The following is a 59,845-nucleotide window of genomic DNA, read 5'->3' on the forward strand; positions in this document are numbered from 1 at the left end:
TATATATATATATATATATATATATACATTGTACGTTAATTTAAAAAAAAATTAATGTTTATTTATTTTTGAGAGAGAGAGAGAGAGCAAGTGAGGGAGGGGCAGAGAGAGAAGGAGACAGAATCTGAAGCTGGATCCAGGCTCTGAACTGTCAGCACAGAGCCTGATGCAGGGCTCAAACCCACGAACTGTGAGATCATGACCTGAGCCGAAGTCGGACACTCAACCCAGGTGCCCCTAAGTTAATTTTTAAAAGTAATCTCTACGCCCAATGTGAGGTTTGAACTTACGACCCCGAGATCAAGAGTCGCATGCTCTTCCGACAGAGTCAGCCAGGCGCCCTGAAATTATTTATATATTTACTGGACACAATCTACAAGTCAATATGTAATTTCACAGAGTTTGAGCCCTTAGTGGTAAACAGCCAAGTCAAACAGAAATACATTCCCCTCGGTAATTGAGTAATCCTTGGGTGGGCGTGTGAAACAATGAGTGAATGATGTTGGGAGGACATAGTGTCCTCTTGTGGCCTTATTTGTAGGTTTTATTATTTTTCTAACATCACAGTCCTTTATATCCTTGTTTTTCCCACCAGTCCCTTGAGGGCAGGGGCTCTGTCTTATTCATTGTTGCCTCTTTCACTTCTCTCTGGTTTATTGAACAGAACTGAAGAAAGCAATGTGGTAGAGCCAGAGGGGGAGCAGAGGACCTGGCCTGTCATTGTGTCTGTGACCATGACTAGTCCTGTGATTTCCCCAGGGCCCTGATGTTCCCACCCACCAAATGATTGCCCTGAAGTCCCGGGTGCTGTGCTGGGCATGGGGTCGGGGGGGTGCTGTCCGCTCTCTGACTTTCCTTCCAGCCCTAAGATGTTTGGATTCTAGTTTGGTCTGTCATCCACACTAAAAAAGGAGTTACCCCTGCAAACACGCAAATGAAAAATACAACGAATGCATGAAAGAGCCTCTTTTCAGGTGCATGCCACACCCAGGGGCAGTTTTTTCTTGTTTTTCTTAGAAGAGCCACCCATGATGAAGGTGATGTCTGTGGCCCAGGCCCCTAGGCTGGGAGGTAGACAAGGATCATTTTGCTAGGGGGGGAACAGCTGCTGTTCGGTGGTGGCAGGAAGGCCTTATCCCAGAAGCCAGGGCCCCTGGGTGAGCAGGCCCCAGGGGGAAAGTACGCAGCCTCCATTGAGAAAGGAGTAATTACTGTCTTATTACGTATTCATGAGTTGCTTAATGCTGTTTTCAATTAATTTCTTGAGAAATTCTGGCTGTTCCTTTTCTTATTTTTCTTAGTCCAGGAGGAGGATGCGGGGTGATCCATTAAGAAGGTGAAATTCTGGGGGCGCCTGGGTGGCTCAGTCGGTTGAACGTCTGACTTTGGCTCGGGTCATGATCTCGCGGTTTGTGAGTTCGAGCCCCGCCTGGGGCTCGCTGCTGTCAGCACAGAGCTCCTTTCGGAAATTCTGTCTCCCTCTCTCTCTACCCCTCTCCTCACTGCCCTACTCACAGCACAAAAAGGGGGAAATTATGTGCTCAGTTGGGAGCTCTGGGGATTTCTTGCCGAAATTAACCCAAGTGCTTTGGAGCTAGATTTACATGGCAGAATGGAGCCCGGATTGCTTCTTCTTTCTGGCAAGCCCTCCTGGGCCACTGAGTGTTGCCACTGGTTTTCCGATGGTGTGCAGCGTTCTCAAAGGCCTTTGGAGCCATGCTCAGCCCTATCCTGGCATCCCCCTGTGTCCTGTGTGCCACTGTCATGGTGGCTCAGCCACTCTTCTTGGCTGTAGGCCTCACCAACTTGCTGACAGATGCATCCATCTGCCCCGCCCAGCCCGGCTTGGCCCCCCACTTGCAAACCACACACGCGCTGGTTCGGAAGGAATGTGTCTGTTTGGAGACGGTGTCCCGGACTCTTGAGTGTCACCTGACATTAGTCATGGCCATGGATGGGGCTGGAGTCTCGCTGACGGGAGTCCCAGTGGTCCTCGGTGTTCTGCACTCCCTATGCCTGGGTTGGAGGTGCTGAGGGGCACTGGATGGCGAGTGTGGGCACCTCCCATCTGGACCACTTCCTGGGTTCCCCCAGGCTGCCTTTCCTCTGCCCTCTCTAGACCTCCGTCTCTGTAGAGGAAACCAAAAATCCCTCCCTAGCCCCATAACCAACCTTCACTGACCGCTGAGCACCCTTATTCTGCAAATAAAGACCAAGCACCATGAAAACAACAGCCCTGCCCTCTCTGTCTAAGCACGTACCGGGGAGGTGAGTTAGGGAGAGGAAACAGGGACCCAAAGAAGAGAAACAAGGACATCAGCTACATAGGGGCAGAATGAGGATCTGAGCATAGTTCTCCATAGTCCCAATACTTCTGTTCTTTTATATTTTCCCTTTTCCACCCTTTATAATTATTGTAAAGAAACATTTGCTTCATTTTCTATTGCAAAAGGAAGACGTGCTCCAGCAGAGAACTTAGAAATGGAAATGAATGAAGACAAAAGAACCACCAAGACCAACAACAAACAAATAAAACCAAGCTCAACGTCATTAGCAATTCTTCCTTGCCAGGATGAAATTCTCACATTTTAGTTCCTTTCCGACCTTCTTTTTCTTGGTGTGTATGTGCGTGCCCACACGGTCCCCACTGCCCACACGTGCAAAATGGACTTACGCAGAACATTATTTTTTGTTTCCAGCTTTTTTCATTTAGCAATACAATATTAACATTTCGGCCCCATGCTCGTTAACTTCTGTCCAAGGCACATCCTGCCCAACTTTGTTTTCTGTGTCTGGTCACATTCCTCCTTTCCGGGCTGTACCCTAGGGGGACACTGAAGCTCCTTCCAGACACTGAGCTGGTTTGTACCCACTTGCTTTGCACGTAACACACACACTGTCTGTGAATCTACCAAAGTCTATTCAGAGTTTGTTAGATGGGGCTGTTATCTTGTTCAAAGCCCATCTTTGAGAGAGAGAAAAAGAGTGAGAGAGGGAGAGAGAGAAACCACTCATTCATGATAGAGTCCCCTTCCAGAAGGACACTCCCAAAGGCAGTGTGGCCCCTTCCTCCTCTGCAGTCAATTTATTTATTTATTTTTTAATTTATTTATTTTTGAGACAGAGAGAGACAGAGCATGAACGGGAGAGGGTCAGAGAGAGAGGGAGACACAGAACCTGAAACAGGCTCCAGGCTCTGAGCAGTCAGCACAGAGCCCGACGCGGGGCTCGAACTCACGGACCGCGAGATCGTGACCTGGCTGAAGTCGGATGTTTAACTGACTGAGCCACCCAGGCGCCCCCTCTGCAGTCAATTTAGAACCAGAGGGCTTTATGGGGAGGGTGAGGCACCTTCCGGTTAGGATGGCGGAGCCTTTGCAGCCACTCCAGTCCCTGCTTCCTGAAGGGAATCAGTTACTGACCTTTGGAAAAGAATTCTCAAAGTGAACTTGCATGGGTATGGCAGGCACTACTGACCTTGAGACCTGAGCAACTGACCTTGAGACCTTGAGGCCTGAAGGTGCTAAGTCTTATTTTCCTCTGAGTTGAAGAGAACCATTTTGAGAGGATAAACATGAACCAAGGAAAAGTGACGAGTGTCTCATCGTTTGGGGGCAATCCCTGAGCCTGTAGGAGTGATCGTGGCCTATGTGTATGCATCACAGCCTCTGCCCAACATGGCCAGGGTGGGTGGCCTCCCTAGAAAGGACTGGTATCCCAGGAGGCAGTTTCCAGGGCTCAGCCCTGGTCTTTACCAAAAGGGTAAGAAAAGAAATAGAACAGTTTATTCCACGAGCATAAATGAGTCAGGGGCCCTTTCCCAACACCAACAATCCATAGCTCTCGAAGGAAGAATTCTGGTTCCAACCTGGTGACTCGTTCCAGAGGCTGAAGGCATCGCTGGAATTCATTTCTGTAATCAGAGGCAAAAGCATAACTGGGTTCTCTCACCGGGAGTGGACACCCCTTTGACTCCGAGCCTGTGGCTGTCATCTCCCGAGTATTTTCTAGTATAAAAGGATTATTTCTGAGTAGGATCCCCTGGTTAGAAAATACTTGGCACGAGTGCGAGTATTTTCCCAACCTATACCCATGGCAGACATCACCAATCGATGTTGGCACCCTTTCCCACGAGCCCAGAGCTAGTTAGGCTCAGTCTCAGGACATTTCTCTTTGAAGCCATTACGACCAACCAGCACTGGCCTCCGCCTTTCCTGAATGAGTTTATCATCAGAGACAGGAATTGTATGCCGAGGTCTCATTGAATAGAATACTTAGGAGGGCCTCAAGCTGGTTTGCTTTTGCTGCAAGAGTGAGGGCAGGTGGTGGCTGGGAGGGATGGAGGTAGATGGAGGAAACTGAGCTAAAGACAGCCAGGGAGTCTTTTCCATTTTTGGATATAAGACTAGGCGCGTGTCTGCTCACACTGCCACACAGCAGTGCTCCCGCCTGTTTCCAGTCCATTCTCGGGGCGCTTCCCACCTCCAGGCAGGGCAGCTTGTAGTGGGGGCTGGGGAACCCTCCTTCCCCAAGGCAGGAGGGGCAGAGCCCTGTCCCTGGTGCCATGCAGCTGTCCCATGGTATGCGGTTGACCCTGGCTGGCCTCAGGGTGCTTCCTGAGACCCTTCTACCTTGAAGAATCCAGCCATGCCTCTCTGTCTACCTGGTTCCTCTTGCTCCTCAGGCAAAGACATTCCAGTCGCTAAATCTTACATGGGGGGAAAAGTAGAAAGGAGAAGTAGAAAATGTCCCTTTGCTGAAGAAGGTCCCCAATCTGCCACCAAGAGAATGGTTTTTAATTTAATTGTTTGTATTTATTTTAATGAAATATTATGCATAAAAGAATGTGTGTTAACGACTGATATTAATTTTTTTTTACATTTGTTTATTTTTGAGAGACAGAGAGAGACAGAGCACAAGTGGGGGAGGGGCAGAGAGAGATGGAGACACAGAATCCGAAGCAGGCTCCAGGCTCCGGGCCATCAGTACAGAGCCCGACGTGGGGCTCGAACCCACAAACCGCGAGATCATGACCTGAGCTGAAGTCGGACGCTCAACCGACTGAGCCACCCAGGCGCCCCTAAAGACTGATATTAAACCAATCACCCACCTACTCTCTCTGAAGCTTCAGAAATGGAAGGATTATTTTTTAATGAGGGGAGAGTGAGGCAGGCCCTCAGCTGGGCCAGGGGCTCCTGGGGGCTCTCCAGGAGGATGTGGCTGACTTAGTGGGGAACTGTCTGGCTCAGATTTATCACCCAATAGGAAGCTTTGGCTGCCCGATCCCATAGAGCTTCTGTTTATTGCCTTGTTCCATCAACACTGGGTAGGAACAACGCCCCCTTCTTGTCAGCAAGCCCCTGGCGTGATGTCCTGCCCTGCTGCGTGGGCAGGCAGCTCGGGGAGCCGTCTGCTTTGATGCCCCAGCCACGCGGTGCTCACACCAACCTGAGTTTCTTCCCAAGTGTTTACAAGGCTCATCCTGCTCAGGGATTTTGGGGCTCAGAGGCTTTGCTGCTCTTTTCCAGACACCGGCAAACATTTCACTTCCCTGCAGCAACCCACAGACCACGGTCCCCTGGTTAAACCTTTGGGTTTGTAGTAGCAGAGCACAGAGATGGCAAGGGGGCACTTGTATTTGCTTTCCAGGTGGACAGTTCCTAGTGAGAGAAGAGGAACTGTCTGTGTGTCCCAGAGCTGAAGGGGCCTGGGCTAGTTTTCAGAGGTTAGCACGCAGAGTGACCCCGTCCTCACCGGGGACCTGGGCTATGCCCCGGCAGCTTGGTGGGCTGGGATTTTGCTCCCATTTGCAAGTACAAAGGCTGTACTCAAGGGCACCTGGCTGGTTCAGTCGGTTAAGCGTCCGACTTCAGTTCAGGTCATGATCTCATGCTTTGTGAGTTCGAGCCCCGCACGCGGCTCTGACGGTGCAGAGCCTGCCTGGGATTCTCTCTCTGCTCCTCTCCCACTTTCATGCATGTTCCCTCTCTCTCTCTCTCTCTCTCTCTCTCTCAAAATAAATATATAAAAACTTTTTTAAAAAGCTGTGCTAAAAGAAGCATTTCACAGAATACTTAACATAATTATTATTCTAATGATTTTTATCTTTTTAAACATTTTTTTAAATGTTTATTTATTTATGAGAGAGAGAGAGAGAGAGAGAGAACACGAATGGGGCAGGGGCAGAGAGAGAGGGAGACAGAGAATCCCAAGCAGGCTCTGCACTGCCAGCACAGAGCCCGATGCGGGGCTCGAACTCACAGACCGCGAGATCCTGACCTGAGCCGTAGTCGGACGCTCAACCGACTAAGCCACCCAGGCGCCCCAAAAAAGCTGATTTCTAAGCTTACGACCATTCTGCTACTCTGTACCGTTCTCTCCAAAAGAATATCTACTTTATGAAGTTACTGGGGATGGTGCCTGACACACAGTAGGTGCTCAAGAAATACTGTTATGGGTGAGTAACCAGGCTGGGAGTCCCTCCACCGCCCATCTTTCATTTTCTGTGTATCTCCTAGTCCTTCTGGTCCTCGGCCTCCCTTATCTGGAGTATGTTTTTGGAAGTTACAAATCATTGAGGTTCTAGTTAGAGACGTAGCTCCATCAGCAAAGACTGGATCCTGTCAGGAGGCCTGGCTTGTCAGATTGGAAAATTAAAATGTTAGTGATGGGATGCACTTCTGGTGAGAGGGAGAGAGAGGGAGAGGGAGGGAGACAGGGAGACAGGGAGAGAGGGATGGCATCAGCATACTGAGGAGGTGCTGTCCATTAGGGGCGGGAAGACGATCCGCCCCCAGCTGCACCCTGGCCCCCAGCAGTTGTGTGTGGTTATGGGCCTCACTTGGCTGTATTGGCCCTATTCCTACTTTCTTTGGAGACCTTACCTACATGACCTGTTATGCGGGAAAAGATAACTGACACACTTTCCGGAAGCAGAGCCCTCTGCTTTCTATAGCTCTCCGCTCCCCTGCCTGGAGCCTGGCATTAGGCATTGACTCCTGGAGCTGGAAGGGGCCTCCAACGCCACTGAATGCCGTCCTCACCCCCTCATTTTATGGAAGGGGCAGCTGAGGCCCAGGGAAGGGCAGTAATTTTCTCCAGATCACACCGACAGATGGGGACAGAGCTGGGAGGGAAACTTGAACCCTACGGGGGCCAGGAGAGTAACCCCCAGTCACCCCCAGCACTCACATGGTCTGTCTGAAGAGACAGCCACCATTCGGTTCCTGCTAACTGTGCCCATGTGGGACATGGGTCCAAGTGAAGCCAGACTGTCTGACTTTTCACAGACACCAGGAACAGGATTTCTCTGTAAAGTCTCTTGATTTTTAAATATTGGCTGAGAATTCAAATTGGATTGATGATCTCCAGGCCATTGAGACTGGCCTTGGGATTTAAGCTTGGTCTGATCACTGACGTTGGGCAAATAATATTACCCCCTTGAGCCTCCATTTCCCCATCTCTAACATGGGCCTCATGGGGGTGCCTGGCTGGCTCAGATGGTGGAACATGTGACTCTTTTTTTTTAATGTTTGTTTTAGAGAGAGAGAGAGAGAGAGAGAGAGAGAGAGAGAGAGAGAGCACAAGTGGGGCAAGGGCAGAGAGAGAGAGGGAGACACAGAGCCTGAAACAGGCTCCAGGCACTGAGCTGTCAGCACAGAGCTGACGTGGGGCTCGAACTTGGGAACGGTGAGATCATGACCTGAGCCGAAGTCAGATGCTTAACCAACTGAGCCACCCAGGCACCCCAGAACGCGCGACTCTTGATCTCAGGGTCATGAGTTCGAGGCCCACGTTGGGTGTAGAAATTACTTTAAAAAAATAGACTTTAAAAATAAATAAATACAGGGGCTCCTGGGTAGCTCAGTCGGTTAAGCGTCAGACTCTTGATTTGGGCTCAGGTCATGATCTTGAAGTTGTAAGATCGAGCCCCGCATTGGGTGCTGTGCTGGGTGTGGAACCTGCTTGAAATTCTCTCTCTCATTCTCCTTCTACCCCTCTCCCACTTGCGTGTTCTCTCTCTCTCTCTCTCTCAAAAAAAAGTACGTACATACATACATACACAAAATGGTCCTCACGGCTCCTATCCACTTACTGGGTTGCTGTGAAAACCCAATGAGCTAATGGATTTGGAAGGTACAAGCTGCAAATGACCCTCAGCTCTCTATGGAGACTCCCCTTACAACGTAATGAGTTAACTCCCCATTAGTCTAAGTTAGAACTATATTATTCTGGCCTTTATGGCAGAGATTGCATTTTTATGGCAGGTTTATGAGTTCCAGAACCCTCCCGCTTGCGTTATCTCAGCACGTTGATGGAATCCCGAGACCCTAGTCAGAGCCAAGCCCTTTCTCTGAGCTGAGAGGCACGTTCCAGCCGTGGCTTCAGTGGCCGTGAAGAAAGAGCTTTGGAGTCACAGACCTGGATTTGAATCCCTAATTTTGTGTCCTTGGACAAAAACTCTGAGCTGTGGTTTTCTCATCTGTAAAATGGGCATAATGGCAAAGCCACCTGGTGGGGCTGTTGGGGCAATTGCGTGAGAGGACAGTATGCGATGTCTTTTGGCTCAAGGTCCAACTCTACCTGCACAGAAGCTTGTGTAGACCGGACCAGATGGGAACTGGCTGGGAATACCGACCCCTGGCTTTTCCTCTCCTGAGAATCCTGCTCTGACAAGCCCCAAAGTGAGCTGCTCAGGGAAGGGGGTCCTGCCCACCATAAGCTTCCCGGTTTCTGGGTCTCTGCCTTTTAGCAATTGCCCTCTTTGCTCTCCAACTCCGAGGCATCTTGTGAGATTACTTCTACGCTGAGAGTAATTAGTGTGTGAGGAGGCTGATGTCCAACTGTCCCCAAGCCCTCCCAGTCCTGCCATCGACGAGGCAGCACCAGGCCTGGTTATGGCCGTGGCCACTTCAAAGACATCACTGTGCTCCCAGAGACGAGGCGGCTCTGACATTTATAGGGGGAACCAATGAGCTAATGAGCCACAGAAGTTTCTGGTGCCTGAGGGATCTTCTTACAGAAAGAAGAAATCCATCCCAGATAGGAAAGTCCAGAAACTTATTGGAAATATCCAGCCAAGGGCATATACTAACCCTGTGCTTCGTTTTTTGTTTTTTTTTTTTTTTAATTTTAACGTTTATTTATTTTTGAGACAGAGAGAGACAGAGCATGAACAGGGGAGGGGCAGAGAGAGGGAGACACAGAATCAGAAGCAGGCTCCAGGCTCTGAGCTGTCAGCACAGAGCCCGACGCGGGGCTCGAACTCACGGACTGTGAGATCATGACCTGAGCTGAAGTCAGACGCCTAACCGACCAAGCCACCCAGGCGCCCCTGTGCTTCGTTTTGATGTGACTTTGTGAAGACACAGGCAGAGGCTCTGTGTGTGTCCTTGGAGAGGATGTCTGAGTAATGTCACGTCAGACTAGAGGTGCTACCTTAGCAGGCATGGCTGAAGGATAGGACTCTCTTTCCTGGGACTACCTCCAGGGCTGGGAGGGAATGTTCAAGGCTAGTGGTCTTCTAACATGTCAAAGGACGAGTCCTCTGAAAGAGTGAGTTCACAGGGAACCCCAGTAGACAAGCCAGCAGAAAATGAAGGTGTTCTGTTAGACAGGGTTGGGGGAGGGGAGCTCTTTGCTGGGCCTTACTGGCTGGGGGAGGTCCCTTTCCTCCCAGGACAGTCCCCGAGACGCAGCTTCTGAGAACCTCTGATTTTGTACAGGAGGGAAGTGGAGTCCTAAGATGGCAAGTGACACTGTGGGCTTGGGCTCCCCTGAGGCAAAGGCTTGGTGGCTGCTGTTTTATTTGGAAGGCGATTCAGAAAACAGGAAGGAGGAAGGGGGAAAGGAAGGTGAGAGAGAGAGAGAGAGAGAGAGAGAGAGAGAGAGGGAATGCTAATACAGAATGTGTTTTTGAGGTAAGCGGCTAGATTCTTCCAGGGTCTTCTAGGTTGGAGCATTTTCCCACTGGCTCCTAGTCCCCCTGGTTGACAGGTCCCCCAAGGTGGGGTGGGGATTAACTCCCTGTGCTTGTAGGTTGATCTCCTGCTGTGCTGAGAAGACCTTGGGGCCTCAGGTGCAAGGAAGTGGCCTTCTGTAGGTAGACCTGGTCAGCACAGGTAAATCTGAGCTCCTGTGGAACTTTCCACCTCATCTGCCCCTGAAATGAGTATGGGTCCCGGGGATGTGTCGTCACAGGGCCCCAGTGGTGCCTTCTATGAGGGACTTATCCAAGATCCAGGGAGATAATGAGCTGGGGCCTGAGCCCAGGGTCCACAAGCGAAAGTAACACAGGGGGTTTATACACATGGATGCACGTGATCTGACACAGACATGAAATCACCGTCTGTCTGTCTGTCTGTCTCTCTCACACACACACACACACACACACACACACACACACACACATTCATTTTACTTGGCGCTTGAAAAGACCGTGGGAATAAACAAAGACCAAATGAGAGAAACAAAGCCCGTTTTCAGAGTTTGCTGTAGCAGGGGGGTCAGCCACCGGCAGTTTGGGAGGACACGGAAAGGCAGGCAGAGGAGGGGGCAGGCTCTCCGGTGGGGGACGGGGTGGGGGGAGAGGGCGGTTTCAGATGTGTCCTGCCTGGACGCTCTTGTGTGGGGAGGCTGTGCGCGGGCCAACTAGAAGCAGGCATCCTATGTGATGGGGGCTTCCTTAATTCTTTCTGGTTGGTCCTAGCTGTTAGTAGGGACAAAAATAGCTGGGGGGGGGGGGTCCGTTGTTAAGCAAGTCTTGGCTCTTTGGGGCTGGCTGTTTATAGGGGTTATTGTTTGGCTTCCCGGATTGTTGCTAGAGGTAGCAATCTGACTTCTGGCAGGCTGGCTTCCCGGGCCAGTTACCTTAGATAAGGGGTGGGTTTCGTGGTGTGGTTGCTGCAGATTGTGGGTCAGACTTCTGTTTTTATATATGGCCTGGTCATTGTCCGTTTGCATACTCAGTGTCTTAGGATCTTGAAAGGCACCAAAGGCAAGGATCACCTCGATGGCCTTACCGCCAGACGGCAAGCCACGAGGCATCTAGCAACGAGAGACTCTCTGGCAACCCTTTCCCTTCTCTGCTGGGATAGACTTCCTTGGGCTGGGCTGAAATCTCATTTCCTGTAACTTCCACACTTTAATCTTGCCTTTGTCTCTGAAGCAACCCAGAGCAAGCTTGCCCCATCTTCCTTCCCACAGCCTTTCTCAAAGTGTGTTAGAGGCCGTGTGGCGTGTTAGGAGCAGGTGCTGAAAGTCAGCTCTGGGGTTGGATTCTAGCCCTGTGCCTACCATCTGTCTGACCTTGGGTGTTTATGGGGCCCCACTTCCTTATCTGTAAGATGGGGTGATGATATCTCCCCGTGACTGTTGTAAGCATGAAGTTGGATGACGCATAAGGGCCGCTCAGTAATGGATCCTCACGAGTGAAGATTGCATTCACGCCTACTTCTTCAGGCTGAGCCCCTTCAGCAATCCCTCACATGCTTGTTTGCCATTTCAACACCTGCCCTAAGGCAGCCCTCCCACTCTCTGGCTGAAATGGGCCTGTGGTGAGGTAGGGGGACGGTGAGGGCTCTGGGATTCTGCCACTGGGGGCTGGAGGGTCTGGAATTTGGTGGGTGATGGTGTGATGGGAGAGAGGACAATTGGGGACTGTCTAGGGAAGAAGGTAATCAGGAGACTAGCAGGCTGGCCTTTGGGGTGGGACCTGAGGGCTGGTGAGTCAAGTGGGCAGGAAATTGTCCTGTCATTCTTCCCAACTAACCCCCCAACTCAACCTCGACTCCACGGGTTGGGAACACAGTCCAAGAGAGAGGCGATTCCGGGCTTTCTCCTCAGTTGGGCCATATTCAAAAAGCTCCATGTCTCTGGGCTCGAGGCCCCCGACTGTCCTTTCCCTCCTGTGCCCCAGATTCTCTCTGTGGGGATCCTCACCCCGGGGTAGGGACGGGGGCTGGGCTGGGGAGCAATAACCAGCCTGGCTCTGGGGTGGGGAGGGTGTGGGAGATACCCCAGAGTGGAAGCGGGGAGGGGGTTGGTAGGGGGAAGGATGAGGGGAGGAGACCGTGGATTTTATTAACATCCTCTTGGGCTCCTTCTTCAATCCTTCTTGCCTGCTCGGCCAGCCTGGCCATTCCTGAGTGAGCCCCATCCTGTGCCCGGCCAGACACTGAGGTAGTGCTTGCTTACGACGAGGTCTTGCCTGACTGTGCCTCCCTTCAGCGCTCTGCTCAGACTGCCACGGATTATCTTTAACAAGAGTCCCACCCCCCGGACCTCAGAAGATGATTCTGTTACTTCCCTTTTCATCGTTAGAACAAATGATGAGGGCTCCCACAGGGCTGAGGACCGTGTTCTGCTTCTGTGAAAGACATCCCAGCTCACAAGGTGTGGCAGCACCCCCCCTCTCCTTGGGTCCTCCCAAAAACACGGGAGGGGAGGAGTAAGAGACTCCGGCTGAGTTAGGATTTAAAAATCAGCCTTCTTCATTCTGTGCCCTTCCTCCTCCTCTATTACAGCTGGGTGGAGTTTGGGCCCCGCCACCGTCTAGCTGTGTGACCTCAGACAATTCCATAACGTTTCTGGGCTTAACAACTTCTCTGAGAAGTGAGACGGTAGGGCGGGACCAAGCTGTCTGGGGACTAAAACTTGAGGGTGAAGATACCAAGAGGTTTCCGCGCAGTGGGTACCAGAGAGCCGGGGAAAGAAAGCCCCGTCCTGCCTAAGGCTGGCTTCCTGCAGAATCCCCTCGGCCAGCCCTGGCCTATCATAACCCTGGACAGTGACACCAATGTCCTTACAATGTCTGGGACTTTAAGTTCCTTATGTAGACCCTTAGGAAACATGATAGAAAAGCTCAGTCAAAATAACCAGTTGCTATAGGGCCCACAGGCGTCCACAGGGGGAAAGAGTGTTCAAGCATCTCTTTGAAGAAGTTAAGAAACCAACAAAGAGGGCGCCTGGCTGGCTCAGTCGGAAGAGCATGCGACTCTTGATCTCGGGGTCATGAGTTCAAGTCCCACGTTGGGTGTAGAGATTACTAAAAATCATAGTAATAATAACCACAAACGTAACAAGCAAGCAAGCAGGCAAACAAGCAAATGCTGTACTTTTCTGGGGAGTTTTCAAGAAGCTAAGATTAATGGGAACTAATCACCTTGCCCTGCCCTTGAGTGGTGAAGCCGGTCCCCTACGTTACTAGCTCTGCAACTTTGGGCTGTTCCCTTCCTGGCGTGAGGGGTGGTGCAAATGTCTGTGTTCAGATTTTGCTTTTCAGAGAGGCCTTCTCTGCAGTGATTGTAAAGGAGACGGGGTTTCGATGTGCCGCTGGCTGGTTGGGGCCTGGCCTCCCTGGTCCCCAGCCCCGTAGCCTCCCTGGTGGGGCCCCTGCTGGCAGGGGTGAGGACGGAAGGGGAGGAGGAGAGATGGTTTCTGCATGTCTGTGCTAGTTGCCGTAGCTGTCCGGCAAGCTGTCACAAACTCGGTGGCTTCAAACCACAGAAACGGATTCTTTTGCCATTCTGGAGGCTGGAAGTTGGAAATCAAGGTGATGTCAGGGCCCTGCTCCCTCAAAGGCTCTGGGGAGAATCTACTCTTGCTTCTTTCAGCGTCGGGCAGCTTCTGGCATTCCTGGGCTGGTGGTGGCATCGCCCCCACATCTGTCTCCATCTTCCCCTGGGCTCTTCCTTATCAGGACATTTGCCATTCCCACTGGTAACCTGGGATGATGTCGTGTCAGGATCCTTCCCTTAGTTACATCTGCAAACGTAACATCCACAGGTATGGAATGAAGGGGATAAGGGTGCATCTTTGGCGGGGGGGCACCTTTGAACTCACTGCAATGTCTCAACACTGTGCAGGGTTTCCTTGTGTACTTTTTACATGCACCTGCGAGGAGGATATCATTTTCATTTTTCAGAAGAGAAAACCAAGGCCGCAGAGGTGTGGTAACTTGTCCAAGTTCGCACCATCAGGAAGTGGCTGGACTTGGATGGAAAGGTAGGGCTTCATCACCCAGGCCAGAGGGAAGGGGATGGCACGTGGAAGGTGTCGGGGGACGACGCAGACTGGCCCGGGGAGGGGCCGTGAGCAGTTCTGCATCGCTGGAGAGGTGAGTGTGTGCGGTCGGATGCTGGGAGGGGAAGGAGGACAGGGCGGGTCATTCCGCCGTTGGACCTTGGACAACAGCCTGAGGGTTTGAGTTTGATCGGGAGGTCAGAGGCCGGTGAGGAGTTCTCGAGACTCTTTTGATCTCCAAGCGGATGATCACAAGCACAGCAGATGTCTGGGTTGTGTGGAAGCTGGTTGGAGAGGGGTAAGCCCGGAGGGGGCAGGTCGGGAAGATGGTAATGGACAGTGGTGGGGAAGACGGAAGGTGCGGGGTAGGGGAAAGGTGCGCGTGAGTTGGGGGCGGGCACAGGTGACAGGATACCAGGACTCATGAAAACAGAGAATTTCAGGGAACCAGGAAACTCCTGGACGGGCTGCTGAGTGTCTTGTGGTGCCATTAACTGAGTGGGGGACACAGGAGGAAGAACAGGGCAGCAGGACACTGTGGAGAGCTCTGAGCACTGTGTCTTCAGTTACGAGTCAGGCCCTTCCCCATACGTGTCCTTGCGGGGGGTGCAGGGTGCGGGGAAGACCGGGCTCTGCAGTCAGAAGGCCCATGTGCGCCTTCCTCGGGAACCAGGCGGTGTGAAGAAGGATGTTCCAGGTGCGGCCTGGAGGGCCCTGCACATCTGGCTTTGGCAGGCACCCTCCCCCGTTAGGCAGTTCTGCGGTGTGGCTCTGGGACTTGTTCTTGGGAGCTCAGCCCCAACCTGTTTCTCGGCACACCCAGCAATTAATAAATTCCCTTTCTGCTGAAGCTGGCCACGCGGGATTCTGTTCCTTGTAACTGAGAACCCTGGGCAGTACCAGTGGGCTTAGGGGCAAGGGTGAACAAGAGGAGCGGGGGGCCTGTGGACAGGGGCCTGTGACATGGGGTTCCAGTGGGTCTCACGGTATCAAAGGCTTTGGGGCCATTGGCCGTAGGGATGAGACTGGGGCCCCGGGGGTGGGGACACAGGTCGGGATCATAAGCACTTTGGTGGTCGGCGGGTGCATTCCGGGTGGGTGTGGAGGCCTAGGAGGTTATTAAATGTGACCCCAGGGAACAGTTTAAGGGATGGAAGGAGCAGAGGAACCTCTGAAGGAAGAGGGTAGGGAAGATAGAGAAAACAATGTCAGGAAAAAAAGAAAGAAGAATCTAAAGAGGGAGTAGTTACTGCATCAAAGGCTGCAAAAATTCACTTGAGACAGGGTTGAAAATGACACCTTGGGGGCTCAGTCGGTTAAGCCTCCGACTCTTGGTTTCGGCTCAGCGCATAATCTCACGGTTCATGAGTTGGAGCCCCAAGTTGGGCTCTGTGCTGACAGTGTGGAGCCTGCTTGGGATTCTCTCTCTTTGCCCCTCCCCCACTCATGCTTGCTCTCTCCCCCCCCCGGCTCCTCCCTCTCCCCCACCTCAAAATAAAGAACTAAAAACCTTTAAAAAACGGAAATGGTGTCTTGTGCTTGGCATTTAGAAGGACAGGGTCACTGGTCGGTGAGACCAGAAGCAAGGCTGGGGAGGGTTGCGGAGGTGGTAGGGGAAAAAGATGGTAGCCTATCCTTCTAGAGACTGACAGTGGAGGGAAGAGAAGGAATAGGTACAGCTGAAGGAGAGAGGGGGGCCGCGTTCCAGGCTGGGTGCAAGCAGCTGCCGTGAGTGGAGCCTGCATGTGGACGGTGTCAGGATGACCTTGGGTTAACGCACCCAGGTCGTTAGGGCGCATATTCTTAGGTACTTGAGGGTCTCTGGCACTACGGCAATGGTGTCTTCCCTTTAAATCACATCTTCTTCAACTTGTAGAACAAAGAGGCCTTGCCAGCATTGGAAACCCAGTTGGACAGTTGGGATTAAAGTAACTTGAGTGTGGACTGAGGTTTTAAAGCCTGATGGGAACCTGGGTCCTTGTTTTCGTTTTTTCTCTGTTTTTGTTTTTTAAAAAAATTTTTTTTTGTTTTTTGAGAGAGAGAGAGAGAGAGAGAGCAAGCGTGAGCAGGGGAGGGGCAAAGAGAGAGGGAGGCACAGAATCTGAAGCAGGCTCCAGGCTCTGAGCTGTCAGCACAGAGCCCGATGCGGGGCTGGAACCCACAAATCGTGAGATCATGACCTGAGCCGAGGTCAGATGCTCAACCAACTGAGCCACCCAGGTGCCCCTGTTTCTGTTTTTCAATCCAAAGTGTTCTGAGGATGAGGTAGACAGGGGCATAAGTTGTATATGGGTTGGGGAGGCACAGGGAGCAGGGATTGAGTTCACCTGGATCCAGATTAGAAGCCATTCTCCCTGTGATCCCTCAGTGTGGACATAACCCTACTGTCTTAGACCTGTTGCTCTGTCTGACCCCAGTGACTGCACCGTGGGGCCTATTCTAGCTGCTGCTTCTGGTCCTTCCCCTCCCCGCACCCCTCCTCCTCCTTCTTGACATTCTTTTCCTCAAATGTGTCCAGTTTACGGTTCTCTCTTTGGACTATGACCTTACACCTCACTCACTTGGGTCTTCTCTTTTTTCTCTGTGTCTTCACTCTGCCTCAGGGATTCTTAGCTATTTTTCTACCATGGGTTCCACTGGGGTCCATGATCCCTGCTCAGGAGAATGTTTTCATTATTTAAGTTTATTCATTTTGAGAGAGACAGAGACAGTGAGAGCGGGGGAGGGGTAGAGAGAGAGAGAATCCCAAGTAGGCTCCGCACTGTCAGCACAGAGCCCGACTCGGGGCTCGAACTCACGAAACCGTGAGATCGCGACCAAAGCTGAAATCCAGAGTTGGACACTTAAGCGACTGAGCCGCCCGGGTGCCCTGTGTTTTTAAATATATAAAATAAAGTATGTAAGATTATAAAGGAAATCAATTGCATTAAAATATAGCTATCGAGCCTTATGTTAAAAACAAAGCTGTGACACGTGACGTGTGTTTCTTTCTTAAGGCCTCAAGCGACACAGCCCCGCAGTGGGCCCAATAACTCCCATGACTTCAACACGGTGATGCGTAGAAATCTTTCGAGCTGTTTGCCACGAGGCTGATAGGATATGAAAACATCTGCAACTTCTTTTGGTGACGAGGACCCAGGTTTTACTGATACCTGTGTGCTTGTGGCTTGCAGTGAGCACCGAAGAAAACGAAGAAAATGAAGAAAACGCTAACCTTCAGTTAGAGGTCCTCTGAATTCTGTTCAGGAACTCCTTGGGAGGCTGTGACCCAAGGTTCAGAAGCCCTGGCCCCAGGGCTCGGGTTTCCATTGTTTGTTGATTTCTTCCTTCCTATTGTTCTTAAATGACCCAGAGCCAATTCTCATTTAGTCCGTAGGCAATGAAACTGATAATAGTGATCGCTTTCCAGGCGGGGGCAGTGAGGCCCTGGGACACGCACAGCTTTGTAGTTTGTGGGACAGGGACCTCACTGTGGAGCTGGAAGGGAACACTGGCGCCCTTGGAGTCAGATCAATCTAAAGATGGAGGTAGAGCACCTCAGGGGAGGGTGCCAGCTCAGCACTGACCTCGGTCCAGAGAGCGGCCCGTATTCACCAAGCACACACACCCACACACGCACAGCTGTACACACGGTACGGAAAATGGTGGCACTGGCATCCGCTGGAGCGAGAAGCAGGGCCAGGCCCCAGTCACGAGGCACCTGGCGTGGGACCCTCTCCTACCTACAGTCACTCAGCAGCGGGCTGCCCCCGCCCACCTGCCTCACCCTCTCTGGCCCCGCCGCACAGCTTGCCAGCTTTCTTCTCCCTGGGGGAGGCAAGTTCATTGTTAGCGCTTGTCACCCCGTTTTTCTCGCGTCGCCTTTGTCTCCTGGGGTGCTTGCCTGCCTAGTTCAGGGCCTCCCCGCTTCCTGCTCTTTCTTCTGTGCTCCCTCTGTCAGCCAAAGTAACCCTTATCTGGCTAAAATGTGTCAAGAACACCGCTGAAATCCACCTGTACACAGGAATAGGAAGAGCTCTAAGGCCCAGAGAAATCAGAGCCAGCAACCAGGAATTCCTGGGCCTGACATGTGGGAGGCGCTCAGCGAGTGTTTGCTTAATCGAGTTACCGGGTAAAGAGCCCTGAAAGCTCCCCAAAGCCTCTTCTGGCATTTCCAGCAAGGTCACCATGTATCCCTCACCTTCTCTAATTAAGCTGGCTTTTCCTCAAGTGCCCGCTGTCCAAGGTGAACAAAATGTTTTCAACCAGTGTTGCTGGTTTTGTTTGCAACAGTATTTCTCAGTATCATGCTTCACCCCCAGTGTGGGGTAATTAGTTTTGTGCCGAAGGAAGGGAGTGAGCATGGGAGGTGGGGGGCGGGACGGGGGTGGTCAGCCACCATCCACCGTCGTCTCCTGGAAGGTGGCCCGTGTGAGGGGGCATCTGTACGGGGCACCCGGAGCCCACAGGACTCTTTCAGGAACCCCTCCAGCACCCGGCACGATCTTGCTTTCTTCTTCCGGGTGAGTGTCTTGACGGGCTGGGTGGTCTTTCTGTTCTCTGGTTGTGCACCTGACTCAGTGCCACAGTGTACTGGCGGGCTGTACGGGTTCATCAATTTTTTAAAGTTTATTTATTTATTTTGAGAGAGAGAGAGAGAGAGAGAGAGAGAGAGCTTGCACGCTCGTGGGAGGAGGGCATAGAGAGAGGGAGAGAGAGAAACCCAAGCAGGCTCTGTGCTGTCAGCACACAGTCCAACACGAGGTTCGATCTCACGAACCAAGAGATCATGACCTGAGCCAAAATCAGGAGTCGGATGCTTAACTGACTGAGCCACCCAGGTCCCCCCAGGTTTTTTTTTTTTTTTTCTTCTTCAGAGAGACAGAGAGACAGAGACAGTGCACATGTGAGCATGGTGGGGGTAGGGGCAGAGGGAGAGAGAATCCCAAGCAGGCTCCACGCTCGGTGTGGGGCCTGACTCGGGGTTCGATCCTACGACCCTGATCGTGAACTAGGACGGATCATGAACTGAGCCAAAATAAAGAGTCCCCTCAACTGACTGAGCCACCCGGATGCCCTCCAGGTTCATTGTGTTGATTCTTTTCTCACAGGAGAAGTCTGTATTAAGGCAGATAGGCCCATTTTTTTTAATGATAGAAATTGCTAATAGTTAGCAAACGCTACTCTGTACCAGGCGTAGTGATAAGCCTGTCACACCCGCCATCTCATTTAATCTCCCATATGCAGCCAGAGAGATCCTTTCACAGTGGAAATCACATCCTGTCCCTCCCCAAGGACCCAGGCACACTTGCCGTCAGGCCCACACCACATCCTGCAAGGCTCCTGTTCCAGCTGCACCTCTCTGCCCGCTTCCCCTGATCACCACCCTCCTTGCTGCTCCAGAACTGGACAAGAAGGCCCTGCCACAGGGCCTTTGCACTGGTTCTTCCTCCCGGGCCCTGCCCAGAGCACCCCTTCACTTTATTAGGCCTTCTCTAGCGTCTCTTCAGAGAGACACTCGCCCCATCCCAAATATCACTCGTTAAGCTCGGCTGACTTCTGTTCCTTTCTAATAGAACTCAGCACCCCTAGCCATTTTATTATAAATCTATTTGTGTGGTTGTTTATTACCGATCTCCGCACTAAAAGCAAAGCTCCATGAGAGCAGGGACCCTGCTTTGTTCACTGCTTTATTTCCAGCACCAAGAGCCGTACCTTCAATGTGAATAAATATAGAGCCAATGAATAAATAAATGGATGAATATTCACAAAACCCCATAATGTGAGTGGTACTATCACCCCCATGCTAGAGATGAGAAAACTGAGGTTTAGAGAGACTGACCATATTCCCGGGGTCATAAAACTAATGAGCCGTCTGGGACCAGAGGTCAAAATGTCTTGCCTCTGGGGTCTAACTCTTAGCTTCTGTGCTAGCTCACCTCTCTCTGCACTTTTAAGTGCCTGCCAGTGTTTTTATGTGAGAACCCTATTTTCCTGAGACACTCTGAGAAAAAAGCCATTCGATGGGTGACTCCGTTTGGAAAATCCTGCAAATTACATTTCCTGCTTGGTGGCCTAAGAAAGGCTCTGAAAAGTCCCGCAGTATAAATCCTGGTTGAACTTTTGTAATCAGTGTTTCCCAAAGCATTGACTATAGACATCTTGTATTTATTTATTGGTGTGTGTAACATCTATTAACATATTGCAAAGCATACCTCGGAAGCAATAGCTTTTGTCCTTGCGGAGAGAAGCAGATTGTCTGGTACAGGATTCCGGGAGGTCTCTCTGGGTTGGCTGGGGTGGGAAGTCTGGGACCAGGGGCTTCCTCTCCTAGCAGGAGGGCCCGTGCCTGAAGTCAACGTCCCACAAAGCTGGCACCTGAATCCAACATGTTTGCTCACCCACTGTCATGTTCACCTCCAAACCAGGAAGGCAGCAGTGAGGCTCCTGGCCCCTGTTAGTTGCACCCCAACCCAAGCATGCTTCTCTACAGAGATCTGGGCACCGGCTCATCTTCTGCCCTTTGATTCCTGTACAGGTGACACTTGGTGTTTCTCCTGAGCTTCTTAGAGAACAATTCCTTAGGTGTGCCTCTCAGAGACATCAACCCCACAAACCTGGCCTTGCTCTCTTACTGTCTCATTTCTCCCTATTGGAATTTTCACCTAGAGGAACAGGGACACTCCCTTACCCACTTGTGTCCTCTCGGCCACCAACTCGGTGTTGAACACATGGTCGATGGTAAATGCCTAGACCATTCTTGTTGGTTTGACTGTGATGATCCTGCACGTTGCACAGTTTGGAGCAGAAAAGGATAGATGGTGATGTTGTAAACCCCTTAATTCATTGCCAGAGCCGCCTCCACCCCCGTCCTGAGCAAAGGAGAAAGGTGCCCCAGAGGCAGACAAGACTATGGAGGGAAATGTATGTAACTGACTGCATCTCTGTGTTCCTGGCAGGGCTGGAGCCAGTCAGCGTCCCGATGTGTTCATTTTTATTGGTTTTGATGGTGATTTGATGTCATCAGGGATTCAGGTCTCACGTTCGTCCCTGCGATCATCTGAATAGCACTGGTGACGGGGAAGGGAAAGAGCAGAGACAGGCACCCATAGGCAGCCTGGATCGGACCGTATAAATCTGGGAGGAGGGAGGGGGCCGGACAGCCCGGCCTTCCCAGCTGGCACACGAGGCTGAGTGGAAGCCAGCGACAGGCAGTGGAGCGGGAGGCGTTGTGCCTTCACCCCAAGTGACCATGAGAGGGGCCATGCGAGTCTCAATCATGTTCCTTCTGGTGACTGTGTCAGACTGTGCCGTGATCACAGGGGTAAGTCGTCCAACTTCCTCTACGCCCTGGGTTTGGGGGGGGATGTCAGGGTCTGCAAGGGATGGGAGCCAGCGACCATGCAGGGGGCAAGCCAAAAAAACTGGGGCGTCAGCCGGCATTTTAGAGAGGTGTTCCACATGATTTTCGGATTAGTTAGACCTCACTCCACTAGACGGGATCCACTTTTGAGCAGCTGTGTGTAAACCAAATCTAATTTCCAACTGCATTAGGAGAACATCAAACATTTTGACGTTTCGGCCTCTGGTAACATGAAGATTCCTATTGTGTAATAAGAAATTCCTCTATAAAGTGGGTTAGCACCCTCTGATTTATCTTTTGTGAAAATTTTGGTTTTCATATACAATGTGGTCCACATGTCAGGTTTAGTTTACACAGCATGATGACTTGATTAAACGCAGTGACCTTATGAGCTTTAATTGGGGGCATTTAACCTCTGCCTTTTCCACTCTTAAGAAAGGTTGCCTAGAAATTCTTTCTTCCCTTTATTTTTTATGTATTTTAGCCGTGCCCAGTTCTGATAAGAACATTTGGCTGGGTGCACCCAAAAATAAGCATCGGGTACCAAGCAGAAATCTAGTCTCCCAAGGGACGTTTGCCACACACAGGCGCTGCCTGTCTTAGAATTCAAAACACTCGGATTATGGTTCTCTTGTAGCATTTTGGCTTTAACCGGAACCACCCTTAAATGTGTTACAGTGGTGGGACCATTCTTACTAAAACAGAGAGTAATACTTTACCAGAGAGCTTTCCAGATAAAAGCCGCTAGAGGAAAAAAAAAAAAAAAAAAAAGAGGGAAATTTATTATTTTTTTCCGAAGTCCCTCAACTTTTTACATAGAGAATGAAAACGTAGAAAAATGCCAAACAATTCCTGGAATCGTATTAGTTTTAATATTCACAGAAAGGAAACCTTCTTTCTTCTCCTTTTTAAAGGAAAAAGACTGAGTTTCAAAGACAAACAAATATTAAAGGCAAGTCCATGCTTTTGAGACCCGGAGCATGAATAACACTGTTAGGGCAAAATTATACCTAATGAATGTCAGCCTCTGAATCTTCCTACTGTGTAGCTTGACCATCGGGGAGGCTGAGAAAGAAGGACAGAAGCCACCGAGAGGGATGGGGGCTGAGGGTTCACGCTGATGCCCAGGTTACCTCACTGTGTGAGCTCTAACATCTGGCCGAGTGGTGGGAAAATGCCTTTCTAGCAAACCCTGCAGCTGGACCTTTTGAAAAGCACAGTGAGGGAGAAATCTAGGGTGGAAGGAAATGCATGTCAGACATGTGCAGGAGAGTGTGGGACCCAGTGCTGAGGGGGTCAGGACCTCCCTCCATTCTCCATGCCCAGGGGCTGCCCCAGGGCGACTCCCAAGAAAAGGCTGGTAGGACATGGTCATATGGCCCTGCTCCCTGCATAGTGACCATCCCAAATTCAGGCTTGGATGGTCCTTCCTGCCAGAGTGGGGACAATGATGTCCCAACTCTGTGGGAGAAGAGTCAGGTAGGCCTGCTCGGCCCCAACCCTGGGCTTTCAGGGGCTGGTCGGTGTGAGAGATGTACCCTCGCCGGGCTGGAGACCTGCATGGCCAGGTGACTGCCCCCTGCACCTCTTCTGGGTGACAAGCAGACCCTGCGCCCCCACTTTCCTTCCTGGGGCTGAGCCAGTGGGCAGCCTCCCGCTCCTGCCAGGTCCCAGGCAGGCAGCCAGAGCCTGCCCCATGGCCTTCTGTTGGAGAAGAGTGAACCAAAACCCAGTTGTGAATCTCAGCTCAGATAAGCCACAAAGCTTTCCTGCAAGCGGAAAGATTGGGTGCTTCTCCATCGTGGCCCCACTTGAGTCTGGAGCAGCTCAGAGGTCGATTTTGTTTGAAGCAAGCTTGTGTGGCCTTCTTTTCAAATGGCAACTTCCAGAAACCAGGCAAGGCTGCCCAGCTCCTGTTTGGAGCCCAACCCAGAGGGGTCCATCCCTACCTGGGGTTCAAAGAGGCCTGCTGAGAAGCACTGGGGGAGACACCGCTTCTCAGGGGGTGCCGGCCCCCGGCTGAGGCGGGGATTCCGGTGAGGGCCGCAGTGGGGGCCAGCACCAACCCCGGGTGTGGGGTCAAGGTTGGAGGGTCTGGTCCCAGGAGACTCAGCACTGACCACCTAGGGGCTTGGGCCATCAATGCCCCTCCCGCCTTTGGGAATTCAAATTAATTTGATGTCACCGGTGTCCCTTGAGCATTTCCCAGTGCTGGAAGGGCCATGTCTCCTAACTTCTAAGGTTGTCAGGAGAGTTGCCCCCCTATTGGGCAGCCTCAGTGGAGCTTGGTTCGGGGGGGGGGGGTGGTCCTCAGATGCAGTTCTGCTGCCCCGCGGAGGCCTGAGCATCCTGTCGTGAGCGGAGCAGGAGCAAGAATGAGCTGCCCAAGGTGTCAGGCCATCAGGGTTTTCGAATGTACCTCTTCCTTCCGGTTTCTCTTGAGTGGCGCTAATGGGCACTAACGACTCGTGTCTCCCCTCTCAGGCCTGTGAGCGGGATGTGCAGTGTGGGACGGGCACCTGCTGCGCCATCAGCCTGTGGCTGCGTGGGCTTCGGATGTGCACCCCGCTGGGGCGGGAAGGAGAGGAGTGTCACCCGGGCAGCCGAAAGGTACTGCACAGACTTGCTCAGGGCAGAGAGCCGGCGACACAGCTGGGACTGGACCCCGATTTTCAGACTGACTCTAGGATCATCTTGGGGGTGTTGGGCACTGCCTCCTTGCTTTTTGGAGAAAGCTTGGGGTGGAGTAGGGGGGCACTAAGCACACACCTTGTTAGATCTGTGGGCTGGAACCCCAGCTGCTCCTCTGCTGTGTGGTCTTGGGCAATTAGCAGGACTTGTCTGGGCCTCGGGCGCTGTATACAACCGGGCGAGTAGAATGATTACCGCTGAAGTCTCTTTCAGATCTGAATATGAACTCAGATTCTCAAAGGGTCCCGAATGGCCTCTGCCCCTGGACCCCTCCCTCAAGAACATGCAGTAATACTCATGGAAGGGCCTTCCATCCAAGGCCTGGTTAGGGTGAGGCAAGGCCCGTGCCCAACGCATACACTTTAAGGAGGCGCTCACTCTTTGGGGCCCCAAGCACCTGACTCTCGCCCTGCTCCCAGCCCAGGGGGCATCGAAGGGCCACGAGGTCTTTGCTTCTGAACGGCCAGGTACAGGAGCAGCCACAGGTGTGTACAGGGACCCGTGTGTCTGTCACCTTCCCCGGCTTCCTGTGGTTCAGGAGTCCTTCGTGCTCTCCTGGGGGACATGCCTACACCGGGAGCCCTGGTTTCTTCTGGGGTCAGAGCATCATCCTGTAGTCACCCCCCCCCCCATTGCAGCTGCTTGGGGGGTGGGGGGGAGATGCAGCTGAGCCAAGACCCTCGGGACAGCACAGCAGTCCTTGCTGCCTCGGGGTGTGTCAGGTGGTTCGGCTGCAGACCTCCGTTCCCAAAAGGGACACTGGTGGCGACATAACCGCGTGCCACTTTTCAGACCGCCTGCTTTTGCAAACATATAGTTTAAACCTCTTCACAATCATTTGTGGTAGGTGCTATTATGAACCCATTTTGAGGATAATAACACCCATTTTTGAGACACCGAGCTTAAAGGACTCGCTGGTTTTCACACCGCTGGGAAGTTGGCAGACCTGGGATTGGAACCGGGGGCAGTCTGACGCTGTCTGTGGTCACAACCATTCCTATTCACCCTCCTTTGAGGAAGCCTCAGTGGTCTAGCCTCTGGGTGAGAGTCACGGGGCAGAGGCAGTGTCTGTCCTGTCCACGGCTGCGTCCCCAGTACCCAACATCAAGCGCACGCTAAGTGAACTGTGAGATTCAGTCAACGACCGTGTGTGCGTGCATTCACGTGGGTGTCAGGTCAGTGAGGGGACTTGGCTAGGCAGCTCTGGGACTTTAAGGTTGGAGCGGACAGCACAGTATTATGGACGATTACATCGTCTCGAGGGCCAGATTGCCCGGGTTCAAATCCTGACTCCTCCCCAAATCAGCTGTGTGATCTTGGCATGTCGCTCAGCCGCTCTTGCCTCAGTTTCCTCCTCTGCAATAACTGTGATTGTTATGCTGGGTGGAGGGGTGAGACACCGGGGAGGGCTGGGCTGTCCGGGGCCCCCTGCGGGAAGCCCACTTCCCTTATGGTGAAGGTGTCATCCTATTTCTCCTCTTTCTCCAGGTCCCCTTCTTCAGAAAACGCCAGCACCACACCTGCCCCTGCCTGCCCAACCTGCTGTGCTCCAGGTGCCCGGACGGCAGGTACCGCTGCTCCACGGACTTGAAAAACATCAACTTTTAGGAGCCTGGCTGTTGTCGGCACACACGCTGGGCCTCTGCATGAGAACAGCCTGGGGCGGGGGGGGGGGGGGGGCTCTTATGGATTTTGATTTCTGCCACGTGGCCCAGCTCCCCCACCGCCCCGTCCCCAGGCCCCAAGCTGCTTCCCCCCATCCCTGCTTCCTAGCCCACATCTGTGCATTCATGCAGACACCCGCACATGGTCCGCCAGGCTGGCCTGAGGTTGTCCCAGCCGAGGGCCGTGGTCCTGGCAACAGCTGTTCCGGCTGGCTGAGGGGTTGTATGTGATCGGAAGGACACTGTTTTCCCTTAGCTCCTGCCTCACTCACCTGTCTGCTCCTTAGAGGTGACTTGTCCTCCTCCCCGGGCCCATCTGTCCCTCCTCCCGCATGTGCTCTCTGCCTGAACCTGCACATCCCCTTGGGTGCGCTGCTCTGCGTCTCTGGCCTGAGCCTCAGGCCCTTTCTGTGAGGCCTGTGACTGTCAACCCGAGAGTCGGTCATCTTCCTTTGACTGACCAACCCCTCGGTCGTAGGCCACGGGCCCAAGGTCAGCCCTTCCCGGGGCGCAGTAGGCGGTGACCTCATGGCAGGCACAGGGAGCCACCAGGCCAGTGCTGCATGGCCTCCGAACCCCTCCCAGCACGCCTTACCAGTTAAGCAGGGAAGCCCCCAATTCCCACTACCTCGCTCTAAAATGCAAGTGGCGGCCGCCGTTTGATCTTATCAGCTATTGACGTTTTAGGAGGCAATTAGGGAGTAACCTCAAACAGCTCCTTCCCAAGGATCGGTCCCTGGGAGCATGTCTGTGACCTTGAGGACCAAGGGCTTCTGCCCAGCTGGGGGGGGGTGGGGGTGGGGGTGGGGGTGTCAGGTGGGAGGGGAGGCAGCAGGCAGGGACACCGACTTTGGATACAGGCGTGCAACCACCACCTCGGGCCCAGGCTGCACAGGCACCACACCCAGAGACAGCGTCTTCTCCAGACAGTGAGGGCTTCCTGAAGTTCAAAGCTGTCTGTCTGGGAGTTGTGTCACTGGCCTCCGTTGTCATCTAAAACACAGTTTCTCTAAGCCCCTCGCATCTGGACCCTGCCCCAGGCCCACCCAGGACAGCGTGGTGATGCCCGAGGCTGCAGAATAAAAGCATGAACAAGGGGCGAGTGGCTGTGGTGTTCCTGCTGTGTCAGGATGGGGACCCAGGGGCGGGGAGGGGGGTGGGACTGGGCCTTTTCCAGGTGGGGAAAGATGCCATTGCTGTCCTCCCATCTAGGGCAATCTTTTTGAGAAAGTAGATTCAGGGTATTTTTGAATGAAGGGTGACAAGCAGTGTGCACAGCGAAGGTGCCGCTCAGGTCTGTGACTCAGGCGTGTGGCTGGGTTGGAGACAGGCAGGGAGCCGTGAGCCGATGTCTGGGTAGGGACTCCACTGTGACAGGACAACTCCCGTTTCCGCAATTGAGTCCCCTGGTGTCCCCTTGGTGTCCACCAGACCCCCACGTGTGGGGTGAAAAGTCCATATCAGGATGGCCCTGAGGCTGTGTCTGAACCCAGGGCCCGGGAGCATCCCCTAAGTGCCAGGTTGCTGTCCCCATGGCCCCGCCTCACCTCAAGTCCTCGCCTAGAAAAAATGCAAAATGTAAGATGAAAGTACGTTGTAGCCTGTGTTTCCCAGAAGCCTCCAAACGCATCGTGGTTCCTGAGGCCCTGGGGGCTCCCGCCCTCCCTCGTTTACGCTTGATCCTTGCTCAGGGGTGCTCAGCGCCGCCTTGACTGCAGGGCTCACTCAGGCCAGGCCTGGGCCTCACTTAGGGGTCGTAGGTTTTGTTTTCAGCTCCTTTGATGGACCTTGTTGCCTGCTCTTGCTGACTTTTGCCCCTTCCTGCAGCCATGAATCTCTTGCCCAGGCTCTGGACAAGGCTCAGCTGCTGGACATAGAGCTCCTGTCCACGTCCGGGGTTCCAATCTGCCCATCCTCTTTCTGTGGGTCTCCAGATACCGCCCATGGCTGCCGCCGGTCGTGCAGGTGTCCCGGGCCTTTCCCAACCCTGCTGCGCCCCCTGCAGGCAGGGCCAGCCTTGGGGGGGAGGTGCCGGCCACGTGTCTCAGCACAGTGGAGAGGGGGACGCCAACCTGTAGCCCCATCCCTCCCCCACCAGGGAGCTGGCCGGTCTGCAGACCCTGGTGAATCGAACAGGAACAATTCTCATTTTTTATACCGGAAGGCTGAGGAATGTATAATTGGCCTCTGCTCCAATTCCCTGCTGCATTTTCCCCCTAAAGACTGAAGAGCAGAAAGGGGAAGGTGGGAGGGGGTAAGAAAAGTGGATTTGTGAGAATTCTTTACATTCGGGAATAGGTTCTTCATAATTATAAAAAGAATCTACTTATGAGAATAATATATCCATAATGAGGATGTGTTTCAGAAGAATCAAATTAGGCCAGGTTTAGGTGAAATGGAGACCCCTTCAGGATTCTGGCCCCTTCAGTGGCAGCCTTACCTCCCCTTAATCTCGGGACCCTTCCTTCCCGACGGGTGGAGTCTGGTGCCATCTAGTGACCAATCTGGGGATGGCATGGAAGGGCCAAGATGCACCCTTCTCAAAACAGATTCCCCAGATGTCCCCAAGTGTTAGATTCAACCAGAGGCTTAGAGGGACAATTCTTCCACCTGTGGAAAGAAATCTGTCACCCTAAGGAGCACAGGAGAAATACTTAGTTGTCCCTATGGGTCCCGTTCCACCTAGATACCTCTTTCCTAGAAGCTGCTGTCGTCTTCCCGTGAGACATCTCTCCCAGCTTCTCCAGGAGTGGGACCACGGAGGTGGGCGGGGCCAGAGGATGATGGGATGCTCTTGCCCCCCACCTGTGCTCCCGGACACAGCCCTGGAGGCGCTGCCTCACCCCCCCCCCCCCGCCGAATCTCCACGTTCTCAGCTTCCACCACCCCCAGGATCAAATTCAGAAGCTCAAGAGCAATGTAGACTTTTTGTCTCTTCTCCTGTCCTTTCTCCCTGCAGCCATGGCCAAGTCTAAGCAATCAGCCTGCCCAGCATGGCCTATGGCAACTGCTGCCAACCTATTCTCTCTGCCTCCAGTTTTCCCCGTAAAATCCACGCTGGCATCTCTGCCAGTCATCTCTCGAGGCGGCACATTTACCTGGTCTGTGCTCCCTGACAGCGCTTCTCGGCCCCAAAAGGGAAAGCCCAGACCTTGGCAGGGAACAAAAAGCACCTGCCCACTCTTTCGCTGCTTCTTCCATGCTCCCCACCAGGCTTCCCGGCCTCAGCACTTGCCCACAGTGTGTGGCAGATGCCATGTATGTCTTTGCCCAGGTTCTTCCTCTATGGGGAATGTTCTGCTTCTCCTCTGGTGTCTGGTGACTTCAACATCTCCTTCAAGAGCCGCTCAAGTGCACCCCCGCCCCCATTGCATCCATCAGAACAAAAACACACCTCAGGCACCGAGTTGGCACCTGCTGTTAGGGGACACCCGTGCCTAGGTCAGCTTCTACCAAAGAGAGAAGGAAGGGCAGCGTCTGAGTCCTGCTTGTGTCCCAGGGTTGAGTAGTGGGAACCGGGCCGGAGCACCTACAGGACGGATGATGGTGGCCTCTCCGGAGGGGCAGGCCCACCCCCAGCCTGTCTCTCCGTGGCCTCACTTCCCAGGACCTAAGCTCCACTCCTGTGCTCAACATGCAGCGGATTGCATCCCTGGGGCATGAGGCCCAGGGACTGAGAAGGACCCAGGCCTGCCGGTGGAGGTGAGGTGGAAGGAGGGCAGGAGTGGGGCTCTGGACCCAGCTCATGGCCAGGTGCGTGCACCTGCCTCACAGCCTGTCGGCCACAGACCCCTGCGCTCACCAGGGCCAGAGACTGCTCTTTCACGGGGCTGGCTTCAGGGTATAGGGGCCAGGGTTCTTCTCATCACAGACCAAGCCCAGTACCAGGGTACCAAGCCCAAGTACCAGGGGATACTGAGTACGTGACAAAGGATGTTGGTGGGCTATCTGCCTCCCGTGGCAGCCCCTCTCCAGACCCAAATTACACAAGGCCGTGCCCTCCTGCCGTCCACACTGTGGCCTGTCACTGATGGCAGAAGGGAGTTGGAGGAGAAATTGCGGGGGAGGGCCTGCGTGGCCCAGACACCTCCCTACATCTTCAGGGTGGAGACACTGGATGTGGCAGCCTGGCTGGCTTTCAAGACCCAAGCCTGGATCCATGCTGTGGATGGGGAGGATGCTGGGACACCTCGGCAGATGGGAAGGGAGGGCCCCCCAGGGGATTGAGAAGTTTCCGGTCATCTGAAGTAAAGCCCCGGTCAATTAACTAATTAATTCATTACCAGTTTATCAGCTAAGGGGTCCCTGTGTTGTATGGTAAACAAAGGACCATGAGCTGCTGGAGGACAGAGACTGTGGTTGTTTCCTGTGTCTTGTGCGCGGCCTAGAGCTGTGCTCAACAGACATTTCCTGAATGAATGAACAAATGAATGAATGAAAAGCAGCGACGGCGCTTCCTGGGAGGAGGCGGGCTGGTGAGGGTCTCAGGGGTCTCTGGGACGTGGGGTTCTATAGCTGCCACCTCCCACAGACCCTCTCCTCCCAGAGTCCCCACACCCCAGTGCTCACCCAACCATCTCCTTGCAGGTTCTTCCTCACCGGGGGAAGGGCCTTGGGGGCCCTGGAGATGGGGAGAGCCATACACAAAGTCAATGGCAGCCCTGAGGGTCCAGGAGGGGCCCCCCAGGGCAGAGCGGCAGTGGGAAAGTGCAGAACTGCCCTTGTTTGTGAGCGCAAAAATCTCGAATTACACAAGTTACATCTACTTCTGCTGGATGGACTTTGTCGTGGCGGAAGAAAAACAAAAAAGGACCCTCCCATCTAAGAGAATGGTAGTTGAAGGTAGGGCAGAGGAAGGGGACCCGGCAGGGGAGATGTCACCAGTCCGAGGCTGTCGCTGAGCTGAGCAAGAGGAGGGCCTGAGGGAAGCCAGGCGGGCCAGCACGGGGAGCCCTCCACATGGGGGACGAAGGGCCAGACACAGACTGAGCCCAGGGCAGAGGGCAGAGCCTCCGAGGGCAGGCAAGGGCCTGAAATGCTAGAGGCTTGGTTCCCTGGAAATCGGCTGCTAAGCCCTACTCCGTCTGAATGTTGAACGATGACCTCGAGATAGTAGATTGGATAGGATTCCAGCTGGGGGACACAGAATAAACACACGAGGGCGTATGGATCCCTATCTCTCCTATGCACTTCTCCCATCTCGGAGACTCTGGCCACCAGGCTCTGGGGGGGGGGGGTGGCGGCACCGAGCAGAGGCGAGACCCGAGGAGGAAGCAGGAAGCTCCCCTCAGCCAGAGAGAAAGGTCGCTCAGCGGAGGTTCAGGGCTGGGGAGCCGCCTCAGAGCGGAGTTTGCACAGCAAACACACTGTTGTACTTCGAATGTGCATTACCCAGGATGGCTTTGGTTGGGGGCGGGGTGAGGGGGGCCAAGGCCTTGGCATTCTTGCTCTCCCAGAGCTTTGACAGTGATAAACCCTGGGAGCGAGAAATGGCTACTTGAAAATCTGCCCTGTGCCCTTGGACCAGCCCAAGAGTCAACCTGGAAGAATTCACCTGGAACGTGCCAAAAACTCGGATCCCGCCAGATGAGGACGGGAGCACGGGTGGTCCGGGGCCCGCTTTCTGTAGGGATCTCTTCCACCCTTTCCCATGGGGAATTAGAAGGAAAAGTGAAGAACCACCTTCCCACAAGCAACTTTCCTCCATCATCTGGAAATAAAAGATGCTGTACCCATCCAACGGAGTATTATCCAGCCGTAAACAGGAACCAAGTAGTGCTACGTGTCACAACACGGACAGGCCTTGAAAATACCATGCTAGGGAGCCTGGGTGGCCCAGTCGGTTAAGCGTTTGACTCTTCACTTTGGCTCAGGTCATGATCTCAAGGTTTTGGAGTTTGAGCCCTGCGTCGGGCTCTGTGCTGACAGTGTGGAGCCTGCTTGGGATTCTCTCTCTCCCTCTCTCTACCCTTCCCCTGCGTATGCTCTCTCTCTCTCTCTCTCTCTCTCAAAAATAAATAAATAAACTTAAAAAATATATTATTAAAAAATGTTTTAATGTTTATTTTTGAGAGGGAGAGACAGACGGACAGACGGAGCATGAGCTGGAGAGGGGCAGAGAGAGGGGGAGACGCAGAATCTGAAGCAGGCTCCAGGCTCCGAGCTGTCAGCACAGAGCCTGAGGTGAGGCTTGAATTCGAGAACTTTGAGATCATGACCTGAGCTGAAGTCGGATGCCCGACCTACTGGTTCACCCAGGCGCCCCCGATTCCATTTTGAAGGAGCTTTCTTTTATTCATTTTCATGTTGGGGAAAGATTAGGCTTCCCCCTCAGCTCTCTTGAGGCCCCTTTCGCCAGCCACTGAGGACTTCTCAAAGTTTACAAAGAAAGGGACTGGTGGAGACTGCAACCAGCTACAAGCCTGAGGGCGCAGGGCTTGGGCCTCAAGAAGACCATTTGGTTCAGCCCACAGGAGGGACACGGTTTATGGCCCTCTGTCCAGAAGATTCTTTCTTATCTTTGCCTCTAACTACTTGGAAGTCCTTGTTACCCCATGGACCACAGGGACATTTGTTTCATTTAAATATTAGGGCACTTTGGGTGCCACTTGGGTGGCTCAGTCGGTTAAGCATCGACTGCTGCTCAGGTCACGATCTGGCGGTTGGTGAGTTCGAGCCCCGTGTCGGGCTCTGTGCTGATAGCATGGAGCCTGGAGCCTGCTTCGGATTCTGTGTCTCCCTCTCTCTCTCTGCGCTTTTCCCACTCACACTCTGTCTCTCTCAAAAGTAAAAAAAAAAAAAAAAAAAAAAAAACAGAAAAAAAAAAACCATAAAAAAAGAAAATATGAGTGCACCTTGGAGGAAAAGCCTGAGTGTTGCCCTCAGAAGGGATCAGAGTGACCACAGCACCTCCTCTTGTATGAGGCAAGAGAAAACTCCTGGACAAAGTAAGGGAACCTTTACTTTGGGGCTGAAGACTTGTGAGGAGGACTAAGTGGGTCTAAACAGAGAGAAACACTGATGAGTAAGAAGCCGTGGGCACAGTTCTGACAGAGACAAGGCGTGGAGGAGCCTGTGAAATTCTGTCACAAAACTAAGCCCTGAAGACTAAGTAAACAAACATGTTGAATGGCGGCTTGACATTTTCTTGTCATTTTGCATTTTGCTCTGTTGGCATTTCTCATGGAATTAGCAGCAAAGTTACCTTGCTTATGTTCTCTGACAAGTAGCACAGCACAGTGGTTCATAGCGCAGACTGTGCGAGTTTGAACTCTGGTCAGGCTACTTACTAGCTAGGGACTTTGGGCAAGCTACCAAACTTCAGTAACGACCTGTGTCCCCATCTGTAAAATGGCAATGATAATAATAGTACCTGCCTTTTAGGGTTGGTGTTTATTTATGTTTATTTATGTATTTTTGAGGGGGTGAGGGGCAGAGAGAGAGGGAGAGAGAGAATCCCAAGCAGGTTCCACACTGTTAGCACAGAGCCTGACATGGGGCTCAAACCCATGAACCATGAGATCATGACCTGAGCCAAAACCAAGTCGGACGCTTAACCGACTGAGTCACCCAGGCACCCCACTCTTTTGTTCCTTTATAAAAACATCTCGGACAGTCAGCACCGGGATCCCCCTGCCCAGTGCCTGCCCCTCTTGTAACCGGCTCACTAGGCCAACGTTCCCTGGAGGCGTCTCCTGGATGTTCCCCAGAATTGGAATGTGGTAGGAAGAAATTGCAGTTTGTCCAGATCGTGTTCTGTTAATATTACAAAGTTCAGAGGCACAGGTGTATGGAGGCAGAGCTCAGTAACAGCTCCGTTTGTGAACATAGATACCCAAATCTTATCTAAGTGCCTCTTAATACCTTGCTTAAACACATGAGTCAGTGTTTTAAAGCCAAATGAATGTTTGCTCAATATGGGCTATGATCTTAATACTGTGCTACTCAATCTCTTTTTTTCCTAGAGCATAAGGAGGGTGGGCTCTGAATTCCATCCTGGCTCTTCTCAAATTGGGTTCAGATTAAACCTGCCAAAGCATGTGTGTGCCTGGTACTGGGCAGATATCACCATAGCTGGTGGCTGCCCCCCAGGGGCGGGCAGTACTGGGAAATGTCATTTGCCCATAAACTTGCAGTTCCCAAGCTTCCCAAAGGAAGATGTCAAAATGATGAGTCTTGGAGACTAACCCCAACCTTTGGAGGAAATCAATTAGTCATATAATGAAGTTGTGATTGTCCTTCCAGGGGGTAGAGAGGCTAGTTTCCATTAGGAAAAGCTGCAGTCAAGCTAGGGTATGATCCTAAGGTTAAAACAATGACTAAGAGGGGCGCCTGGGTGGCTCGGTTAGTTGGGCATCCGACTTCAGCTCAGGTCATGATCTCACAGCTCGTGAGTTCGAGCCTCGCGTCGGGCTCTGTGCTGACACTGGGAGCCTGGAGCCTGCTTCGGATTCTGTGTCTCCCTCTCTCTCTGCTCCTCCCCCGCTTGTGCTCTGTCTCTCTCTCAAAAATAAATAAACATTTAAAAAAAATTAAAAACAAATAACAAGGACTAGCAAGATAGGAGGGGGCTGGAAACGGGTTGTGCGTGGCTATGCCTGCTCCTGCATCTGTCCAGAATTAGGTTTCAAAGGGGGCACTATTGCCCCCATGGAAACCTCCATCATCAGCGTGGCAAAACAGGAAGAGGAACGTGAAGACGGGGTGACAGTGGAACAGAGAGAGGAGACCCCTCTAAGGGGCTGTAATTTCTGCTCACTTCCAGGCCAACAGCTGGACCCACATCTGGATGCTAGAAAGCCCTGCAGGTGAGCAGACGTGCTCGGTGCCCCGAGGCCCGAGCCAGAAGGCAAACACATGTCCTGCCTGTGCTCCCCAGTCCCCCAGCTGGGGCCCAGCTGGGAAAGGGAGGGACAGGGATCTGACCCACCAAATGGGATGCTCCGTGTCTGGAGGGAGTGTTAGGGAGTCAGGCAACAGAAAAATGGGGCCCGGCCCTCGGCTAGGGGTCCCCTACTCCGGAACGTGCTGGGGGCAGGTATTTTAGTGAGTAGCGCCTTGGGCAGGCAGCCCACACTTGCTCCCGGGTGCACCCCTCAAACATTTGAGAGCCCACTGTGCCAGATGGATCATGTTAGTGTCCAAGAAGGGACACTGAGGAGAGACCCAGGTGCAGGCGCAGTGAGGCAGGGTCAGAGGGAAGACCTCGGGAGTGTTCTCAGGGGGAACTAAGCCCTGGGGAGGACACGGTCCCTGCCAGGCAGTCAGGCCCTGCTGGAAGCCGAGCTATCCAACCAGCCTGATGGCAGGGCCCAGGCGGTGGACGGATCGGGACGGCAGGACGGCCCATAGACAGCGAAGCTTCTCGTACTCCCGCTTTTATGTAATTTGGCCTTAATAAAGTACCCGGGGAATTGCCCTCGACAGGCCCCCTGGAAAAAGAACTATTGGGGAAAGAAGGTTCCGCAAGGAAATTGTGCGGCCCTACATTTAGCCCTTGCCACCCCCTGTAAAGACTCTTCTACCTAAAGGAAGGAGAGCTTCATATATTTCTCAGCCAAGGAAGGAACAAATGGATCTGAAAGCCCCACTCTGGCAACAAAGGAGTGTACCTATGGGCACAAGTTACTCCAACCCCTAGGCCCCCTTGGCCCCCAGGAGGCATTCCAGATGATGATTGAACCTAGTCGGTTAAAGTACAGAATGGTTCATTAGTTCCTAGGTGCATCGTCTCTCTGAGAATGTATGAGGCGTGGGTTCCTAAGGCCCTCTTGGCCCCCTCCTGGCACCTCGGACCGAGGTGAACACTTTTGTTCCTCAAGCCACAAGTGGTTCAGGGAAACAACTAAGAGGTCATGTCCCTGCAACTGTTCCACTTGAGGTGTTGGGAGATAGATGACCTTCATGAAAACGGCAAAGCAAATGCTTTCTAGATTATAGATAAACGTAGACACATAATGAAAATAATGTAAGAAATTAATCAATAAGCAAAGGGCAGGAGGAAACGTTGTGAGAAAATAACCATGTTATTCCTTAAAGGGTGATTACACATAGGAACATTTTTGGAATTAGGTAATGCTAGAAAACATAGACGATGCATGCTATAAGGAAATTGCTAGCAAATATAATGCCACGTTTGCCACAATAAAGCAGCCAGTTCAACACACTGCTGTTGCCTGTGTCCATTTTTATTTTTGTTTTATTTATTTATTTTTCACTTTTTCGCCGACACCGTCCATCCTTCGGGAACCCCTGGACCTCTGGAGCTGGACTCCAGCAAGGCCCCAGCTGGAGAAGGTTCTGGCTCCCTGCTGCAGTCCTGTGTGGACAAGATGGGCCTCCGGCCCCTAACTGGCAAGGGGCTGCTGTGAAATTACTCAGTGGTGCACTATCAGTGGTTTGCTCTCAGGATATTCATTTTCTCCCTCTCTGTAGGGCCTGTGGGTGCCTCTGTGCATTGGAAAGCCTGCTTATGGTCACCATGCCCCTGGACGGCCTTTGGCCTCCTAGAGACCCTGGCTGGCAGGGACATGCGGAGACAGCCTGATGGCAAAGTGGGTAGGCCAGCAGGGGCTTTGCTGGCTTTCCCAGGGGATGCCCTGAGCCCTTGGGCAGCTGAGGACAATCAGAGTGGGGCCCCCAGCCTCTCCTGCCCTCCTTCCCAGCCACTTCCCTCCCCTTCTCCCACCTGCTTTATTGTCTCCACGAGGTGCTCTGTCCTCTCCCTGCCCTTCCAGCTGGTGGTCTGATCCCTCCTGGTGGCACTAGGGCCAGGCTGCAGATTCTCAGTTCAGCTACCTGAGGGGTCAGGCAGCTCCCAGGGTCTGTTTCCATTCGTGATGTGGGGGGACAGTAATTCTCGCTGCCTCACAGGGTTGTCACGAAGAGTACCTTCCATGGTGGTGGCCAGCATCTTGTGGGTACCGAGCGTCCTGTGCCCCATCCCAGAGCCTCTGGATGGGAATTGCCAGAGAGGGGGCCTGGAAAGCCGGGGTTTTTGCAGCATCGAGAATGCTTGGAAAGGGATTAAGCAAGGAGACCCCAGTGACTCACTCTTCTTGGACTCTGCCCACCGCTTGCTAGCTGAATGACCTCAGGGAACCAGCTTCTCTACCCTCAGTTTCCTCCTGGGTAAAACAGCGTCCCCGCTAGAACTTACTTTGCAGGGTTGCTGTGGGGACCTAGCACATAGTGGATGCACGGTCAGTGTGAACTGTGATTACGGCATGGGCTTGTGGACAGAAAGTGCTCCGTCGGCTGGGATGCATTTCTCTTCTGTTTACGTAACGTGGGTTCTTCCCCCTTCAGGAGAGATGGTGTCTGCCCCGATCAGTCCCCAAAGGGCAAGTACGGAAACTGGACCGAGAACTTGGGGTGGAATAAAACAGCCGTGCCCATTCCTGCCTCTGACAGATCATGAAATGGGCCAGGTGGGAGTGAGGCCGACACATCCCCCTAAACCGGCAGGAAGCAGGCCAGACCCCCCCCCCCCTTTACCCATGCCCCTCCATCACCCTGCCTCCCAATCCACAATTACGGTCTTACAAAAAAAAAAAAAAAAAAAAATCTAAACACCACCCCAAATACACCCACCCAGGACTTCACTGCACACTGCAGCCCTCTTCATTCTGCAAACCACCCCATGGAGCCGGTCTGTTCAGTTCAAGGTGAAGATTTTGACTCAGGCTATTTATAATTCCCGCGATGGAGCGGGTGTCAATTTCAAAGCCGTCAGGCCAGATGTCGGGCTTGGAAGTTGAGAGGGAGACAAGCGTTATTATAAATTAATGTTGCCAGTGATGAATATTTGATATTTTTAACACACATTCACCTCAGAGGGAAAAATTCCTCTTTAATTAACGTGGCTGGATGTTGGGTGGTCCTCCCGTGGTCGAGGAGGGCTTGCAGAAAAATCTTTGGGAGTAGCTTTGGGCAAAGATCTGGCAGAAGAGAATGTCATCCTGAAAAAAAAGTGACACCTACAAAGACTTCCTTGTAGACCTGCCCCTTTAGGCTGAGACTGTCAGGGTCGGCAGCCGGCACTTCCTTCCCTCTGCCCACCCTTTCCTCTGTGCCTCTGGCTCCAGTTCTGGGCTGGTCCAGGCTGGAGAAAACACTGGCTCATACTAGAGACCAACACAGAGGGGCTCCCTTGTGGACCTGTCTTCCTTTGTCTGCATGGTGTCTAAACAAGGCTTTACCCTTATTTGATAATCGATATATTTCCCCCCAAAGCAGCATATTCCATGTCTCTTGGAAAATGGAAAGTTCTGGAACCTCTGGATTGGGTTCCCAGTTGACAGTAGTTTAGGCATACCTGAGCCCACCACTCGTCGGGGCCTCCACCTGCCTCTGGGGCTTGCATCGGGCCTGCGAATACTTTGTTTGGCCTGCACAGCGTTAGCATGCATCATGCTTAAAAAAGTTTTGGGAAGGGAATTAAATTCATTGCGTGTTTTGATATTTACTTTAAAAATTAGACTCTGAAACAATCTTCAGTGCCACACAGGCTCCTGTTATGTTACACGCCTAACCTGCAGGGTGGTAAAAACGGAGATTATTGGGGAGCCTGGGTGGTTCAGTCGGTTTAGCGTCCGACTTCGGCTCAGGTCATGATCTCACAGCTCGTGAGTTCGAGCTCGTGAGTCGAGTGTCGGGCTCTGGGCTGACAGCTCGGAGCCTGGAGCCTGCTTCTGATTCTGTGTCTCCCTCTCTCTCTGCCCCTAACCCACTCGCATTCTGTCTCTGTCTCTCTCAAAAATAAATAAATATTAAAAAAAAAAAAAAATTAAGGGGCGCCTGGGTGGCGCAGTCGGTTAAGTGTCCGACTTCAGCCAGGTCACGATCTCGTGGTCCGTGAGTTCGAGCCCCGCATCGGGCTCTGGGCTGATGGCTCAGAGCCTGGAGCCTGTTTCCGATTCTGTGTCTCCCTCTCTCTCTGCTCCTCCCCCGTTCATGCTCTGTCTCTCTCTGTCCCAAAAATAAATAAACGTTGAAAAAAAATTAAAAAAAAAAAAAAAGAAAAAAAACAAACCGGAGCTTATTTGGTAGAATCTCCAGCAGATGAAGTTTTTTGCACCGTCTCCCATACTCTTCTGAGTTACCCGCCTGGCCCATCGGCGTCTGAGACCGACCCCTTGCCGGTGTCGTTGAACCTCAAGTTTCTCGTCTGTTAAATGAGGCCCAAGCAGGGTGGAGTAGAAGGCTCTCGGGTTTTGGAATCAAAGCGGTTCTGGATTAAAATCCTGGCAACACCGCTCTGATGAGGGAGCTGGGTGAGCGACTTAATCCCTTTAAGCTCCATTTCTCTTCTTTGTGAAATATGGGTAACACTATGGACTCTGAATACTTTTGGTGGTGTTAGAGGAGAAGAGAATAATGCTAAGAGCTGGCATTTCCTGAGTGCCTGCTGTCTACCAGGCACTTCGCGGGGCCTCGGCGGTCATCACAAAAACCCTACGAGGTGGGAGATGTTTACCGATGAGGACCGTGAGGCTGGTGATCACAAAACAAAGGCGAAGCAGGGGCGCCTGGCACACGGTGGGCCAAAAGGACTGAGGGCCACGTTCTCCAGTTCTGAAAACCCTGTGGCTCAGGCCTCACATTCTTCCCTTTTTACAAGGATGCAGGGACTTGAGGAACCATGCCAGGAAGGGGCTGGTTTTCCAGATGCTCAAAGAGAGGATATGACAGGTAAAGTTGCCCATCTCACATGCAATGAGTTTTAATGTTTATTCATTTTGAAGGAGAGAGAGAGAGAGAGAGCAAAGCGCCAGCAGGGGCGGGGCAGAGAGAGAGAGGGAGACACAGAATCCGAAGGAGCTCCAGGCTCTGAGCTGTCAGCACAGAGTCCGATGCAGGGCTTGAACTCACAAACTGACAGATCATGACCTGAGCCGAAGTCAGTCACTTAACTGACTGAGCCACCCAGACGCTCCTCATCCAGTGAGTTTTAAAGAGATGTATATATCACATTTTATGTTTGGTTCACAAGAGTGTATTTCTTTTTACTTATAAGTAAATTTTATTTTAATTTATTTTTTACAATGTTTATTTATTTATTTTGAGAGTGAGCTAGCATGCAAGTGGGGAAGGGGGAGAGAGAGAGAGAGAGAGGAAGAAAGAGAGAGAGAGAGAGAGAGAGAGAGAGAGAGAGAATCCCAAGCAGGCTCCATGCTCAGCACGGAGCCTGGCACAGGGCTTGAGCTCATGACCTTGAGATCATGACCTGAGCCTATATCAAGAGTCGGACGCTTAACTGACTGAGCCACCCAGGTGCCCTGTGAATTTTATGTGTGAGCTGATCCCTCATCGCGGTTTGATCTGCATTTTCCTAATGATCCGTGATGTTGAACATGTTTTCATATGCTTGTTGGCCAATGTACATCTTCTTAAAATTTGTTAAATATTCGTTTATTTTGAGAGAGGGAAAGGGAGCAGGGGAGGGGCATAGGGAGAGGGAGAGAGAGAATCCCAACCAGGCTCTGTATGTCAGCACAGAGCCCAACGTGGCGTGGAAACTCACAAACCGTGAGATTATGACCTGAGCCAAAATCAAGAGTTGGATGTTCAACCAGCTGAGACACCCAGACGCCCCTAGTACATCTTCTTTGAGGAAATGTCTGTGTGAGTCCTTTGCCCTTTTTGTAATTGGGTTACTTGTTTTGTGTGTGTGTTGTTGCATTGTAGGAATTCTTTGTTATATATTCTGGTTATGAATCCCTTATCAGATATTTGATTTGCAAGTATTTTTCCCCATCCCAGAAGTTGCATTTACCACTCTGCTTGTAGTGTCCTTGGATGGGCAAAAGTGTTCAGTTTTCATGTAGTCTAATGTATCTATTTCCCTTCTTTTGTTGCCTATGCTTTTGGTGTCGTCTACAAGCAATCACTGCCAAATCCAAGGTCATGAAGTTTTTGAAGTTGAAATTTTGGACCAGGTCCTCCTTCCCAACTATTTAGAGATTCCTTAAAACTGCATTTATGGAGCAAAACATTCTCAAGATTCATGACGCTGTAATTCTGTTTCATCGTCCTGCAGTGGCCTCGTGTCCCCATGTCCATCTTCAATGTCCCGTTTGAGCACCACCTTGCCCTGTCATGATACGTAGGCCCCATGTGGAAGGCAGGCAGAGTTGGAAGAGGCCTGATTTCTACCAGAGGATCTTTTTGTGTTTTTTGAGGTTATTTATTTATTTTGAGAAGGAGAGAGAGAGAGAGAGAGAGAGAGAGAGAGAGAGACGATGCTCATGAGGGAGGGGCCCAGAGAGAGGGAAAGAGAGAATCCCAAACAGGCCCCTTGCCAGCACGGAGCCCGACTTGGGGCTCGAACCCATGAGCTACCGTGAGATCATGACCTGAGCCATACCAGAGAATCTTCCTGTCCCATCCTTCCTCTTTCCTGTTCTACTTTCTTCCTTTTTTCACCTTCCCGGAAGGGGATTTAGGGCCAGCTGGCCCCCACTTGTCTGTAGCCTCAGCTGAATGGCTTCCCCTGACATGGCCCCGGGCTGCCCGAGTCGCGGGCTCTGTTGCTGTTCGGTTTCCATCCTCTTCCTCTGGACACACTGGACGGCATGTATCAAATCCATAAATACGGAATGTCTTTGAAGAAGTACTTGCGTTACCTCGATCTTTAAAATCCCTTCATTCGGAAATAATTTCAAACACCCAGAAACCGTGCAAGGAAGTCCTGCACACCTTTACCCAGACACCTCATACGTTGACAGCTCGCCACCTTTGCTTTCTTCTCTTCTCCCTCTCGGCATGTTTTCTGGTCTCTTAGAAACCCTGTTAGAACTTGGGAGGCACGCTACTCCTTTACTTCAGTGTGTCCAACAATCAAGGGCATTTTCTTATGATTGCTAAAATACGAATCAGTATGAATATCAAAGCTGTGAACTTGGTGAAACTGACATCACTACAATACTATCGCTTGAAATTTTGACCCCGTCCTCCTCCCTGTCTAGTGATGCCTTAAATCTGTGTAAAGCAAAACGTGATCTCAAGATGCGCGACACAGTGATCTAGAGACCAGATTTGGCCAAGTGCCCAGAGTCCTGCATCAGTGCTGTGGACATTTGCCTTGACTCCTCCCTCCTTCTCCTCGTCTCCTTCCGGAGCTGGATGGGCTTCCCCAGGGCAGTTTGCTGTGACTAGTAATGTGCTCTGCTGTCGGCAGGGCAGGACCCCCACCCTGCCCTTCTCCCAAGAGGACCTGGCAGTTCCACAATTCATTGGACAGATGTTTCCAGGCCTTAGGGTGCTTACTGCACAACAAATAGAGGTGCATCTTTTGGAGGCTGGGAGCAGTTCTCCCCACAAAGTTATGCTGACTGGTGGACAGGCCAGTATATCCCTCACAGAGGTCACCTGGGGCAAGAAAGGAGAAGCGTAGGGAGTTTTACAAATGTTCAGGGTAGGCTTCTGATGCATTTTCTTGTTTTTTAATGTCTATTTATTTATTTAGAGCTTGAGCAGGAGAGGGGCAGAGAGAGAGAGAGACAGAGAGAGAGAGACAGAGAGAGAGAGAGAGAAAGAGAGAAGCCCAAGCAGGCTCCAAGCTGTCTGCACAGAGCCCAAGCTGGGGCTCAATCCCATGATCCCATGAGAGATCATGACCTGAGCTGAAATCAGGAGTCGGCTGCTTAACCGACTGAGCCACCTATGTGCCACCCCCACCTTTTTTTTTTTTTCTGATGCATTTTCCAGGTCTCTGCCCTCTCAAGGTCTTTCCTGGGTGAGCCTTTGCTGTTCCTCTGTTCTGTGTGAAGGACCCCAGGACCTCTTCATCTTCAGCCTGAGGCTTGTCAAGTGTGGGCACAAAGTGGCCGTCTTTGCCGATGTTTGGAATTTTGGTGCTGTGAGAGCCATGTGGTCAGGCTGAGAGGATGTGTGGTCAAGAGTCAAACAGACCCAAGTTTGGATCCCAGATCCCTTGTGAATTGCTGAGTAACTTTGGAAGATGGGTCGAGCTTTCTAAGCTCCTGTTTATTCATCTGTGAAATGGGTGGATGTATTTTAAATTAAAAACTTTTTTTGATGTTTATTTATTTTTGAGAGAGAGACAGAGCACGAGCCAGGGAGGAGCAGAGAGAGGGAGACACAGAATCCGAAGCAGCTGAAGGCTCTGAGCTGTCAGCACAGAGCTCGACAGGGGCTCAAGCCCACGAATGGAGAGATCATGACCTGAGCCCAAGTCAGATGCCTCATTGACTGAGCCACCCAGGTGCCCCTGATTTACGCTTTTAAAAAATTCTGTCATTTTCTCCTTTCTCTTTTCCTCAGGAAAAGAAGCGACGTCACTACCTTTTTTTTTTTTTTTTTTTTTTTTTTTTACCTCGAGGAAGATGTGGGCAGGGCAGAGAGCCAAGGCAACGTGTGGGATTTCCAGGTCAGGATGTTGTTGCCTGAAGCCTAAGCCCGTAAGAGAACTCAGGGTTCCTCAGAGGTTGTAGAAGGTAGAGGCAAGGGAGACAGGTGGGTCGTCAGTGGCAGGGACCTGGGGCCTGCTGGAGAGTCATGTGGGCTGAAGCATATCTGTGGAGCACTATGCAAAAATGACCAAGATTAACTTGCCCCCAGCCTGGAGGGTCGATGCCGAAATTCAATTGATTTCTTGAACAGGAGGTGAACAGATGCTTTGTACAGACCTGAGGTTCAGACCAGCAACATGAGCTTGTAAATCCCACATATCACCAAGGCTGGGGAATGACGTGGAACATTCAAGGTCACGCAATTGCAGTCGTTTACGACTCGTATTTATAGAGGTCTTAACACATGGTAGCACCGGACTGTCCTTTGATCCTCACACGAGCATCTCAGTGTCAGAAGAGGAAACTGAGGCATCAAGAAATGAAGGAACTTGCTCAAGGCCACAGGACCATGTGACAGACCCAGGACTGAAGCCCAGGATGGTCACACATGCACTTTCCAGAAGCCATGCTCCCTTGTCAACTGGCACCTTGCAGTGGGAGATGTGTGTCCCTTTGGATTTCCTCCTATACCACTTATCACAGAAGGGTCACACATGGGATCCGATCCGTCCCCACCCGACTGTGGGCTCCCCAGGCGTGGAGATGACACCAGCTCCATATCTCAGTGGCCATGGTTGGCACATAGAACTTCTCAAGTTATGAGTTGAACTGGCTTTGTTGCTGCTGATGTCTGAGTGGAGACCACAGGGTGGGCACCCAGGACAGGTTGTCCCAAGTCCCTGATTTTGTTTAGCCACTTTTGTTGGTTAGTCACCAGGCACAAAGAATGTAGACCAAGGTGGAGGGCGCCTGGGTGGCTCAGTCAGTGAAGCAACCGACTCTTGATTTTGGCTCATGTCATGATCTCATGGTTTGTGAGTTCAAGCCCCGTGTCAGGTCTGTACGGACGCACAGTGTGGACCCTACTTGGGATTCTCTCTCTCTGTCCCTCCCCTATGTGTGCTCTCTCTCTCTCTCAAAGTTAATAAGAAACTTAGAAAAAAATCTAGATGAAGGGGAGTTGTCCCCACCTGGTACTGGGTAGCCAGTGATGAAATCTTATCATGGTTTTTCTAAAAGCTTTTTGCAATTCTTGGCCTGCACCCATGGATAAGCAGTTCTAACGCTCTGTGCCATCTGGGGCAACGTTCCTGATAGAGTGCACTTGAATGCTGTTAGAATGATCTCAATCTCATGAGTAAACACGAAGCAACCAGTGCTAAGGGGTCTTTAGTTTTTGGCTTTGAGGGTCACCTTCCGATGGGAGGGATGGCTGAACCTGACCTCCCAGGCTCATTGTCCAGGACTGTTTGACACTGGGTCGGGCTGGGCCCCTGGTGACGTGGAGCAGAGTTGCTACAACGCTCCCACTTGGTGGTGTTGACCCTGGAAGGTCCCAGCCCCGGAGGATGGGCACAGGCATGGCCGTCCCAAGGGGTATCCGGCGGTCAGCAGGAGTGAGCTAGGAGCAGAGCCGGTCCAGACAGGATATTGCAAATTCATGAAATTGCCATAGAATGCCGGGCCCTGTGGGACATTATGTAGGGTGTCAGACCAGGGATCTGTGGCAGTTCAAGCAAGTCCCTCAACCTCTCTGAGTCTCTGTCTCCTCATCTGTAGCTCATAATAAAGATGTGACCTGTGGTGCCTCCAGAAGGGTAGGAAGACCATTCATTAACTCATTTGCTTAACCAAACGTTTAGTGAGCCTCTTCTCTGCCTCATGCTCCGTGCTGGGGTGAGGGAGGAAAGACCACTTGGAGGCAGGGTCACTGGGGCAGGACATACGACCCCGGCCTGGCAGGGCAAATGTCTTCAGGGAAGAAACAGGAAACATGGGGTACTGTTGAGCGGTGTTTTTTTTCTCTCTGCTTCCCTGGCTTTTGGAATGTCAGGGTGGGAGGGTGCCATGAAGATGTGCTCCTGGCCATGTCCTGGGGCACCGGGGGCAGCAGTGTCCTGGCCTTCTGAGCAGGATGGCTGGGTGTGGCATCTCATGGGACGGATCACATCTGGCTGTCTTCCTAAGTCCTTCCATAAAGCACTCGGGTCCCCCATCGATGGGCCTCCTGAGGCCCTCACGTCAAATGCAGGAAACTTCCAGGCCTGTCTCTCTCAGCGTGCCCCTGTGTCCAGGGCCCACGACATGCCTGCCTCTTTGGATACCCAGCCTGCCCTCTCTAGTCCACCCCCACCAGGCCTCCCTTGCTACCCTGATGTCTGTCCTGAAGGCTGTCGGTGGCCGGCCCCATGCTCTCCTGCCAACCCGTGGCCCTGCCTTATTCTGACTTGATCCTGACTTTCCAGTTTATAGCCTCCCCTCGTCCCAAGGTGTGGTCTTCTCTACCGCTTCTGTGGCTGAGTCTTTGTTTTCCTTTTGGCCCTCATTCTCTCTCAGGGGCCCTCCACTCATCACAAAGCCCCACATGTGTGTTTCGGGGAAGCTCTTCCTAGACCTTTGTGTGGACAAAGGTGCCGGCTCTCGGCCTAACCTGTTGCCTAAACCTGACCATCACGCCACATTTTCGGCCCTCCGTGTGTGCGCGGCACACGCCTGCCTCCCCTGCTCATCCTCGCCAGCCCTCCGTTGCTCAAGGGATCCGGCACCTATCCTGCCCTTCCCAACACCCTTCCAGCATGGAACCAGGGGCCACGGCCCTGACGGTGCAGGAGTGTTGGGCCTGCCGTCTCTCTTAGACCAGGGTGGCCAACTGAAGGAACATCCCTGCCTGGGCAGTGCACTGAATGCTCCCTGGAACACGGGGCTGGGAGGCCTGAGCCGGAGGATCCCGGGCAGAGCAGGCTGCTGGCTGTCTGTGAAGTCAGGCCCAGGCAGGAGAGGCAGCTCGGACAGGGGGAGGGGGGCTGCTGCGAAGAGGCCTCTTTACAGCCCGCAAGGTGGAAGGCGACACAGGTTTCCGGGGGTGGCCCTGCCTGGGTTCGCTCGAGAAGTCCCTTGTGGAAGGGGAAATCAGGTCAGGGAGGCCTCTGGGACATTCCCCAGCACATGTACACTTCCACTTTGAAGTCCCTGCGGTGGTGGAATTCGTGGCCCTTATCGGAGTGGGTGTTAGGTACTCTGGGTCCTATCTTAATGTGTTTGGGGAACAGCCCGAAGTCAGGGGGTTATCTCCGCAGCCTGGGCCTCCAGCCGGAGGGGACGGGGCTCGCTCTATAAAGGCTGTGGGAACGGGCACCGGCTCGAGCAGTGGCCAGCCCATCGTCCAGGATGAAGTGTCTCGTGGTGCTACTTGCAGTCCTGGCTCTCTCCCAGGGCAGAGAGATCACCAGGTGGGTGTCAGGCCCCAGGGGGACGTGGGGGAAGGGCGTCAGGTGTATCTGCTCCCGGTGGGTCTCTCCTGGGCTTCCCCTCCTTGCCCTGGGGAATCTTCTGAGGAAATGCTGCAGGTTCCCAGGAGAAGCGCTACACCGGTCTTGCCTTTGCATCTGGGATCCTTTCCTCTGAGTGAGCCCCACCACTGCAGGGTGCGGTGGCCAAGGACCGGGGCTCAGAGGGGACAGCCTGCGGGATTAAGGGGATGGTTTCTGGAGTCAAATTGCCTGTGAGTTGATCCCCAGCTCCGTCAGTAACCTGACTCTCTGCGTCCCATTTCCTCTCCTGCTATAAAACGAGGGTAACAGAAAGCATCTATCTCACAGGGTTGGCACGCGGACTATATGAGCTGGTGTTTGTAAAATGCTTTGAATGGCGTTTGGCGCGTGATGAGAGCTACGTATGCATTTCTTTTTTTTTTTTTAATTTTTTTTAACGTTTATTTATTTTTGAGACAGAGAGAGACAGAGCATGAATGAGGGAGGGTCAGAGAGAGGGAGACACAGAATCGGAAACAGGCTCCAGGCTCCGAGCCATCAGCCCAGAGCCCGACGCGGGGCTCGAGCTCACCGACCTCGAGATCGTGACCTGAGCCGAAGTCGGACGCTTAACCGACTGCGCCACCCAGGCACCCCTGAAACGATTTTTAAAAAGTAATCTCGACACCCAATGGGGGGCTCAAACTCACGACCCTGAGACCAAGAGTCACACGCTCTCCTGACTGAGCCTGCCAGGTGCCCCATAACTGATATTTCTTTTTTTTTTTTTTTTTTAATTTTTTTTTTCAACGTTTATTTATTTTTGGGACAGAGAGAGACAGAGCATGAACGGGGGAGGGGCAGAGAGAGGGAGACACAGAATCGGAAACAGGCTCCAGGCTCTGAGCCATCAGCCCAGCGCCTGTCGCGGGGCTCGAACTCATGGACCGCGAGATCGTGACCCGGCTGAAGTCGGACGCTTAACCGACTGCGCCACCCAGGCGCCCCCATAACTGATATTTCTTGAGCTGCTTGCTACCAGGTGCCAGAAACTTGGTTGGATATTTACCTCTGCTGCCGCGAATCCTCCTGGATTAGGTAGATAGTATTATTTGCATTTTACAGATGAGGAAGCTGTTGTTCAGGGAGGATCCCTGAGCTACTCAAGACTGTGAGGCTCATAAGGGAGGAGCTAGGACTTGGTCCCAAGCAGACTTGCACTCTTACCACAAAATCATGCTATCTCTGGTTTGAGCCTTATCCCAGGTCTGAGCCTTGTCGAGCCCCGGGACTGGGGGAACCTGGACCCATCCCTGGGAAGCTGGATCCCTAAAAAGGGGTCAGGGTGGCTTTGACCAGTGGAGCGCCTCATGGTCCTTGAAAGTGAGGCTCTTTAGAGTGCCAGACATTTGTGGGGGGGGCGGGGGCTCTCAGTGCAAAAACTAGGGGCAGCGCTGGGGGAGTCGGGGTTTCCACGGTGAGCTTCCTGGTCTCTGTGTGGGGCAGTGGGCTGCAGGCGTCCCTCAGAGGGAGGCTCTCTGGGACCTCGTGCTGGACACAAGAGCTCAGTGGAGACATCGGGACACAGGAAAGGGCAGCTGTGGGCTTGGTCTTGGGAGCTCAGACTAGCTTCCTTCCTTTTGGGCTTACGTCCTTTTCTATCATCAGAGACAAAGGCTGAGAAACAATCTCGAGGACCTTTTATTTCTGTTGGGTGGAATTCACACCTGAGGGCTGGGGAAGAGAGGCACCAGAGGAGAGACCATAATTCACACACAGGCCTGTTCCATATGGGATCCGCCTGGGATGTGAACAACACGAGAGAACCCATTTTTTGTTTTATTTGACTGCTGCCATTTTATTACTCTCAAAGCACTTTCATGGCTGTGGTCGCCACTCGTCCTTCAGAGGACGAGGTTCACAGAGGAGGACCGCATGGCCCTTAGAGCTGAGGGACCCCGGGATCATCTGGCTCCATTCCTTCAAACTACTGGAGGGGGGACCTGGGAGCCAGAGAAGTGAAGCTATGGTTGGCCAAAGGCAGGGCTGGAGAGAGGAAGGAGTTCACCCCTTATGCTGAGACCGAGCTGAAACTCAGAGGGTTTTGGGGAGCGACCCAAAGTACCACAGCCTGTAAAGCTGGGTTTCCTTCATGTTTCCCCTCCAAACTCCCCAAGCAAACTCATATTGCTTCCATCATCCAACCCCTAAACTCTAGAAGCTCCCTTGAGGTCCACGCTCTGTACTGAGACCCTTCAAAGACTTTCCACGCACTTCAGGCCACCCAGAGAGCCAGTCACAGGGGTCACAAGGGTGGAGCGCTCTCACAGAATTTAGCAGGGTGTGGGGGACATCATTTCCTCTCTAGACAGCATGTCCCAGCGGGGGGCAGAGACTACCCCTGTGCCCCATACAGTGTCTGACACATGGTAGGTAGACAGTAAGAATTTGGAGACTGAATGGATGATATTGGGTCTCTCAAACCTTGGAGTTACAGTATTCACTAGCAAGCTATGAAATACATTCACTGAGTCTCTGGCAGCATTAAAAAAGAGAAAGGAACAGGGAATATCAGAGTGCGTTGTATTTAGTAAGGGTAGGCGCTGATTTGTGAACTGATGTAGAATACAATTTTTACTTTGAGTTATGATATAAAAAAAGAAAGTGGGGGAGTAGCTTACGGAGCCCAGAGCCTCTGGGCACCTTCTGGGAGGCCAGGCAGCTCTGGGGAGATGCCCCCCGGCATCATGAATTCTCCCCCGTCTCCTCAGGGTCCCTCTGCACAAGGGCAAATCGCTGAGGAAGGCCTTGAAAGAGCACGGGCTGCTGGAGGACTTTCTGAAGGAACACCCATATGGCATCAGAAAGAAGTACTCCAACTTAGACAAGGAGCCCAACGAGCCCTTGGCCAACTTCTTGGACGTAAGTGGCTCTGCCCACCTTCCGGTAATGCTTCTCACAGAGTGTGATGGACGCCCCCTCCCGGACCCGGCCTGTTTCCCACTTCAAGGAATCATGGAGCCCTGTGGGCTATGGAGGCCATGTCCTTGCCCCTCAGTCAGCTCTGCGGTGGGCCAGCGGACCCGGCAAAGGCAGGGCTCTGAATGTCACCCCCGGAAGGGTCTGAGTTCAGGCAACCTGCAGAAAACATCCCTTGGGGGACCATAATCTGCTCCCAGGTGCACCCCCATGCCTTAGGAAACCCATGACTTCATCCGGGCTGGGCAGGGATGGGGTACTGGTACCCATGTGCCACCGCCTAGGACGTGACAGGTACGCCCCTTGTGCCCTCTTCCTTTCTGGAGCCTGTCTCTTCCTCATCTGTCATCTGTCACTGCAGTAAACAGCCTTTTGTTTCCAGGGCTCTCATTTCCTTATCTAGGTCATGCTGGCCCCCCCCCCCCCCCCCCCACCCCGCACCGGCCCTAGTTCTGACTCATGGGGAGGCTGGCAAGGTGGCATGGCAGGGGCAGCTTGGGCTGGGACTTGGGGGTCTGTACCTCGCTGGTGCCCCATCTTTATGTCCCTGCCCCCGGCAGGAGAGCCCAGTCTTCCTGCCAAGAAGGGCCCACATTTTGATCTAATGTCTGAGGCTTGTGGGAGGGGCCAGGCGATCGCGGCTCGGGTAGGAGCCAGCGTGGCAGCTGGAGGTGAAGAACCCTCCCCAAGGACCCTCATTCCCCCTTCCCCCCTTTTCTTGATGCCAAACATCGACGCTCACCCCTATGCTGTGCTCTCCACCCCTGACCCCGTGCTGTCTGTCCCCAGTGTCAGTACTTTGGGAAGATCTACATCGGGACCCCGCCCCAGGAATTCACCGTGGTGTTTGACACCGGCTCCTCAGACCTCTGGGTGCCCTCTGTCGACTGCAAGAGTTACGCCTGCAGTGAGTGACCTCCCTTTCTGGCCCGCCTCTCCAGGCTCGGACCCCAGGGCCCCTCTGCCAGCCACGGTCAAGGTGCTGGGCAGGGGGAACGTGGGTGCAGGAGAGCTTGCTCTGACGTTCCCAGCCTCCCGGTTGCGCCCCATCTCCTGGTTCAGCCCTTCCAACCGGGCCATGGATTGGGAAGGTGTGCAAATCACGGGTCTAATGTGTAAAGCACCAGCTGGAAATTAGGGAGGCTTAGGCTATTTATTTACTTATTTATTTAGTCTCCATCAGGAGCCAAGGCAAGCTGCTGACCCTTCTGGGTCCTCGGTTTTCCTTTCTATAAAACGGGGCTATTATATGCCAGTGGGTGCCTGGAGAATGAAGTGAGAGGGTCTTACTGTTGATGATGAGTAAACAGCTAATACGTGCTATTAATTTATTCCTGCAACAATCCTGGGAGATTGGTGCCCTCTCTACCTCCATTTACCAGAGGAGGAAACCAAATTTCAGAGAAGAAAAGAGTCTTGCCTAAGATGGCAAAGCTGGAAAAAGTCAAATGTCCATGGAAACCACAGGGATGGCTTTTTGCTTTCCTGTTTCATTTGGAAGCTACACGGGTAGCGCCGGGGGTCAGAGAGGTGGGTCGAGCACCAAAGAATAATTTTCTTTACTAAACTGTGTGGGATCCAGAGAGAATGGGTGCTTGTTTTCAGCAGAGAGAATGGTTAGTATTTAGACCATATTCTAACAGGGCCTGGTGAGGGTCTCAGCCCTGGCTGACACTGTCCACTGGTGAGAAGATTCTGTGGGCCTCGCTAACCCTGGGTCTGTTTCAGAAACCCATCATCGCTTTGACCCATCCAAGTCCTCCACCTTCCAGAACCTGAACGAGCCCCTGTCCATCCAGTACGGCACCGGCAGCATGCAGGGCTTTCTGGGTCTCGACACCGTCACTGTGAGTGGGGCTTTGGGTCAGCAGGCACTCACCTTTCCTCCCCAACCAGCCGCTTCACCACCTAGATGCCCAGGCTCTGGTGAGCTGTCCCTCCAGCTGCGGCTGAGAGGCCCTTTGGATCCTGTCCTCCCCCCCACCAACCGGTGGCCTGGTGGGGATTTAAAATCCGAGAGGGATTTTAGCCAGCAGCTGCTGTGGCTCGACCTTCCCTTCCTCCCTCCTCTCCTTCCCATGCCAACCCCCAGAGTCCTCTTGAGAGGCTTCTCCATGCCTACTTTCCATCTTCCCAATCTTCTTCATCTATGCTTGCCATAATTGGTCCAGGATCCCCAGTCTGTGCCAGCACCGAGCTCTCTTCAGTGTCGCCCGTGTGATCTCACTGGAAATGTCGTTCTTAGGAAGGTGCTATTATCCCCTTGTTCAGAGGAGGAAGCGGAAGCTCAGAGGAGCCAGTAACTTGCCTGAAGTCACACAGCTGGGAGCTGAGTGTCAGAACCCCGCCTCCCAATCTTTGAGCGGTGCCCTTGGCTTGGCCTCCTTCAGTCGCCCTGAAGGACGAATCCCCTGCCCAGGTGTCATGGAACAGCATACTCTTTCGCATCAGAGAGCACCTGTGCCCTGTGGACAAGGGTTCCCCTGTCTGTTGCCACTTTTTGGCTTGTAAAGTACTCGACACAGGGGTGGGCACACAGTAAGGGCACAATACACATTAACTTCCTTGTCTCTTTCCTCACCCACTATCCAAGATTAAGCGGCATCCCTCCATGATTTTCACCTCAATCTTCCTTGAGTCCTTTCTGGGTCTGGCTGAAGGCTCTTTTGCTTTGAGCCAAAAGGGAGACACGGCTCTTCTCCATTGACAGTCCTGTCCTCAGCCTCTCTCGTAGGCAGGACAGGTGCCCACGCAGCTCAGGCCTCCCCAAGAATCAGCAGCACCAGGCGGCAGGGGCCCAGAGCCTCTTCCTCGGTCCCCGGCTTCATTGGACCAATTCCCTCAAAACCACAGCGCAGAGCTGGGAAAGGAGGGCTTTTCTTTGCTCGAGTAACTACATTACCTGGAGGAGGGAGGGCGAGCCCCAAGGCTGATCCTGATACCCACTTGCCCTGGGATCTTCCTGCCTCTGGCTGAGGGGCCCTTGGTGGAGGTCACTCTGCTTCTCTTACAGGTCTCCTCCATCGTGGACCCCCAGCAGACTGTGGGCCTGAGCACCCAGGAACCTGGCAACGTCTTTACCTACTCTGAGTTCGATGGGATCCTGGGGCTGGCCTACCCCTCTCTGGCCTCCGAGTACTCAGTGCCCGTGTTTGACAATATGATGCAGAAGCACCTGGTGGCCAAAGACCTGTTCTCTGTTTACTTGGACAGGTAGGAGCTGTCCCCAGGCAGGGTCAGACGTCCACAGCCCAGCAAGGTCTCTTGGCTGAGGAATGTCCACCCCTCTGGGACACGGCAACTCAAGGGTGGTGTCCAGAATCCAAGGAAACCTCTCCTTGTTTCCAGGCAGACCCAACTTCTTGTCCCAAAGTCCCCCACATAGCCATTGATACAGACAGAGTCCATTGGACCAACATTTGACTTTGATTTCTGGCATTTAAAAAACGAAGCCTGACCCCATCTCTGCATGGGGGCATTTTTTCTTTTTAACATTTATTTATTTTTGAGACAGAGAGAGACAGAGCATGAGTTGGGGAGGGGAAGAGAGAGAGGGACACACAGAATCTGAAGCAGGCTCTAGGCTCTGAGCTGTCAGCACAGAGCCTGACGCCGGGCTTGAACCCATGAACGATGAGATCGTGACCTGAGTTGAAGTTGGATGCTCATCCAACTGAGCCACCCAGGCGTCCCCACAGACTTTTAGAGTAGGCTCCAAAGGAGTCCAGTCTTCTCCTTTCACTATGAAGGAAACTGAGGCCTGGGAGGGACGATCACCCCAGGAACTGGTGGCTAAGTCATACCTGTGTCTCTCTTTCTGTCAAAAATAAATAAACATTAAAAAAAAAAGTAGCAGAGGGGGAATTCAGTGACACTGCAGTGTGCCCATGTTTCCTGGCTGAGAGAAGAGCCCCGGAGTATGTGGAACCTTGTTGAAGACTCTCTCTTCTACTTGTAGCCAAAGGCCTGGGGGCAGGGGGTGGGCACAGGGGGACCCCTGAGGGTGACCTGAGCAGAGCCCAGTGGTCATGTGACCTGTGTGGTGGTCATTTCCTGACCTCCCCTCGGGAGGCAGGTGCTGCCTCAGGGGGGGGGGCTTACAGAGCTCAGAGAGAGGATGCTGCAGCTGTTATCAGGGAAAAGCCCCGAAGAGCGGGGAGGCCGGGAGAAAGCATCTGAAGCCTTTGGGGTGGAGGTGGGAGTCGAGGGCAGGGTGGACAGGAGGGCCAGGTCTCAGTGGCATCTGCCCCTGGGTGGGGATGCGGCGGCCCGTCACCAATTTCCTTGGTTTCAGGAATGGCCCGGGGAGCATGCTCACGCTGGGAGCCATTGACCCCTCCTACTACACAGGCTCCCTGCACTGGGTGCCCGTGACCGTGCAGGAGTACTGGCAGTTCACCGTGGACAGGTGAGTGAGCGGCAGCCCTGGGCCCCAGCCACGGGGTGGTTCCGGGTGTGGGGATGGGAGGGCCTGGGGATCAGCCCGGGAGGCTCTGAGAAGGCCTGCACACCGTAGCTTGTAAGACCATCACAACAGATTCTGAATTAGATGCTGCCAAGGCCAATGACCTTTGCTGATGAGCACGCTGGACATTCACTGATGCTTCATTCTTAAGAGTGCTGCACTAACTGAGCACTTACTACCTGCTAGGCATTGGGATGAGTGATAATAGGACCGTCTCGTTTATTCCTGGTGAAAACCCTATGAGGTGGTGCCATTAGTAATCCTCATTTTATAATTTACTGACCTCAAGTCTGAACCTCGTGACCATCCCTTGAGGAAGTCAAGGAAGGAGGGGTTGTGACTCCATTCTGTGGATGAGAAGCCGGAGTTCAGGAAGGCTGGGTGACTTGTACAAGATTTGCAGCAGGTGGATGGCGGGGAGAAAATTTGAAACCAGATCTTTAGGCGACTTGTGCAGGACTCATTCCACCCCGACTCCAAAGTCTTGCCATGTGATTTTACAATTTTTTGACGTTTCTGTCCCACAGAAGGTGGGGCAGCCTTGACTTAGCTAATGACTTGGGAGAAAATGGTTTCAGGTCTTTTCTATGAGCTCTGGAAGTGGTGCTTGGGCTTGCCCCCTGCCCGAGGATCCTGGCAGGGGAGGGAGGGTTAGATGCTGGACGTGCTGCGAGGCTGTCCTGTTTCCACTCTGCAGGGTTACGGTCAATGGCGTGGTGGTGGCCTGCGATGGTGGCTGCCAAGCCATCCTGGACACAGGCACCTCCATGCTGGTTGGGCCTAGCAGCGACATCCTCAACATCCAGACGGCCATTGGAGCCACCCAGGACGAGTTTGGCCAGGTGAGGCCGGGCCCATTTCCCCCGAGGGGCTGGGATTTCTCTGAACACCTTCACAATGGCCTTCCAGCTCCGCCCACCACTGTCGTTGAGGCTCTCACGTCTCATGCAGCTGCAGCGGCCAAGGTCTGGCCTCCGGGTCTCCAGGAGGGCCGTGCATCCCCGAGCTCTGCTGCACCTCCTTGTTCCTTCACCACCCCTGCTTCCTCCCTGACAGCTAAGAGCTCCCAGTGTCCTGGCTGAGACTGGAGGGGAAACACTGAGGCCAGTCCCTCTGTCTCAAGCTGGGGTCTGTCCCTGCACTGACTGACAGCAGGTCCTCGTCAATGTGACTCTTGAGGCCTGAGAGAGAATCTCCCTAGAGTCCTCTGGGTGGGCAAGCCTCTCCCCACCGCTTGGCTCCAGTGCAGAAGAAGGGGCTGTGCCTGGGCCCTCCTCTGCCTCTTCCAGCCAGATCACATCCCTTGCCCATCTAAGAGGACCTCCTTCTGGTCTTTAGTTTGACATCAACTGCGGGCAACTGAACAGCATGCCTATGGTGGTCTTTGAGATCAACGGCAGGAAGTACCCACTGCCCCCCTCTGCCTACACCAGCCAGGTATGAGTCTCAGGAGAGGAAGCCTGGGTTCACCCGGCACCCCTTCTCTCTCCTGGCAAGTCAGCGAACTTCTTTGGTGGCGTGGCCCAGATGGAGAGTGTGGGAGGTACATGTAGATCAACCGGCCTTTCTGAGTGGGGCCCTGTTGTCCTTGGGCCTCACGTGTGGCTGTTATGGCCTCATCCTGGGAGACATGGGGTGGAGAGAGCCCAGCGGCTTGACGGAGGGTGGGGTAGGCAGGACCACAGCTCCCTGTGGGAACCTCCATCCACTGTTCTAGCTTCTAAGCCCAGGGCTCTGGAGCTTTGTCCAGGATTTTTGTGGATAGCCTGGGCTTTGTGGGGACCCAGCCCTTATCCCCCCCTGACCCACTGGCCTCAGCTTTGGTCTGGCCTTGAGTATATACAACTAGTAAGGCCTTGGGGCCCCCCCGGCCTGGTCTAGCTGGTCCTCAGGGCAGTAGGTGCTAAGAGGAGGGCTGGAGGCTAGATAGAGAGCACAAGTGAGGAGGAGCGGGGTCAGGGGACCATCCCAAGCCATCTTGCATTACATCACTTGATTTTCTGAGTATCCGTTTTTTCACCTTGTTGAGCGAGATGAGTCTGATACTTGTCTGCTTACCTCGGAGGGTGATTTCAAGGATGACAGGAAATAATAACTGAGAGAGTAATTGTGGGGTGTGGTAGGGGAGACTTGCCATCGGATGTGGTGACTGTGGTTGGGACCAGCTTCATCTCAGCCTTGCCTTTCCCAGGATCTGGGCTTCTGCGCCAGCGGTTTCCAGGGTGAGGGCGACGACCCGCTGTGGATCCTGGGAGATGTCTTCATCCGGGAGTATTACAGTGTCTTTGACAGGATCAACAACCGCGTGGGGCTGGCCAAGGCCATCTGATTGCACCGCCGACCGTGGAACACGCATGCACTCCCTAAGCACACATGCATGTGCACACACACACACGCACACACGCACACATATGGACCAGGTTTTCTGGCAGATGGTTCCCAATAAACACCATATCGCTGCAAAGTGTGGCTTCTGTGGGGCCAAAGCCCTGCGCCCTTGTGGGGGTGGGGAGTGACTGTCATGTGGTACGTCTGGCAGCATTGGGGCTTCGTGACTGGGGGAGGGTTCAGGACCTTGTTGGTGGGTGGAGACTTTCACAAGGGAATTGGTCACTTCAAGCTTAGGCCAGGTAAAACCAAGGCACGTCTTGCCTCTCTGTTCTCTCACTCTAGATCTTTCTGGGGAAAGGGTACAGTAGGGGAGACCTTTGCAAGATGAGGCTGGTCCCTGAGGAGCAAGGGGTGTGGGGCTGAGGAGAGAAAAGCTCTAAGTCCATTAAGAAAAGGGCCTTGGGGTATTTTGAAGAAGACAGTGGGGTAGACAGAAGGCACGTGGGAAGATCTGAAGGTCCTGAGGTTGCCATTAACCTTGGGGAAGAACCACAGCTAAGAGTCCCATCCTCAGTCTTAGAGGCTCTGAACTTGATCCACCAGCACGTGGAGAGTGGCTCCATCCCTGGGACAGACCCACGTCCAAGGGCTCTCAGAGGCTGCCAGTCAAAGCTTACACCAGTGCTCAGTGCTGACTGCTAAAGCTGAGTGAAGACCCCCTAGTGCTCAGCCAAGACCCCAGCAGTCGGTGGCCAGACCACTCCTGCTCCCAGGTTCTTGAAGCTTCTTTCTAGAAACAGAGAGGCCGCATGGAAAATAGAGATACCAGAGGGTTAGAACAAAGGGATCCAGGTGGATTTAAGTGGTTTTTTCACTTATGCTACCTTGAGACCATATGGGGGTCAGGCAGACAAGCTTCCTGGGGAGATTTCAGTGCTCAGAGCCCTTTGACGGACTGCAACAGTGCTCTGCTGATCTGCAAATGTTTGCTCCCTCGACCCTCCTTCCTTTTTCTTTGGGCCCCTTGTCTTGGCAGCCTCCCAACAGGAGGCAGTATAATTGATCAGGCTTCTGTTTTCTAAACCACAGCCAGTCTGGCCCCCCATTTTGGGACTGGGCTTCAAGTCACACCTGTAAGTAGCTGAACTCTCAGAAGGCGTGGAAAGGGAGCTGGGGCCGGGTTAGCATCTAGGTCCCGCTCCCGCCCTTCCTAATCCTGACCACACTTGCCCTGCAGACAGCTGAGGAGCAAGTGAGTCACACAGCAGTCTCGGAGAGCTTGATGCCTCGGATTTGGCCAGGACGCTTCACAAAGGACAAAGGAGACTGTGCTTTAGGAAGAGGAGTGGGGAGAGGGACTTGGCAGACCAGATCCTGTTAACAGGCTCCCCCGGGGCCATCTCTTGGGGTCTTTCTCAGCTGTATGCAAAGCCAAAGAAGATGAGGAACCCAGGGCAGTGGAAATGTTGTCCCCAGTGCCTTTGTGGGTCTGTGGAGGAGCAGCCAGCACGGGGCCCCGGAAACACCCAGTGGTTTCTGGCAGGAAAGGAGCGGAATTGGACTGTGGGGGCCTACATGGAGGAGGAAGGGCTCAGGCGGCAGCCCCAGCTGAGCCGAGGAGCCTGGGGTGGGTTGGTTGGGGCAGAGGCTACGGGAACACATTCCAGGACTTCAAGAACAGAGGATGGGCCTTGGGGTTTGGTTCCTACAAGGTCAGGGAGGACAACATGGCGTCAAGGAGTGAGTTCTGGCTTTGGGCGACTTTGCCAAGCCTCGCTTTTCTCATCCAAGACCAATACTGTCTGTTTGCCAAGCATGAGACAGAACTGGGCCACATTCATTATTTTTAGGCTTCTTGTAGATTAAAAAAAAAGTCCCGAACAAGCTCACGAAAATTGTGTCATATTTTAATGGCTTACACTTAGCAAATTGCATTTTAAACATCCAGACTTCCATGAGAGATCATGTGGAAAGTCTCCACATGATGATTTTCATAAATGGGAGGCTTAGACCGAATGGCCCCCCACTGCTGGCCCTAGCCCACTGGACCCCGGTGGCGGTCCCTGTCCTAGGTGGTTAGTGGCCAGTCCCTCCCTAGGGTTTCTCCCCGCTGCAGAGAATACCCTGCTGGAAAGGTTCGCCGCCCTCCGACCCCTTTGTTCAGTTTTCACTTGTCCTTCAAACCTCAGCTGAGTGCAAATCTTTCCAGGATGCTCTTGACCAGGCTGGGTTGGTTCCCTCCTGTGCGCCCCCTGTGCCCCGTGCTCTCCTTATCACAGTGCTTAGCGTTCTAACACTTATTTGCCGTCTGTCCCCCTCACCGACTGGGGGCTCCCTGAGGACAGACACTGCGTCTCTCATTTTGATATCTTGGGTACCTAAACCATAGAATGCCTTCATCAAGTGTTGTTGATATGAATAATATCATCAATGAACGAATGAATGATTCAATCAGTAAGGTCCTCAAGAGTTGCACTGCTCGCTGCTGGTCTCCCCCTTTTCTCTCGGATCCTTGCAACCACCCACCCACCCACCACACTCGGGCCCTCTCTGCATCTTCTCCCTCTCGTTGCTGAGCAAGCAATGCTCCCCCTTCTTTGCTGTCCCTGGGGAATGGCTCACCTTCAGTGGGACAATGAAGGGGCAGAAGGCAGCCGCCGCTGCCTCCAGGGCTTTAAGGTTCTGCCGGAGGGGCCCACACTGGGCTCTGCACCAGGCCCCGCTCTCTGGTGGGGGGGGGGGGGTCTGCCAGGTGATGAAGGGGCCTTGGAAGGGCTGTCAGCACATCTGCTACTTGCTTGTGAAGAGGGGCCACCTGGAGGCCAGTGGGGAACTGCGATGCTGGGCGGAGGTTCCCGCGGGGCCAGCTGCTCACTCCCCGCTCCCCCACCGGCACCAGCTGCTGACGGAAAAAGCCAAGGCAGGGAGACCGCAGCTGGGGAAGCCTCAGCGTTTGCTCCCGTCCCCGCCACAGTCTGCCGCCTTAGCCACACCTAACCCCCTGCAGAGCTGGCCTCAGGGCCTTTGTGCCTGCCATCCCTTTGCCAGTTTTTCTCCTTTCCGTTCTCTCTGACCTATGACTTGCTCCTCATCCTTCCAGATCAGCTTAAGTGTCCCCGGAGGTGACACCCCTCTCTGCCAGACTTTCTCTTCTAGCTTCCTGATTGCTCAGTGGGGATCTTTACAACAGATTTGTCCTGTCGTATTTATTCGCTTACACATCGGTCTCTGCCTGAGCGTCTGGTGGACAGCATGGGCATCCTTCCTCTCTGAGTCCTCCGTGCCTGGGGTGGGGGGCGGGGCGGGGGCGCCGGGCACACCTTGGAGGTTGAGCAAGCGCCCAAGGGTGGTTTATGCTGTGTGATGTGAGCGGGTGAATCTATGGCCTGGTAGCATGAACCACGAGTGCGGGGAAACACAGGTTCACGAGGATGCGAGCATGCACACGCGCACACACACGCACGCACAGATGCACACAGTCAGGCACACGTGCTGGCCCAGCGCCCCTCCCTGTCCCCCCCCCCCCCCGCACACAGGGGGGGAGGGGGCTCAGCGCGCCCCCCCAT

At 53.1% G+C, this 59,845-nt stretch overlaps 2 protein-coding genes across 3 annotated transcripts; both read left to right on the forward strand.

The window, feature by feature from the left end:
• Positions 1-20,971: 20,971 nt before the first annotated feature.
• PROK1 (prokineticin 1) lies at positions 20,972-26,821 on the forward strand. Its single transcript, XM_040471266.1, has 3 exons — positions 20,972-21,325; positions 23,849-23,974; positions 25,544-26,821. The coding sequence occupies exons 1-3, from the start codon at positions 21,254-21,256 to the stop codon at positions 25,661-25,663; spliced, it is 318 nt and encodes a 105-aa protein (XP_040327200.1). The 5' UTR covers positions 20,972-21,253; the 3' UTR covers positions 25,664-26,821.
• Positions 26,822-39,062: 12,241 nt separating this feature from the next.
• Positions 39,063-56,412, forward strand: LOC121018674 (chymosin-like). Of its 2 annotated transcripts, none has more exons than XM_040457518.1 (9): positions 39,063-39,411; positions 49,276-49,426; positions 50,273-50,390; positions 51,212-51,330; positions 52,497-52,696; positions 53,778-53,891; positions 54,646-54,790; positions 55,287-55,385; positions 56,140-56,412. In XM_040457518.1, exons 1-9 carry the CDS (start codon positions 39,362-39,364, stop codon positions 56,275-56,277), a joined length of 1,134 nt encoding a protein of 377 aa, XP_040313452.1. In that variant the 5' UTR covers positions 39,063-39,361; the 3' UTR covers positions 56,278-56,412. The 2 variants fall into 2 exon arrangements, with proteins under 2 accessions (XP_040313452.1, XP_040313445.1); XM_040457511.1 differs by lacking the exon at positions 39,063-39,411 and adding an exon at positions 46,415-46,483.
• Positions 56,413-59,845: the final 3,433 nt, after the last annotated feature.

This window comes from Herpailurus yagouaroundi, unplaced genomic scaffold, assembly GCF_014898765.1.
Source record: "Herpailurus yagouaroundi ecotype Mexico unplaced genomic scaffold, PumYag 77, whole genome shotgun sequence".
NCBI lineage: Eukaryota > Metazoa > Chordata > Mammalia > Carnivora > Felidae > Herpailurus > Herpailurus yagouaroundi.

What these genes read in the sequence shown, in the direction of transcription:
- PROK1 (XM_040471266.1), top strand. Translation starts at nt 21,254, where the DNA reads ATGAGAGGGGCCATGCGAGTCTCAATCATGTTCCTTCTGGTGACTGTG. An exon ending in ACTGTGCCGTGATCACAGGG is followed by an intron (nt 21,326 to 23,848) that starts GTAAGTCGTCCA and finishes CTCCCCTCTCAG; the next exon opens with GCCTGTGAGCGGGATGTGCA. An exon ending in GTCACCCGGGCAGCCGAAAG is followed by an intron (nt 23,975 to 25,543) that starts GTACTGCACAGA and finishes CTCTTTCTCCAG; the next exon opens with GTCCCCTTCTTCAGAAAACG.
- LOC121018674 (XM_040457511.1), top strand. Translation starts at nt 46,422, where the DNA reads ATGAAGTGTCTCGTGGTGCTACTTGCAGTCCTGGCTCTCTCCCAGGGC. An exon ending in CCTTGGCCAACTTCTTGGAC is followed by an intron (nt 49,427 to 50,272) that starts GTAAGTGGCTCT and finishes GTCTGTCCCCAG; the next exon opens with TGTCAGTACTTTGGGAAGAT. An exon ending in CCTCTGCCTACACCAGCCAG is followed by an intron (nt 55,386 to 56,139) that starts GTATGAGTCTCA and finishes TGCCTTTCCCAG; the next exon opens with GATCTGGGCTTCTGCGCCAG.